The 72,089-nt window shown below is 43.1% G+C and overlaps 1 protein-coding gene across 1 annotated transcript; it reads left to right on the top strand.

Annotated features, from left to right (window-relative positions):
* Positions 1-15,758: 15,758 nt before the first annotated feature.
* CFAP45 (cilia and flagella associated protein 45) lies at positions 15,759-64,183 on the top strand. The gene is made up of 12 exons (XM_020977751.2): positions 15,759-15,907; positions 29,278-29,403; positions 31,730-31,863; positions 33,571-33,715; positions 34,177-34,347; positions 36,712-36,890; positions 37,533-37,662; positions 51,250-51,396; positions 59,860-59,973; positions 60,732-60,925; positions 62,955-63,179; positions 63,977-64,183. Exons 1-12 carry the CDS (start codon positions 15,905-15,907, stop codon positions 64,053-64,055), a joined length of 1,647 nt encoding a protein of 548 aa, XP_020833410.1. The 5' UTR covers positions 15,759-15,904; the 3' UTR covers positions 64,056-64,183.
* Positions 64,184-72,089: the final 7,906 nt, after the last annotated feature.

The raw sequence follows: 72,089 nt of genomic DNA, 5'->3' as shown, positions 1-72,089 counted from the left end.
TAGCAGTTTAAATGACTTGTCTAAGGTCACACAGCTAGTAAGTGTCAAGGGCTGGATTTGAACTTAGGTTTTCCCGATTCCAGGCCCAGGACTCTATCCACTGTGCCACCTAGCTCTCCTGAGGCAGTTTATTCCACTTTCAGACAGCTCTTATTGTTAGGAATTTTTTCCTTATATTGAGCAGAAATCTACCCCCTTTCAACTTTCACCTATTTAATAATACTGATTCTGTCCTTTCCAAGTCCCTTCTTATGGGTGAGTAGTCACAGTTCCCTTATTTGGATATGTAAAGATATAATCCTCTCCCCCCAGCCCCAAGAATTAGGACTGGAGGTGGCCACAGGAAGTGAGGAGGAGAGGCCTGATACGGGGCGCAACAGAGAAGTGGTACTGCTCTCAAGGGGAAAAGGATTAAGGAACATGAGATGGTAGCACTTGTCTAGGCTGGCTGCAAATTCCAGATTAGTTCCACGAGAGGTTAGCTTCATCCAGACAGTGCAAGGTTATCTGTCAGTGACCAAACAAGTCCCAAGACCTTTTTGTGTCTCTATTCACATTGGATGCTGCATTTTATGATTCTGGGCCATCAGTGAGCCTGGTGAACCAAGACTACAGCTCCAGGGTTTCTGTGTCTACACCGATGACAAGTCTTATGAAAAGGAGGCCTTGGACATCCTTTGGGAACGGCACTGCACACTGCTTTGCTCACTCAGAGGGGCACGGTCAAGCAGAATCAGCCATACTCAGGCTGCATATGTCCTAGATTTGATCCATGTCTCAAGGATTTCCAGAGTCTAGAAGAGCATGGCCTTATACTGCTTGCTGCATGTTTATTATTTACTATTATGCATTGTCTCCTTCAGACGACAGATTTAGTGCTAGAAGTGACCTCAGGGATCACCTAATCTAACTCCCTAAATTCCCCAGCTCTAATAGGTGAGCTTTTGCCTTATCTTGCCTCCATTTTATAAAGGTGTGGTATAGGCCTCTGCACCAAGTCCCAACCACCTCCTTACCATTCTCTCATGTGATATCCTCTTTCTAGCAACCCTCTATGTATTACCTTCTTCCGTTAGAATGTAAACTCCCTAAGGGCAAGGGCCATCTCCATTCATCCTGATCTTTATTAGGCCACTGGACCCACATGACTCCAGAGGAAAGAGTGAGGCAGGTGACTTTGCACAGCCCTGCCTCACTTACATCTATTTCACTTGCATGTCATGGCATCCCCTCCCTGATGTCATGGTCCTCTTTGAGAACGAAGGCCAAATGAGCTCCTTGAGGGAGTGGCCGTGGTTTTGCCTTTCTTTGTATACCCAACTCTTACCACAGGGCTTGGCACATAGTATTTGATAGATCAAATATATATCTATGTCTAAATAATACACACACACACACATATATATATATAAATAAATAATACATGCATATATATATATGGTTATATATAGATCATGGAAATAAAGCCCAGAGAAATAAGGTGATACAGTCAACTTTACCTAACTAGAGCAACTGCCAATAGCCAGGGCTACAGCCCTGATTGTCTGACTCCTGAGCTGGTGCTGAATTCATTTTCTAATAGTCATGGGTTTGGACCAGCCACAATGTTGCCCTCTCAAGACCCTGGACCTTATTGTACGATGACTAGCAGTAGTTCATTCTTTAGCTGGACTGAATATAGTTGGGTGTTTTGTGTGGTGTGTGTGTGTGTGTGTGTGTGTGTGTGTGTGTGTGTGTGTGTGTGTTTCAATGGGTGGAGCCTGAGGTCACAGGAGAAGGAGAAGCAAGGCTACTGGGAAAGTGAGAAGGCTGGAACAACAGCATGGTAGCTTTTGGGGGAGGGGGACAACGGAGGGCAAGGAGGAGTAGTGAGGGTGCCACAAGACAGTTTCTTCCTGGGGAGGGAGGGTATGGGTGGTAACCGAGACAAAGGAGAACAGCTGGGGGAGGGGATTCCCTCCCTGTGTTCCATGAAATCATTCCCAGATGGCCTGCCTTTGTATATGGGGTGGTCCAGCCAAGAACTCCTAGGGATGAGATCGGTTAGAGCCCCCAGAGGTTCAGTTTTCTTTTGGAGGAGAGGGGAGGGAAGGCACCAAGTCAGGTTTGGGCCACCCCATTCCCATCAGTAGACAGCCTCCCACCCACTTACCCAACAGGCTGAGTCCTCATCTCTCCCTCAAGTTTACCAGGACCAGGGATGACGTGGATCTAATATATTTGCTCAGAGTTTATAATCTAGAAGAGAAGGCCCAGGGTCATTCCTTAGAGAATGCCCACCAGCTATCAGGTGGGGAGACTGAGGTCTGGAAGGAAACAGGGGACTGAGGCCTCCTCAGAGGAAAGTGAGAGCTGAGCAGGGAGCTTCCCCACCCACTGTTGTTTGGGGACTGAGTTTGAGTTGCCAGGGGAACCAGGCTATGCAATTTCCTGACTTTGGCAGTTTTCCCTTGTTGCCCTTATCTTAGCGACACTGTCCCAGCCCCTGGGCCCAAGCTGGTCACGTAGGCCGGGTGGGGGGAGGCGTATGCCAAGCATGTGGAGGTGGGGTTCAATTTACCCAAATGCTCCGTAAGAGCCTTTGAGGCTTGTTGGGGTGAAGGTGGAGTGGAGAAGCCTGGAAGCAGCCGAGCTGGGTTACCACCCCATAGGCACAAGCAGACCACGTGGAAACAATTTTTCAGGACACATGGAGAAACTCTGTACCCCAGTCTCCCACTTCTAAAATGAGAACCTTCCCCTTTCTGCATCCTTTCCTTTTATTTCCTCTTTCCCTCACTCCCGCCGACGCCTTCTTTCCCCTGGCTTCATTGCCTTTGTGATAACCCCATCATCTGCAGCTTCAGCCTCTCAGTACCCATCCCCTCCTTCTTTCCATTTCCGTCTCTTTCTCCAAACTTTCATGTTCTTTCCTGGAAGCCCCTATTTGCTCTCTTCTGGTGGCCTTGTCCCACACCTTAGTTTCTCCTCTCTTCTTCTCCCCACCTCTGATCTATGTCTGAGACCCTAAGGATGTCAGACTGTTTCCTTGACAGCTGCTCCCTAGCACTACATTCTGAGTTTGCAGCAGGAAGGATTTAAGGGAGGCATTTTTTAAGTTTTAAGATACTAGAATGGGTAATAGAAGATGATTTTCACAGGAAAAAAAGGAGACCAATTTTTTTAAAGTATAATTTCAGTACAAAGTTTCAGTACAATTTGGGTAAGAGGCAGGGCATTGGAGCCCTTCTAATGGAAGGATTCTAGAGCATATTCCATACTATCCAGATAGATTCTGAACTAGCTGGTCAGACTAGCAGTAGGTCTCCAGTGAAGGGCCCCAGGAATCTGTTCTTGATTTTATGAAGGTTAACATTTTTGTCAGTGCTTTGGAGAAAGGCACAGATGGTATGCTCATCAGATTTGCAGATGACTCAAAGTCTGGGGAGGAGAGCTTACACACTGAATGACAAAGTCAGGATCCCAAAAGGTCTTTACAGGTACAGGACTGGATCTGGTAAGAGGAGATTCAGTGAAAGTAAATATAAAATCTTACACTTGAGTTCAGATGATTAACTTCACAAGTACAGGATGGCAAGGCTTGTTGAGACAGCAACTTGTCTGGAAAAAGATGGGGTACATGGGTGGGGGGATTGGGGCAGAGGATGGGAGGGATTACTGGACTGCAAGCTCAAGGTGAGTCAGCGGTGTGATATGGTGGTTAATATCTTGTCCTCCATTAAGAGAGGCCCAACTTTCAGGAAGGCTGATAGGTAGATCAGTGGATAGAGCAGTGGCCCTGGAGTCAGAAAGACCTGACCTCAGACACTTTCTGGGCAAGTCACTTAACCTCTGTTTGCCTTAAGCCACTGGAGAAGGAAATGGCAAACCACTCCAGTATCTTTGCCAAGAAAACCCCAAAATGGATCACAAAGAGTCAGACATGATTGACTTACTGAACAATAACAATGAAGCTTTCGGGAATTAGGAGTTGATGCTTCCTCTGTTCTCTGTCCTCCGTCCAGGGTCTAGTATTGTGTTCAGTTTTGGGAGTCAAAATTTAAGGAGAACACTGGCTGAACTGGTTTGTGAAGAATCTTAAGTCTGTACTTGAAAGAAATGAAGATAACCTGGAGAAGGGAAGAATCAGGGTACACAAGATAGCAGTTCTCCAATATTTGAAGGGTTGCCATGTAGAAGATAGATGAGTCATGAGGACTATGGAAGCTAGTCTAGACCAAGATGCCCCTATGAGAAATCTGAATGAGAGGTGACCTTCTTTCCCTTGGGATGTATCAGTGTCTTAATGTACATCTAGTCCAATCCCCTCCTTTTACAGCTGCACAAACAGGTCCAGATGAAGGAAAATTACTTGCCTCAAATCACATGATTAATAGGAGAAGAAGGAATTGAACTCAGGCCTTCTGACTCCCAGTCTAGAGCTCAGATATAACTGAGGTCTGACCTGGTCTTCGGAATTTCCCTTGGACAGTTCAGTCAGAAACCCCACTTGGATTGGTTGGAGATGGGGGTTGGAGAAGTCAAAAAGACAATCTAGACTGGGGGTTCTTAATCTTTTTCTCTGCCCTTTGGCAGTCTGGTGAAGTCCACTGAGTGCTTCTCAGAATGATGCTTTTAAATGCATAAAATAAAATACAAAAGAAACAAATTCTATTGAAACAGTTACCAAACTATTAAAAAAAAATTTCAGGGGCTCCAAGTGAAGAACTTTTGACCTAGAGGACAGAAGAGATTATGGCCCCTGGAAGACTTGCAGTGTAACGAGGGAGATGGGGCACTCACAGAAAATAGAAGACCAGAAAATACCCACAAGACTAATTAATCATAGAGTAGCTAGAAGATCCCCATCTAGTCCAAGCCACTTATTTTACATTTGTGGAAACTGAGGCCCAGGGTAGGAAGTTGCTTTGTGGATGATCACACAGCTAGAAGGAGCTATATTTACTTAAACAAAACCTTGAATATCAACAAAGAAACCACATCCCTCCGCCCAAGCAAAACCTAACCTTTTATCTTTCCTGTTATTCCTTCCCTCCCTCACCTGATGTTCTCATTGGCTTGGCTCCCCACCACTGCTTGTCTGATTTACCCAAGGACTGTGCTCACAAGGTATCTACTGTTAATACCCTGAAACATCTCTCTTCTCTCCTCAAAGTTTACTCCTGTACATTATTACGTGCATTTCCACTACAGGAAATACTGCAGGACTCTAGGGGCTTCCCATGCTAAACCAGGAGAATGGCTGTGGGTCCCAATGCTTTTCCTTATGAGCAAATTAATCACCAGAGCTAGCCTGCCAGTATCCTCCCTTCTGAATGTGTGGCTCTGTAGCCCTGTTAGGATTAAAATCCTGACCTCAGCCAACGTTGGGGGAGAAGTCAATCTGAGATAGCCAGGGAGGTGTTGCTCTTGACTTGGGGCAAGGTTCAAAAAAGTCCAAGAGAGTTGCATGGGAGTGAAACAAGGACAGAGAACCTCCCCCTTCAACCCTTCCCCTGCTCCTGGCCCGTCAGCTGACGCCACTACACCCTCCCAAACCCCTGACTACAGCCTTAACTCCAGCCAGGCTTCACCTCCCCTCCCAGCCAAAGATCCAAGGAATATAGCCCCTCTGGGGCTTCATTCCTCAGCTTTTCAGAGGGTGGAGACAGACAGGGGATGGGACTACTACAGAAGGAGGGGGGTTGGGGGTGAGGCTCAGGGCAGAAGAATACTTCCTACAAACCCTCTCTTTTTGCTATCGGTTTGGACCTCTCCTTATCTCCCCTCTGGGCACCCAGCCCATCACATAGGAGGATGGGGGTGTGTGAAAAGGGGGAGTAGAATATGCTCATTAAAGGAGTTTTGGAGAGTAGAGTTTGGATGGAGGAAGCCCATAGAGCTTTAGGGAAACAAACCCAACTAGAAATGAAAGGAAGGAGAAAGGAGAAGGAAGAAGGGAACAGGGTTTGGGTTAGAAGGCACAAGGCCAAAGAAGGATGTATGTTAAGAGATGAGGGTGAAGACAGCCTCTTCCAGGCAGGGAAGGGCTTCCACCACTGAGACCCAAAGCCCTACTCCAAAGTTTTGTTTCACTTTCCTACTGAGACTAGCTTGTACTAGGCCCCTACAGCAGTTCAATTTAATTCAACAAATATTTATTCATGTTGCTTCCGGAAAGGGCCTGTCAGTTAATTGCCTTTATGGGTGGACAACCTCTCCAGGCTGTGACTTTCCACAGAAAAATCCTTTCCTAGTCACCACACGCCTATATATATAGTCTCTTCTATTTGGATGTAAGCTCCTTGAGGGCACAAATTTAGTTTCCTTTATGGATGATTTGTGTCCATAGTACTTTGCACTGTGTCTGGTATATTAGTAAGTGCTTAACATTTTTCTTTGATTCATTCATCCATTCATTCATTCATTCATTCATTCATTCTTCCATCCATCCTACTATATTCAGGGTCCTGAGCCAGGTGCTAGACTCTAGATGAGATACAAAGTTTAGTAATTTGTGATTCCATAGAGTGATATGACACAAATATACACATAATTCACAGTATGTCAGATAAGTGCAAAACAAAGTGGGTTTTTTTGAGTGAGAGAGGGGCTTGTGACTAATGGTGGAGGGTGTCATGGAAGACTTCCTTAGATAGGCTTAAAAAGCTGGGAAGGAATTCATCAGGGGAAGAGGAGAACATTTCAGGCCCTGGGAGAGAAAGGAAAGAACCTGGTATGTTTAGGGGATAGGGGACAGTCCAGTGGGGCAGGAGTAATGAATGATGGCAAAGTACGGTGTTTGATTATAGAGAGCCTTTATTGATAGGCAAAGGGGTCTAACTTTATTTCATAAGCAATAGGCAGCTATTTTAGGATTTTCAGCAAAGATATGATATAACCTGACCCATGAAGGTCAATTTGGCAGTCAACAGGGAACACTGGATTGGAGCAGGAAGGAAAATTGATTAAAAAAACAAACACATCTAGGTTAACGATGTGAAAACCTGTTTAGAAGTGGTTGCAACAATCTAAGCAAGCAGGTAGTATTTAGGGGAAGGGAAGGGAAGGGAAGGAAGTATTTACACAGCACATACTGTGTGCTAGGTACTTTACAGATATCACATTTGATCCTCACAACAACCCTGGGAGGTAGGTGCTATTATTATCCCTGTTTCATAGTTAAGGAAACTGTTGTTGTTTGTCCTTCATTCTGGAAGAGGACCATGACATCAGGAAGGTGATGCCATGACACGCAAGTGAATTGGATTTAAGTGAGGAGGGCTGAGCAAAGTCACCAGCCTCACTCTCTTCTCTGGAGCCATCTGGGTCCAGTGGCAAGAGATAGATCAGGACGATTGGAGATGACCCCCTTAAGAAAACTGAGACAGAGATGATGTGACTTGCCTAGCTAGTAAGTGTCTAGGGCTGATTTGAACTCAGGTCTTCCTGACTCCAGACTTTATCCACTGCACCGCCTAGTTGCCTGCTAGGGTCTGTTAGGGTCTGAGTATTCTATATGATTTTTTGTAAGGTGTCAACAAATCTGACTTTTAATTCAACTTTGACAAGAGTATGGGGTTAAAAATTTTACTAAGGAATTACGGGGGAAAATAAAGTAAAATGTTATAGAACCATAAAACTGTTGAATTACACACACTATTGAATAGTCTTCTTGACTTTTGGGTTAGGACATTGCACTTTGAGTCAGGAAGACCTAGGTTCAAATTCTACCAGAGACACTTAGTAGCTGTTTTAACTTCCCCTTGCTTCAGTTTCCTCATCGGTAAAATGAGGAGACTGGATTTGATAATCTCTAAGATCTCTTCCAGGTCTAAAGCTATAATTCATATATAATAGATATGCTTCAATACATTAAAACAGAGGAAGGACACCTGTTGTTTGGATTCTAATGATCTGGTCTCCAGAGTTTAAGAGTTGCCCCTAGCTGCATATCTCTTTTCCAGGGTAGTGTCAAACAGACATTTCCCATTGTAATTAAAGCTAGTTCTTACAGTAAGTGATGCTCAGTGCCTTTGCTAGCTTCTCAGTCTAACTTTCATTACAATCTATGTGACTCAACTATTTTCAACTCTTTTCTTTTCTTCCTAGCTTGTACTGTTTTTTTAAAAAAATTAATTTTATGTTTTCCAAATTATAAGCATTTATTCTCTCTCCAACTTACTTGCCCTCCCTAAATGAGCAATGAAAAAAAAAGCAAAGAAAAAAAACCCCTCACAACAAATATGCATAGTCAAGCAAAACAAATTCCCACATTAGCCATGTCCAAAAATTTATGTTTCTCTTCGCATTTTAAGCCCATCATTTCTCTGCTAGGAGGCGAGTAGCATGCTTCATTTTCAGTCCTCTAAAATTACAGTTTGTCATTGCACTAATCAGATTTCTAAAGTCTTTTAAAGTTTTTTTCTTTATAATGTTGTTCTCGTATAAATTGTTCTAGTTCTGCTCGCTTCACTTTTCATAAGTTCATAAAAGAGTTAGTTCTCAGTTCCTCTGAAACTGTACACTTCATCATTTCTTATGGTAAAATAATATTATATTCATATACCATAATTTGTTTAGTCATTCCCTAATAGGTGACCACAATTTCAATTTCCAGAGTTTTTTGATATTATGAAAAGAAATGCTGTAAATATTTTTGTATATATGGGCCCTTTTCTTCTTTCTTTGATGTCTGTGGGGGTATATATTGAGTAGTGGTATTGATGGATCAAAGGGTATGCACAGTTTAGTGACTTTTGGAGGCACAGTTCCAAATTGCATTCCAGAATGACTGGGCCAATTCACAGCTCCACCAACAGTGCATTAGTGTGCTTTCCCCCCATAGTCCTGCCAACATCTGTCATCTTCCTCATTTGCCATCTTTACTAATCTGATACTCAGAATTGCTTTAATTCACATTTATTAGTTATTTGGGCATGTTTTTTTTTCCATATCATTGTGACTTAACTATTTTTATAGACTCTCAGAGTTGGACAAGATATGAGAAGGTATGTTGACCAAATTCAGCCCTCTAGGGATCCCCTTTTCACCATCCTTAATAAACAGCTACTCAGCCCCCTCTTAAATATCTCCTGGGAATGAACTGGACAGTTATTTCCAATCTATGTAGTAATAACAGTAATAATAAAATAGCTAATGTGTACATGCAATGTTTCAGGCACTGTTATAAGGCTTTACAAATATTATCTCATTTTGATACCCACAACAACCCTGGGAGGTAGGTTTTATTATTACCCCCATTGAACAGTTGAAGAAACTGAGGCAGATAGAGGTTAGTTAAATGACTTGCCATGGGTCACACAAACATTAAGTGTCTGAAGCTGTCAGTGATATTCAACAGACTATTTTTTTCTGGTATGAAAACTGGTGTCCTGTCTGGCACTTCCCATTAAAGTTTCAACTGCCATGGCTCATCTGCACAGCTGAAAAGACTTCACATAATGACTTCACATAATGAATCTGGTTAACATGCCATATTTGTCCCAATAGGTTCTACTCAGTTTCCTCAGTAACACAAGGTAAGGGATTCAGTACTGACTTTTATCTCCTCCAGGGAATGGCTTTGTTGTGGTCTAGGGGTCTTGGGAACCCCAAAATGCAAGGGCAAAGGACTCAAGTCTGCCTCAAAAGAAATCGACCACTCAAGTCTTTTCTCAGTCCAAGTAGTTTATTAAAACATCAGTTGGGGTGGGTGAGATTCCTAGTGAGTCTTCGAATTTGGTAGGGACAAGACTAACTTTTTTATAGGGAAAAAGATTGTGGAAAGATTTAGATGGGATTAAGAAGTGGGAAGTAGCCTGGAGTGGTCTGGAGGTAACAGAGAATTGAGGGTTGGGCTGGGTTGGGGGGGCACAACGGAAAGACAGTTGAAAATATTACTGGGATGGGCGATGCCTCAGGTGAACAGGAGGGATCTGGGCTATGTTGGAAAGTTCAGGGGCATTTCCTTTTTGGGGTCCAGATCCCAAAGGCATAGTCTTTTCCTTTTAGGGGTTCAGATCCCATCCCCATCAGCTTTCTAGCAACCAGGTTCCTAATGGGGGGGCAGGAAATTACAGAATATTAGTATAATTAATAACAACAATAATCATACAGAACATATTAGGGAAGCCTCCAAAAAATTTATGCTGAGATGTCTCATGGTTCTGGGTTTCTTAAGGTTATTCCAGTAGCACAAGTCCTACCAACGTATGAAGCTCTAGTCTGACAGCTGAGGACCAGCCTAATCAAGGGTGTGGCAACTTACTATCACCAGAAGGTTGGTCCCTAGGTGATGATTTCTTTTTCTTTTTCTTTTTCTTCTGGCCACAGCTGTTCATAAAACTACCCACCGAATTTCTTCAGGGAGGGGATTTCCCCCATTGATGAAGCCACAGATCTTTTCAAGTACAAAGGAAGAATAAAGGAAGGCTCATTTCAGGAGCTTGAGGGTGTGGAAAAAGCTCCAAGTACTGGGCTTAGAATCAGAAGACCTGGGTTAGGGTCCACCATTTCCCAGCCACTTGATTGTAGGCAAGTTAATTAACCTCTTTGAATCTCTATTTGGTGGCTTGTACAATGGGGACAATGGTACTTGTGGCTAACGCCCTCTAGGAGAGTGAGAATTATTTTAGCACTATGTCAATATGAGTCATTATTGCATAGGGGCAGAATGTGAATGAGGATGAGTGGGTGACAGTCATAATGAGGAATTCTTGAGCTGGGGCAAATTCAGTTGGGGGTGGGGTGGGATGGGGTGGAAGGTTCTGAGAACTACTCACTTATTCCCTAGAGGTTTCCGAGAGAGGAATTGCCCCCCTCTCCTCCCCCCAGTCTGGCTGAGCCTCTTTGGTAAAGAAAATGGTAACCAGCCACTATCCACCTCAATTGGGTGTAGTTATTTTTAATTATTTTCTGATTTTTAAAATTAAAATAAATCTACCTTCTATCCTTTCACCTCTTTTCTGCCATAAAAAAAGAAAAAGAACCCACAAAGACGTAGTAACAAATAGCATAGTTAAAAAAAACCCAACAAATTTTCTCATTGATCATGTTTGAAAATATGTGTCTCATTCTGCAAGTTGGGTGTAGTTGTACCAAGAGATGGGGCAGTGCCCCTCCTATGAGTCTTGACTGTACTTAGGATGAAGAAGTGAGGGGAAGAGACAGACCCAGGAAGAGCTGTCAGCCTGGAGAGCTGCCCATGGGAAGGAAGTTCACCCCCCTCATTGTTGGCACCCTGGGACAAAGCCCCAGTTGCTCAACCTTGTTAGTTATGGCCTGGGGTAGGTGATGTAACCAGAAAGCTTCAAAGCAGCTTTACCCCTAAAATGCCTCCAAAGAAGCTTAAGAATCAAGGGAAATCGAGAGCAGCTGACAGGGATTTGAATGGAGCTCTACATCAAAGGGCAGGGCTGTGGTTTCTCCCCCTGGCCTTAATACTGAGAGTACATAAAGTCTTGTCCTAGACGATTCCAGGTATAGTCAGGTAGTGAGTGGGACACATTAGGAAAAGGAAATGATTAGAAAATACCCACAGGAAAAAAAAATACCCCCAGGTCAAAGTAACATTAAATATAATTCTGGGCAATAACAATGAGGCATATATTAATTAGGGAACTAATTAATTAAATGACTCTGCTAGGCATTGGGGAAGAAACAAAGGTTTTATAAGATTGCTGGACATTTTCATGAAGCTTAGTAGGGAAATAAGACACACAGAGATAACTATAATACAAAATATTGCCATATTGGTTGGGCCTACCTCCCAGGGTTGTTGTGAAGATTGAATGAAATAATTGTAAAACACTTAGTACAGTGCTGGGCATATAGTAAGCACCATATAAATGCTAGCTATAATTGTTATATGATAAATGCAATATAAGGCAGAACAAATTGCTCTGTGTGCATGTTGGTGAGAACAAGATGGAGGATGGGGGAAGTTATGGGAAGGAGGTGGCATTTGGATTGAACTTTGAAGGACCGGCAGGAATTTGTCTCATTAAGAGGGTGATTGAGTCTAAACTAGGGCCAGGGAATGTTTGCAAAGGCAAAGGTGTCAAACCTGCTAGTACAGACCAAAGCAAATGAAATTGTGATTGGGAAACTTTTAACAAAATGCAAAAGAAAATAATGTTCTAAGTCAATATACAGCTGGAGGGGTCCATAGGTATAGTTTGGTGGCCCTATTTCTATCTGAGTTTGACACCACTGGCCCAAGGTATAAACTATTGTTTATCCTTCATTTTGGAAGAGGATCAATGACATCAGGAAGGTGATGTCTTGACTTGCAAGTGAATTGTACTTAAGTGAGGAAGGGCCGTGCAAAGTCACCAGCCTCAGTCTCTCCTCCAGAACCATCTGGGTCCAGTGGCAAGATAAAGATCAGGAAGACTGGAGATGGCCCTGGATACAGCGGGAGACCTTGGCCTTTTTAAGCTAAGGTCTTTCCTAGGTCTCAGTTTGTCTGAGGCAACACCCAATCAGTGGTTAAGACAAGGTTAAGTAATGAGGCAAAAAATGGTCTCTCACCTACTAAAAAAAAAAATCAGTCTGGGAGGGGAATGGCTGGATGAAGCTGAAGAAGAAAGAAACCAAGGGACAGCAGCCTTATTCTGCTCCTTTGTAGTTCCCACTGTCTTTCCCTCCTTGTAACTTCCCTCCTCTGGGCTCCTTTCCAATATGGTAGCTCCCTCCCTCTCTCCACACGTGGGGAGGCTGTGTGATCATGGGTAGAGGGGACACAATCTTCCAGTCTAGGAAATCCAGGAAGAGATAAGGGCTGGGAAAACCAGAGAAGGGATGTGGACTCAGTGGGAGCAGCTACAGGCTCAGTCTTGTTACAAAAACAGCGAGGCTATCAGCAGGAGGCAATCCATTCCTTTCTCCCCACACCCCAGGGGACTAATAACATCTTTTAGCTATTCTGTCTGCCTCTAGCTACTCTAACCCTGACCTCTCACCTCACCAGTTGAAGGCAGCAGGGGAGAGTCATGGGGCTGGGAAGATGAGCAATGGGGGTCACTCTGGACACAGGAAGAGGAACAGGGTGACCTTGGGGAATAGGGGTAAAGGAATTAGGGGAGTGGATGGGAGAGCAATGCTGTGAGCAGGGTGAGGAAGAAGGACGTTTCACAGTAACTCCATGACTTCTTTCTGGCCTTTTCTCCAGGCTTTCTGGAGAAGGGGGATGGGATGTGGTCAACCAGCTGGTATGGGAGGAAGGGAAATCTAATTTGGCCAGTTGGTGGGGGTGGGGATCTCTGTAGAGGAGAATTGGAGCAAGCTCAGAGCAGGGCAGGGGCCTCTCACAGCTGGGCTCCGCCCCTCAAGACTGGGAACAGCCCCGGCAGGGATGACAATGTTCGGGGAAAATTATAAAATCAAGAACCCCTAGGGGTTTGTAGAGACCTTAAAACATCTCCTGTGCTTTAATTCATCTCAACCAGACCAGAAGTGAGAATTAAGCAAGTATTGTGAAACAAACCAAAACAACCCTTCCAAATAAGAAATGCCACGTCCTCTGTCCTATGCTTTGGGGATTCACACCCTGAATTTTAGACCTTTAAGGGATCTTGTCTGAAAAAGTGTGGCACAGTGGGTAGAAGGCTGCAAGCTGTGGAATTAGGAAGGTCTGGGTTCGAGTCCTGCCTTTGACATGCCCTCAGACAGATTGTGAGCCAGTCCTTTAACCTCTTAAGGCTTGGGGCAACTCTAAGTCTATACTTTTCAGAAAAAGCTGCCTACCTGAGTTCCCCACAATGGTGAAATCACAGGTCTTGTCCCCTCCTACCCTTAAGGGAACTTAGAAACCATATCCTCCCATTTTATATCTGAGAAAAGTGAGATCCAACTGCCCACAGCTAGTAAATAAATAAAATTATAATTTCATCCCAGGTCCTCTAACTTCAGAGCCAATGATTTTTTCTGCCCTTTCTGCTGCATTAGGTCAGGCTAGAGGTCTAAACTCACTTCCTTCTGGTATATTATATTTATTTCTGCCTTCTGCCTAACTCATTGGGGTCTGCCTTACCCCAGGATGTGCCCCAGGGGAAAAAAGTAACTTCAGGGAAGGAATTTGAGAAAAGGATAGCAATGTCCAGGTGGACTTATTAGAAACAATTTCTAGAGCACTTTTCAGTTTATAAATTCCTTCCCCACGTCAAATCTCCACAAGGCCCAGGGCTTAATTCCACCAAAGCAAAAAAGAGGTTTTGCAAGACTTCACCATCCCTGGGGGCTCCTTCTTCAAATTGGATTCTGCCTCGCTCCCTGACTGTGGAAAACACTGTGGGTGATCGTGTCTCCCTGTTTTATGATCAGAGGGTCATGGAGCAAGGTTATCTCTGGTGTTATGGGAAAGAATGGACAAAAACAGCATAGAATAGGCAGATATATGGGTCAATTGTGCTGGGTTTGTTGGAGGGAGAACACAAATCGATGAGATCCCAGATCTATTTGAGCATATTTTTCCCCTGGAAAGAACTGGACTGAGGTAAGTCAAATGTTATTATACCATGGTGGCCTGGCCAGGGCAGTGGAAAGAGCGATCCAGAAGACCTGAGTTCAATCCCTGTCTCAGACACTTACTAGCTGTGTGATCCGGACAAATCATTTAACTCTGCTTCAGTTTTCCTCATGCAAAATGAGGATGGTAACAGCACCTACCTCACAGGGATGTTATGAAGTTCAATATTCGTAAAGTTTGTCTTGCATTTGCATAGTGTTATATTAAATGCTTAATGCTACACGAATGCTAGCCATTCTGCAGATTGAGAAACTCTGAAAAGAGAATTGAGAAGCTCTGATAAGTGAAAGGGCTTGTCCACTTTCCCTCAGTTTAGATCTAGTAAGATTAGACTCAAACCCAGGTGTAATGCATCCTTATCTAGCACTCTGTCCCCACTCGAGTTTCTAAAAGGAATAAGTCTATTCACCACCGTTCATAGGTTTTAGGGTTGGCAGTGACTTTGAGGAGGGAATTGAGGACCAGAGGGAGTTCTGTCGTGTCTTATTTTGCCAAGGGTCACACGGGCGGTCGCTGGTCCAGAATTCAAATTCAATTCTGACTCAAGTCCTTTCCAGGACACCCCATTGTCTCTGCTGTAGACTGGGTCACAGTGAGTTCCTTGGAGTATCTACCTGAGATTTATTTCCTCTCCTTTCTTTAACCTCCCCCTCCCTCCAATATCTGGGTTTGGAATCCTTCGTGGGAGAAAATAATGGAGAGAGTGTCAGAATATTAATAGCTCACATTCACTCAAGGATTTATTAAGCACTTGCTATATGCAAAGCTTTGTGCTAGTGCAGGGATGAAACTAAGGCGGAGTTGGGGGAGGAGGGATGCCACACTTACGCAGGCTTGTGCAAGATAATTTGAGGTGAGAACTCTAATTTGATTAAGACTTTCCTGGCGCAGTCTCCGTAGGCACCGCAATTATTTTTCTCCCCATGTTACAGATGAGGAAACTGAGATTTATAGAAAGGTAAAATAACCAAGGACACAGAAAATGAGCAATTTAAACCAGTAAGTCCGGCGCCAAGTCTGGGGTTCTTGCTACTATGCCTCACTCTTATGAAAACTGCTGGTCCCAAGAAGGGGCGACACTCTGAGTATCCATGTAATTATCCCCCACCTCTTTTCGCCCCAGGGAGCACTGAGACGGAAGGGGGCGGGGTTCCTGGTTCCCATGGCAACCCACTCAGGAGGCCCGGCGCCAGGCCGGTCGCGTACAGGCTGGGCAGGGCAGGGAACTGAGCGGTCACGCCAGGGGGTGGAGCGAGGCCCTTCTCTCGGTTGCTATGGTGACGCGTCAACACCTCCAGCCCGCGGCGGCGGCAGCAGAGTAGCTGCAGCGGCGGTGGCTCCACCCGGGAGGCCAGAGAGGCTGGGGAGGCCTCAGAGGTCGCTGGTGCTGCCAAGATGGTGAGCCTCGGCGGTGGGGAGGGGGTTTGTGGTGGGCTGGTTATGGGTGCCCGGAGCAGGGGCTGGGGAAGAGGGTAAGTCGGCCCGGAGCGAAGGGGCAGGAGGCAAAAGGGGAAGCCGAGGAGTCTGCGGATCTGGCCGTCAGTCAACAAGCATTTATTAAGTGCCTACTATGTATTTGCACTGGAGATACAAAGACAAAAAAAGAATCAGTTCCTGTGTTCCAGAAACTTATATTCTGTGGGGGAAACAACAGGTGCAAAATAAATGCAAGGAAATTTGTTGAGAGAGGGGTGGAATTAAGAAAGGCGTCATTCAGAAAGTGACTCGAGCTGAGCCTTGAAGGAAACTTGGGAAATCTTTCTGGAGAAGGGTATTCCAGGCACAGCCAGTGCAAAGGCACATAGGTGGGAGATGGATTGTTGGGTCAGCTGGGGGAGATCTGAGGCAATCTTGTTAGTTCAGAGGATTGGAAGCTGCAAGAGATCCTAGAGGTCATTATATCTCACCCCTTTTGTATTACAGATGTGGAAAAGGACCCCTAGAGGGTCATTAATTTGACTGGCTTGAGTCAGTAAGCCCTAGCTCTGCCTCTTACTAGTAGCAATGCTAACTTGTAGTCATATAAAACTTCACAGAGTGCTTTCAACATACCTGCTGTGTCTGATGTGATTTCCGCAACCATCCTATGAAGTAGAGAGGACTCCCATTTTACAGATGAAGAAACTGAGGTCCCCGGGAGGCTCAAAAGACAGACATAATCACAGAGGCGAAGAGTTGCCAGAGACCTTAGAGGTCATCTGGCACAAACGATACCTAAATCAGGAACTCTGTCTCCATTTACCCCTTTCCCAGAAGTGGTCGTCATGTAGCCTCCACTAAAAGATCTCTGGTTATAGGGAATTCACTATCCCCCCAGTCAGCCCATTCTATTTTTGGAAAGCTGTAATTATTAGGAAGTTTTCCTTTATGCTGAGCTGAATAAAATTTCCCTCCTTGTAGGGCCAAGGAAAACAAGCCTAATCCCTTTTCCACATGGCAGCCCTCTAAGTATTTGTAAAGCAGCCCTCATATTCCTTGCAAGGCTTCTCTTTTTCAGGTGAAGTAGCTCCACTTCTCCCAAACTGAGGCTCAGAGAGAATGTGATTTTAAGGTCACACAGCTTGCATGACATGATTTAGTGTCCCCTTGTCATCTGGATTTCCCTCCTCTTGGTACCCTCCAGCTTATCATCGACTCTTCAAAATGTTAAAAAAAAAATCGCAACCAAACTGTTGTTGCCAAAACTGTAGACTTAACTTCATATGTGCTTTGATCAGGAGAGAGTACAGGAAGAGTCTCTGCCCAAAACCTCACTACTGTTAAGTGGGACATGATACTTCTTGGCTCTGCATTCATTTTGTTATACTGACTTTACCAGTGGTGTGAATTTGAGCAAATCACTTCAGATTCCTCATCTGTGAAACGAGAGTAATAATACTTACAATGTCTTCACTTGAAGTGTTATACATTTCTAAAGTACTTTGTGAATGTGAAGGACAGCCTGTGAAATGAGGGGGCTGGAGATTAGATGGTCCCTAAGGTCTTTGGCAGCTATGAATCTGTGCTTTCGTTGTGGCTATGCAGGCATAGGCACCAGAAATATGGAAGGTAGTGCTAAACCTTTGGGAGGCGAAACCCCTTAGATAGAGCTCTAAAAATGTGATGGACCTGTAGAGTATGGGGTCTGCCCTCTGACTGCCATTTCTAGGAGACTTAGGTTCTAATCTATCTTAAGCTATCAGTTTATGTGAGTTCAAAGCCCATCTAAGACACTAACTAGCTATGTGTCCCTGGGCAAGTGACTTAACCTCTCAGCCTCAATTTCTTCATATTCAAAATAATAATAACCAACATTTTATAGTGCTTACTGTGTATCAGATACTGTGCTAAGTGCTTTACAATTATTATTTCATTTGATCTTTACAGCTTCAGCAGGCAGGTGCTATTATCATCTCTGTTTTACAGATGAGAAAACCAAGGCAAACAGAAGTAAAGTGACTTGCCCAGAGTCATAGCTAGTAAGTGTCTGAGTTCAGATTTGAGCTTGGGTCTTCCTGGTACTCTATCCACTGCACTAGCTATAGTAGCACCTACCTGCCTCCCAGAGTTGTGAAGATTAAATGAGATAATATATGTAAAGGCTAGCTATTGAGCCACAGGGCCAGAAGCAGAAGGTGTCCTTGAGTCTTTGGTGCAGTACTGTGTGTCTGCTTCAATTTGGAAGAGGGAGTAGGACCTGGATTGGTTTCTGTGTAAGAGCCTTTTCTTTAAATCCTATACAGGAGAATTTCCCAGCATTCTTTGGGACAGTGTGGTTTGACCACTCTCACAGCAGGGGGGTTGGTGTGTAATTTAATCTCCCATCTAACATAAATCCCTCCTACAGTAGTTTTAGAGCAGAGTTTGAAGGAACAGATATGAACTACAAAAAGGGGAGAGGTAGGGAAATGGCGGGGACCATCTTTAGGGCATAGGTAAAGCAGGGTGATGTGGTTGGACAAAAGATGGAATAGTCTGGGTCTTGGAAGTTTGGGAGAGAGGAGGTAGATAGAGGAAGTTTGGCAGGTGGGGGATGGTGCTTGATCTGGGAGGAGGAAAGTATTAGGGATTCTGGGACCTGGGAAAAGGAGTGAGAGTTGAAGTGTGGGTAGGGGCCACTAGAAATGTGCGGAGGCATGGGAAAGTGAAACAAAAACTCCGAGGAGCTCTGAGGTTGGTTGCTTGGGCCTACTTGGTTGTTTGAAGGTAGGGACCATGGAATGTATTTTCCCTAGGACTGCAGGAGATGGAACATTGGATGGTTGGATGGGGAAATTTTGTGTTCCTATGTATTTCCCTCAGGCATATGAATATTATTTTTTTGGTGTTATCATTAACTTTATTTTTAAAAATTATTTTTATTTTATTAAATATTTCCCAACTGCATGTAAAAAAATTTTTTTTAGCAATCATTTAAAAAAATTTTGACTTCCAAATTCCTTCCCTTATCCCTCCTCCCTCCTTGAAAAATCAAGTAATTTGATTTCAGTTATACAAGTCAGGTCATGTAAAACATATTTCTACATTAGCCAAAGCATGTGAATCTTCTTAGGATTTGTCAGTTGTATCAGTGGGTACTGAGATGTGCTTATGGACTCTGGGTTCCTATGAAGTAGGGAGAGTGGATATCTACCTCCCTTTTATAGATGAGGTAACCACAAAGTTAAATGACATGGGCTTTTACAGTCATAAAGCTGTAGAGTTGGAAGGGACCTTAGAGGCAGTTACTTTTCAGGGGGGCTCAGTGTCATGGTTCAAAAGGCAAGTAGGGTTTGAAAATCCATGTAATCCATGTCTCAAGAACCACAGCTCCAATTTAACATGGACCAAGTTTGCTCTTGGAGGATGCTTTCTAGAATTATATTTATGGCTCATTTTATACCCACCCAGGATCTCTCTTGGGAATACCAATCTCTGGTTCATGCTCCTATTCAGTGTTTTCTGCTATGTCATAGGAGTGGGGAGCCTGTGGCCTTGAGGCCACATGTGGCCCTCTAGGTCCTCAAGTGTGGCCTTTTGACTGAGTCCAAGTTTTATAGAACAAATCCTTTTATTAAGGGGATTTGTTCTGTGAAGTTTGGATTCAAAGGGCCACATTTGAGGACCTAGAGGACCACATGTGGCCTCGAGGCTGCAGGCTCCCCACCCCCTGTCAGCTATAACATCCAATTTTGGTTTCTGCCCCACTAAATTTAGGCCATCTGTTCCATTCAGACACTCAGGTTAATAAAACATTAACTTTAGGATAGATTTTATTTAACCTGACAGAAAATCCAAAGGACTCATATCGAATGTCCATAAATAGTGAAAACGACTTCTCTTCCCTTTCTGGTGGGGCTCTACCTTCCTCAGGGACCCACACCGTCCTGCAGACTGATAGAACTATGTGTAGTGGCTTCCTCTTCTCCTCCAGGGGGAAATAATTTAGGATTGCTAGGAAATAAAACAACCCTACCCTTTCCTCCAGAGAATCCTACAATTCTCCACATTTATAATGCCACCCAAGGGAATCAGTAAACCTTTCTCCCTGGTGTGTCCACACTTCCTACACAGTACACAGGATGTGTGCAAGTCCATTGGGCCTCTAGACTTCTCTATGCCATGGCTCTCTGACATGCTGAACTTTTCCTTCTGTCTTTTTCCTCAAAGAGTCTACATTCTAAGGGGGAGTGAGGGGAAGATTCCAACATGGACACATGTGTGATGCAAGGCAAAACTATGATTAGGGCAAAGCAGAAGTCCAGCCACAGGACGTGTGGGCAGGAATCACCTGAAAGTTCATCTAGTCTTGTCTTCTTTCACAATGATACTCAGGCCCAGAGAGGTTTGTTAGGTACCCAGTATCACACCAGCAGTGACAGAGCTGGGATCTGAATGCAGGTGTTCTGACTCCAAATACACTCATGTATCCGAGCAAAGAACTTTGAGGAATTTGAAGAAGTACAAGCCAGTTTCAACAGTGAGGTGCCGGTAGTGGGCCTGGCTTAGGAAATGTTTTATGGCTGGTGGTAGTACATGAAATTAGGCTTCAAGGGAGGATCTTAACAGGGAAACTTTGGGGGTGGGGGTGGCTCATAGACCATTCCAGGATGGGGGATGGTATAAGTGAAGGCAGGGTGAGAGTGGAGCATGGTGGGTAGCTCACTTTGGAATCTTGAATAGGTGAACAGGAATAGCGTCATGGATTTCTGGAAAGGTATATTAGATAAAAGCAGATTGAAGATAATCTTGAATGCTAGCGGAGCCTACTTTCTTTCTCATTTCTCTCTCTCCTAATTCCCCAGCCCTGTATAGACCCATTAAAATCTACCCTAGATCCAAGGTTTGTTTTGGGTCAGCATCTACCAAACCACAATTCACAAACTCATGCAGGTTTTTTGTTTTTGTTATTGTTTTTTTACTAGGGCGATTAGAGGATACTTAATACTTAATTAAATTGCAGGGGAAAATGAATAACAAGAGAAATTCATGACATACACACAGGGATACAGCTTGTCATAGATTACCATGCCACCAGTGGGAGAGGGAGCATATATAGGAAACACATGTAGTTGTGGAACATATTTGGCCAAGGAACATGTTTTGAGGCCACACACATTGGGAGAGGTGTATAAGGTGTAATCATAGAACATTTGTGGGAAAAGGCATACTCAAAAGAAACAAGGGAGGCCAGGGGACATGCATAAGCAGGGTAAGTCATATTCCTGGGTCAGCATCTCCACTGGAGCCCCTGTTGGCCTATCGTACTGCTGCTTTTTCCCCACAGAACTGCCAGTGTCATCTGCCTTTCTCCTTCCTCCCTGTCCTCCCCCCACAAACTACTGCTCAGTTCTCTCCTCTGGATTGACATCTGTTGCTCTCTATGCTGCTTTCTGTCATCTGTTGGTTTTTTGCTGAGTAGCTTCGGACATTCAGCCTTTCCCTGGTGGGGGAAGAGCCTCACTTCTTAAATCAAAGCCGAACTGTCTGTTTCAACACTTTTGTGATTCAGACCCACAGATGAAGCCAGGTAACCAGAGAATCTCTCAGATATTGATTGGTCTTGTAATTGCCATTCTTCTGCCTCCCACTGCCCCTCTTTGAATTTAGTCTACTCTTTGAGTTAGGGTGAGAAAATTCCTTTCAGTTCCCAACTTGCCTTTGGTTGCTAACCTGGAGTTTGGCAGCCTTTTGTCAGGCTTTCCTAATGACCCTCATGAGCTCCCTATACTAGAGTAAGCAATTTGTAGTTTGGTAGGCAACACAGAGTGAGAGACAGTTTTTGAATAGAGAAGTAACATGACAGAATGGTGTATCAGGAACTTTACTAGTCAAGGCAGGCAGTGAGACCGTTTTAGAAATTTTTATAGTAATTTATATGAGAAGTGATGGGGGCCAGAAATAGAGTGGTTGCAGTGGGAATGAAAAGGAGGGGACAGGTGTGAAAGATGTTGCCAAGACAGAATTGATGAGATTTAGCAGCTGATTTTATGTTGTGATTGAAGAAGTCCAAGAAGATCTGAAGTTTTGAATATGGAAGATGGAGAGTGAAAATGGCAGTTGCCAGCAACAGTAATAGATCAGTCAGGGGGAAGGGAATATTTTCCTATAAAGCGGTGTGTGTGTGTGTGTGTGTGTGTGTGTGTGTGTGTGTGTGTGTGTGTGTGTAAAAGATGATGAATGAGTTGGGTTTTGGAATTTTTGATGCTGGTGGGATATCCAAATAGAACTTGCATAACCCTTTTTAAATTAAAATTTAGTAACATGTTTACATGTTTTTCACACATGAGTGTGAGTGCATTCCTCATAAATTTACTAGAGGGCGAAGCAGTTTTACATAGTGGATTGAGAGTCAGAAAACCTGGGTTCAGGTTCTTAGAATGACACCTGCTACTTTTATGAGGCTTTTATGAGTCAACCTCTTCATGCCCCAGGCAACTGTCAAGACAATAAGTTGTATGGCAAGTACACATCTAAATTGATAGAGGGAATTCCTCCCTGGGAGCTCCACAGTAATGAAATCATAGATCTGGCAGAAAAAAATAATGGGAATAGAATTCTTCCAAAGGCAGACATCTTCGATCACTGTTTCATCTACTCGAAAAGTTTTTGTTGAGCATCTAATAATAACAGCTTGTTTTTCTATAACATTTTAAGTTATTTTTGCCCCTTACAACAAACCCGTGAGGTAGGCAATGAAGTACTTACTTACGTGCAAGAAACTGAATTAGGCAATGGGTGGCACGTACAAAGGTGAATGATATACTGTTCTTGCCCTTTGACAATCTGATCATCTAGTAGGAGAGGAACTTCTAGTTCCATCTCTGCTATTATCTGTGTGACCACAAGTGGGCCACTTAGGGGGGAAAGGATGTGGGAGCAAGCATTTATTAATCATCTACTATGTGCCAGGCACTGTGCTAAGGGCTTATCAAGTACTATTTCCTCCTCACAAAAAACCCTGGGAGGTAGGTGGTGCTATTATCCCCTTTTTAAGTTGAGGAAACTGAAGAAATAACCTCTATTGGGTCCCAGTTTCTCTCTCTTTTTTTTTTCCCAAGCTCACTAACCCACATTTATTATTTAATTCATCATAATTATATGTTAGATAACAAATATAGAAATCATCCAAGGATTAGCTAATTTGTATAAGGTTATTGTCCTACAGTTAAGCCAACTCCTTAATATATTCAAAATCAAAACATGTCACCATTTTCAGAAGTGTCATTAGATGAATAACCAAAGTCTTTATAAATCAAGTAAATGCAAGTTTTAACATGCAAGTTCTTCGAAGATCTGTAATTTATTTTTAGCGTGGGTATTTCCTCCACTGATGTGTATTGCAACCCATTGGTAACTTAGTAGGGTCTTAGAGATTTGCTATATCCCTCAAATTCCTGAGCCTTTTCAAACTTAGTGAAGCCTGTGCTTGGAGTATAGCCACAATGTGTCATTGATGGACCCTAATTTCTTCATATGTAAAATGAGGGAATTGGACTACATCAGTGGTTCTCAGGACCCATTTACACTCTTAAAATTATTGGAGACCCTAAAGAGCTTTTATTTATGTGGGTTATATCTATTGATATTTACCATATTAGAAATTGAAACTGATAAAATTTAAAAAATTATTTTTTAGTCATGCCAGACTCTTTGTGATGCCATTTGGGGTTTTCTTGTCAAAGATACTTGAGTTGTTTGCCATTTCCTTCTTCAGCTCATTTTACAGATGAAGAAACTAAGCAAAATGGGGTAAGTGACATGCCCAGGGTCACATAGCTAATAAGTGTTTGAGGCCAGATTGGAACTCAGGAGGATGAGTCTTCCTGATTTCAAGCCCAGTGCTCTCTATCCGCTGTGCCACCCAGCTGCCCCCATTAAAAAAAATCCCCAATTAATTAAAAAATAAACTTATTATACATTAACATAAATAACATTTTGAATGAAAAAAGCTATATTTTCCAGCAAAAAATTAGTGAGAATGGCACCGTTTTACATAGTTTTTTGCAAATCTCTTTACTGTCTTGTTTAATAGAAGACAAATTCTCATATCTGCTTCTGCATTCAGTCTGTTGAGATATTTTGTTTTGGTTGAAGTATCTGAGAAAATTTGGCCCCACACAGATATTTTAAAAGGGAGGAGTATTTTAATAGACAAAATATGTCTTAGTATTCTTTGAATATAGTTTTGATCTTGTGGACCACTGACAGGGTCTCAGGGACTCCTGTGGGTCTGTGAACCTAACTTTGTGAACTGCTGGATTAAATGGTCTAAATCTAACCCTTCTGCTCTGATATTCTATGATCTTTCCCAGAGTAATTCTCTTAATAATCAAAGCTGATATTGAGTGAAGTAGAGTCTGATCTGGAGTGCCTTCTCTCTTTTAGGCCAGGGGGAGCTACTACTTTAGCTCCAAGCTTACTTATTAGAGATACTAACCTTCAATGGACCTGACATTCATAAAGAGGAAATAGGTCTGGGACTAGAGAAGGGGATCCAGGAAAAGAACATTTCTTTGTTTTTGCTCAGCTGACAGGTGTTGTGGTTACGTCAGGGAAACTACAAACCAACCCATTCCAGCTTTGTATTGCTCTGTACTGGCTGAACAGTCCAGATAGACAATGCCTTGGCACTTGAAGTGCTGGCCTTGCCAAGATTTCTAGAAGTCATACTCCCAAATTTCAAGTTCTGTGCAATTACATGGAGTCCCAGTCTCATTCTCAAAGCCTTTGGATATGGGTCGAATCCCTAGAGCCTGAGAGGTTCAGAGGAAAAGGGATTAAATGGTGCCATCAAGATAGAATTTTGTTTTTATTTAAGAAATATTTTATTGATGTTTTTTGGTTTCATATCACTCATTTCCCCAGAGAGTCATACCTTGTAATGAAGAATGACAGAGAGAGAGAGAGAGAGAGAGAGAGAGAGAGAGAGAGAGAGAGAGAGAGAGAGAGACAGAGAGAGATCAGTTCAGCAAAATTCACCAACACATTGACTGAGTCTGACAGTAATGTGCAGCCTTCCACACACATAATCCCTGACCTTGAATTTTCTTTTTCAGCGCCGAGCTGGGTCATTATATTACATACCTTTTGATTTCAGTTTTTGTTTTTGTTATTCTTTTCTGTCATTGTTGTATATTGTTTTCTTGGTTCTACTTACTTCATTCTGCTTCAGTTCATGTCTCCCTGTGGGTCTCTCTAATCCAATCATATTCATCATTTTCAAGATGAAATTTTAGAAGCAACTCTACGCCTGCTTCCATTCTTCTAGTTTAATGACCTGCCTCCCCTAAATTGGCATTTAGTATTCAGCGTCTGTCTGGTTTTTTTCAGGCCTCTCTTCTGTTCTGCCCTTCTCTTCTGGATGATTTCCTATAAAGTTTGTTTTCTCGTCTGTAAAATAGGCATTTATGTGAGTTATTAATATGTTTCTTTAATGCAGTCTTAAGATTACATTTGCTTTTTCCCTGCTGCCACATCGTATTGTTGACCCAAAGTGAGCTTGCAGACCATTCAGCCCTCCAGATCTGTTTTAGACAAATTACTATCTAGCCATACTTATCTGCATAAAGTTGGTGGTTTTGAACCCAAGTGTATAAGACTTTACATTTCTAGGGCATATTCATAGGAGAAGCTCGTTTTACTACCCCATCCTGGGGGTGGAGGTAGAATGGGAAGGACGGGAGGTTGAGCACTAGGCTTGGAATCAGGAAGACCTGCATTCAGATCCAGCCTCAGACACTTCCTAGTGGTATGACCCATGCAAGTCACTTAATCTATATCTGTCTCAGTTTCCTCAACTATAAAATGGGGACAGTAATAGTGCCTACCTTGCAGGGTAGTTGTCAGGTCAAATGACACATAGTACGTGCCATACACACACACACACACACACACACACACACACACACACTTATTCCCCTTTCCTTCCTAAATCAGGGGTACCTTTAAATTCCATTCTTCATAGTACTGATTATAGAGTAGTACTAATCATAGCACTTACTGATTTAGAATTGAAAGCACCTCAGAGGTCATCTAGTTAACCCTCCGCCCCTCATTTTACAGGTGAGAAACCAAAGCCCAGGTTGGTTAAGAGACTGGCCCAAAGTTATGCTCTGGGTGGGAAACAACAGAGCTAGGATTGAAACCCAGGTCCCAAGACTTTGGATCCAGCACTCCATCCCTTCCCCCTCCCATGGCAATGCCTCCTCTGTCCTTGAGGGAGTTAAGAGCCTTCCTCTCCCTCTTTTAGCTACAATTTAATGGTTGACTGTTGTTTCTGTTGCAAACTCTGCCTTCCTGTGCATTTATTTTGTCAAGTAACTTTCGTTTGAGTTAAGCTAATGATGCTCTGTTCCTGTCCTGAAGGACATCAAGTTGCCAGGGCCCCTTCTTTTCCATCCCTTTTTCTTTTCTTTTCTTTTCTTTTTTTAATTTTCTTTTTTCTTTTTTTTTTTTGGCTAGGCAGTGGGGTTAAGTGATCTGCCCAGGGTCACACAGCTAGTAAGAGTTAAGAGTCTGAAGCTGAATTTGAACTCAGGTCCTCTTGAATCCAGGGCTGGTGCTCTATCCACTGCACCACCTAGCTGCCCCACCATCCCTTTTTCTTAAAGGTCTCTAGAGAACAAAAATTCACCATTTCCTCTTCTCCTACTGCATTATTTCTTTTCTGTCACAGGCAGGAGGGAGTGAGACCAAAAGGCATAGGCCAAGATTGACTAGTGCCCTTTGAACAAACCCTACTTCCACCTCCATGGCCACTCAATGAGGTTCCTCTTTACCACGGGGTTACCGGACTAGACCCACTTATCTGTGCATGCTTTAAAATCTACACGGGGACTGCATCAGCCAAACACGTGCGTGCTCCGGCTGGGCTTATTGACCAATTCCCCATTACAGTAACTTGCCCAAAGTCACACAGGTAACAAATGTCAAAAGTGGGATTTCAACCCAGGTCCTCTGATGCTTTGTTTGCAAGCCCTGTCATTACCTTGCTTTTCCTGCTTCTCCCCTCAGTTTCCCAAACATCCTTAAAGAATATGCATGACCCAGTAACAACTCCTAGTTACTCATTTGGTCCCTATGACTAGGGGATTTGGGTGACTGAGTCAGGCAGAGCCACCATTGCTCCTAGAATATGAGGAAGGGAGTAGAGAAATTCCCTCATTGCCGTTCTAAGTCCAAGGGAGAGATGACAGGATACCAAATCAATGTGCTTTCAAAAGAGAGGGTGGAGATCTTGAGTCTCTCCCTATCTATCAGATCCTTTCTTGCTACTTATAAGTATGTCCGTGTTTTCCCCTCACTTGATCTAACCATCTCTGCTAGCTATTGCCATAGGTCTCTTTCCTTTAATGGATAAATTTCTTGAGAAAGCTGAGCTAGCATTTATATAGAGCTTTAAGTTTTACAAAATGCTTTGCAAATATTTCATTTTATCTTCTTAATAACTCTGAGAGGTAGCTGCTATTATTATTCCCATTTTACAGATGAAGAAACTGAGGCAGATAGAAGTTAAGTGTCTGCAGTCAGATTTGAACTCAAGTCTTCCTGATTCCAGGTCCATTACTGTGGCACCAGCCTGCTTCTAAAGCACAGGTTTGACCATGTCACCCCAGAATGACTCAGTAAACTTCAGCAGCTCCCAATTTCCTCCCAGAGCAATATAAAGTGCTGTGTTTGGCATTTAAGACCCTTTCCTACCTTTTCAGACATTTTGCAATTACTCCTCTGTATGTCTATACTGCTGTCTATAATCCTGTGAAGTTGGCCTTTGAATATGACACTCCATTTCCCGACTCTACATTTTTTTTTTTGGCACTATCTGTCCCCATGCCTGGAGTGCTCCACTCTTTGCCTCTCCACCTCCCGGCTTCCCTGGTTTCCTTCAAAACTTAGCTCAGATCCCATCTTCTACAGTGGACCTTTTCAGTCTTCTGCTGGTGCTAGTACCTCCCCTCTCAAATTACCTCCTGTCTGCAGTGAATATATCTTGTATATTTCTAGTTATTTACACATTGTTCCCACCAATAGGCTATGAGTTTCTTTAGAAGAGACTGTGGATTTTTTTGTTTTTTTGCCTTTCCTCGTATTCCTAGTGCTTAGCATAGTGCCTGGCAGTAATTATTTAATAAATGCTTGTTGAATGACTGACTACATAAATGTTGTTGAATAATGGAGTCATCAGAAATGGGTGGGATTAATCATGGATAGGCTTGCCAACCTACTGATATTCTATCATTGAAGCTGTTTGGTTTTCTCTGATCTATGACTTGATGCCAAGGTTTATTTAGTTTTTACTTTGGTATCCCTAATTACAGAAAGCTTCTGGAGAGCACAGTTTGGAGTGAGAAGAAAGACTTATGCTAATATGTGCTATATTGAAAGAATGGCCCGTCTGGGTTTGGAAATGGGAATGAATGTAGTTGGGCTTATAAACAGATTTGCTTAAGAAATAAGGGTGGTGAGATGGGGGCTTACAGTTGGTGAAAGGGTCTTGAAGCTTAGTGTGAGGAATTGGCATTTCATATGGCAGGCAGGAGGGAAGCACCATAATTTTGGGAGCAGGAAAATGAGATGACCTGAATTGCCTACGTGGCAGTAATAATAATAACTGACATTTACATGTTACTTATGTGATCTCTTTGGAGTCTTATAATAAGCCTGTAAGATTTATATAAAGTAAGTACACAGGTATTAATATTCCCATTTTAGAGAGAGACTAACTGAAACAGAGAAAAAGTGACTTGTAGATCAGTGGTCACATAGCTAGTGCCACAGATTTGATTTGAACCCAGGTCTGTTGACTCCTTGGCTAGGACTCTATCCAAGCCTCTTCAGGAAACAAGTGGTCTTCTGGATGGTAGATGAGCTGAAACTGATTCTATCTCCTTTCTTCCATCATTCCTGTCTCCTATGTAACTCTGGGTTTCCCTTGATTGTAAAAGAGATACCCCAGTCTCCTCTTATAGAATTTGTGTTGGGTTTCTTCATAGCCACAGAGGTCCTCATTGAGTCCCCTCCTCTTGTGGGAGCACTCCTAGCCTGGTGGAGCACCTTAACTTTGCAGACTGCATCACATAGGATTTATTCAGGCTCTTTGTCTGGAGTGTAATAGATGAGGAAACCAAGCCCCAGAATTTTCCTTCATATGTACTGTCAAAAAGGGGTCCATGATACCAAAAAGTGTTAAGAACCGCTTTGTTAGTAGAATGTTTGTCCGCCTTGATCTAAGCTCATGTCATTATATTTGTGACCTTAAACTTATCTTCCTCCTTTCCTCCTTCCTCCCTTCCCCCATATCCCTCCAGCCACTAAGTGCAGCTGGCATCCTGAGCTCCTCCTCTAGCACTTCCAATAGGTCAAGGAACCGGACCCGCTACCGGACCAAGGCCATGAACTCTGAGGTTGATGAGAGCCTCTTTGGTGGTGGCAAGGTAACCTCCTGTTCCTGTCCAACTGCTGGTGATCTCCCCAAACCCCTTTTGTGTTCTCCTTTTGGAAAAACGTATGTGGGTTACCCCTGAGGCAGTGGCCTAGACTGCTGCCAACTAATGCTCGTGATGCCACCTGCTAAAGCACAAGACACTTTGTGGTGGCCACTGAGACCAGAGTGACAGAGCTCTGGTAGTGCCAGCAATAAACTGTGGGCATGTGAACAAGATGACTTATTTTCCTCCACCCCAAGCCCTCCCTGCTTTCCAGCCTTTAAGTGTAGCTGTGATGCCAACAGGAAGGCTGGAGGAGCTGTGTGGTGCCAGTGAGTGCATTCCAGATCACCTCATTTTTGAGGAGAGAGGCGGGCCCTGGGATGAAGACATTTGAGAATGACCAATAGAAACCAACTGTGCAAGTACAAAATAGCACTTGGTGGCTCTCTATAGTTTTCTCCATCCGAAGGAGTAAAACCCAAGAAATGAATACTCTCTTCCTGCTGTAATGTACCTTGATTTTATGAAATTAACTTCCTTTCCTACTGGTCCATTGGATAGAATTTCTTTCCTTGGGAATATGGTCTAAACCAAGGGTCACCAATTTCTTGAGTCCTGAGTGCCACTAGCAAAATTTAGCAATGCCCGTGAGCATCTCTGTGAGGTCTAAGGCATAAGTGGGGGGAGGCAACAGAAAATAAAAGAGAGGGGATTGGGAAAGTAGAAGAAAGAGGGAAAGAAAGGGAAGGAAAAAAGATGAAAAAGGTGCCTCTAGTGGGGAGAAGAAGGGGGCCATTAACAGTTGTCCCAAGTAGCACACATGTCCCTGACCTGAACCACCCAGAATGGAATTATAAAAGTCTTTCCAGAATTTTTCCTGGCATTAGTGTTCTTCCTTTTAGAAGCTCATCAAATTCCCCCCTAGCATTTGTCAATGATGGGAAAAATGGAATGTGGTTTCACTTGATGAACATCAGACCTGCACCTAGTCTGTGCTCAGTGGGACTTGGCAAGGTCTGGACGTGACTAAGTCTTCAGTGAACAATCACTTCTGGTAAGAGAATGGAACCGCCAGGAGAAAGCCTTGCCTTCTGATCTGTTTCCTTGGGCTGAATACCTGGAGGTGGAAAAACATATTGGAATCCGCAGAATGCGCTGATTTGGCAGTAGGTGGCAGGAGTTTCCTGCAGTCTGTCTGATACCCACACAGAAGCCCAGGTCAGGCACCAGGTGGCAGCAGCATGTTAGAGGAGCAGCATTTGGAGATTTCAGATTCCTTGGCTGTGAGGGCCCTTGAGCGGCTGTCTGGTCCAACCCTGTCTCTTCTGCCGACAGAGCCACGCCTATAGCATTTCATACAAGTGAACACCTCTTTTGTTTCTTGGGACCTCCAGGGAAAATGCCCCCGCAGCTTCCCTGAGTCTATACTGTTAGGAAAATTCTGTCTAATCTGCATACTTCCTGCTCTATGGTTCTAAGTCCAATGCCAGCCTGAGTTTCTTCATCTGGAAAATGAGGCTAATCTCTAAAGTCCTTTCCAGCTCTGTGTTTTTGATTTGATAAGTGTTCAGAAAAGTTATTGAGAAATTCTTCTGGTTTAAGTTGGTTGATTTAACACCACATAGTGTAAACTGGGGAATCTTGGATCATTGAGGGGGAAAAAAAGAAATCAAGTTAACTCAGTGATTCGAGAGAATTCATTAGCTTCTTCACCAAACTCAGAGCACTAGAACTCAGAAGTATGATGTAGAAGAAAAAAATTATGATAGGCTATCAAAGGATCCTTGGTTCAAATCCTAGCTCTACTACTTATCTTGTTGTATGACCTTGAGAAAGTCACTTAACATTTCTGGGATTTGGTTTTCCCATCTATAAAATGAGAGTTGGGTTAGATGATCACTTAAGTCATCTCCAATTCCTAAGTTTTATGCTTCTCCTCCCAAACCATGGAATATTTCAGACATTACTATCTCCACCTGTCCTTTGGGGAGGAAAGGGATGCCCTTCTCAAAGTGTGCTATGAAGTAGGACATTCTTCTTCACCAGCTACTGAATAGGACTATCATGGAAGGGTGGGGTGGGAGGGGATGAAGGAGGAGGAGAGGACAAATTAAAAAAAAAAACAACTTTTGGTCATTTCCAAATAGAGAGCATTTCCCTGTGTCCAACAGTCGTTGCAGCCTTAGAGTCTGGGCCTCAATTTATCTTTTAGTGTTTGGTTGTTGGGTGGGTAGAGAACCCAGGTGAGGGGATTCCCTGGGACTCAAATTGGTGAAAAAAGGGTGGGAAGTTCGTGTGGCCCCCTACTGAGCTGCCCCTTCTGGCCTTCCAGTCCTCCCAACAGGTCCACCCTGACAGCCCCATTGTGCTTCTAAGGGACAAGCAAAGTATGCAGAAGAGCTTGGGCTGGACCCACAAGCCAGAGACCATCCAGCTTATCACTCGAGACATGGTCCGGGATCTGGTGTGAGTAGCTGGGCCCAGTCACCCTTCCCTTTTCCCTCTTTCCTCTTGCCTTAGGGGACTGTATTGAGATGAGAGGAGAATCCCTCCCACTCCTGTGCTTTTCAGGTTTTTCCCTTTTGTTTTAGGGTTTGCAGTTTTTCCTCTTTATACATCATTGTCTTTTCCTGTTGTCCCCTGATTCCATGTTCTTTCTTCCCTATTTCCTTCAGCTGGCTCTAGGGCTTAGGAGCTAGTAGAGGGGAAGGGCCCATGGAGTGCTTGGGTCCTGCCCTCCCCTCCTTTTCCCCCCCTCCCCTTCGCACTGGTGCTCTTGGTAAAGGGAAATTAGCTGGATGAGTCAGTTCCTTTCTGGTGCCTTAAGAGTCTGATGCAAAGGAAAACTGACCAGCTGCCTAATTAACCTCTTGGCTTCTTCCCAGACTGGCTGGCCACAAATGGGAAATGCTAGGTTCCTTTGGGATTAGCTCAGCACTGTTTCCTAGTGGCTCCCTCCTTGTCCTGGCCTCTTCCCCCTAGATCTGGGCCTGGCTAGGAATCTGGAAATGAGCCATTTCTTTGTGGTAGTTGGTACTTAGCTAACTCTATAACTGTCCATTCCCTTCCCTCCCCGAAGCTTCAGGAAATAATGGGCCAGGGAGACACACCAGAGATGCTGCCCTGAGAGCTGTCTCTTCAGTTAATCTTGTTTGCAGCTCTGGGATAACCATATCCTTGCTTAGCCCAAGCCCTTCACCTTCCCATTCAGCAGTCCTGAGAGCCATCCATAGGTCTGAGGTCTGGGGCACTTACATAAGGTGACTGTTATTTTTTAGGGCCATGGAAAGCAGCAGGAGGCACATTAACCTGGTACTGGTGCATACCCAGGGCCTTTGGTGTAGGTTCTGAACATATTTGGTTATTCCAGATGCAAGGCTCCACTGGGCTGCACCACTTGGTTAACCTCGATGTCCTGGCCAAATCCCAAATATGCTTTCTCATTCTGTCTGCCTCCTGGAATCCCCCCACTGGTTTTATTAGATGAGGTTTCACTTCCCGTCTCAAAGCCACTGCGTCTTATTCCTGTGTGCCTGTTAAAATGCCTCACCCAGAAGCAGCTTCATTCCTTAGGTGACCCCCTCCTCCCCGCACTGCTCCCTTCCCCACCTTTAATGTATGTCATTTGTTTATAATCATTATAATTAGTTATTGGTTTGTTGGGTGCGTTGGGCAGCTGGAAAGGAGAGGTCTGTAGACATGTCAGCTACTGTTGTTGATCAGAGATTTTAATTAATATTTAGTGTTCAAAGCTTCTGTCTGGGCTGGGTGAACAGGGATGTTTAAGTGTTCCTGCCCATTTAGAGAGAAGATCCATCCCTTAAAACTTCCCTTTTTTGATTCCTTGTGATCAATGATATTCACACCTTTTCTCTATTGGGTCCAGTTGGTGTAAGTTGAAATATCTCATGTTGAGGAGCTGGCTGTGTGCCAGGGGGTGGGCACTATGGTAGGAACAGGAGAAAGGAGCAGGGAAGCCAAGGTGTGTTAGAATTTTCTGTGTGTGTGTGTGTGTGTGTGTGTGTGTGTGTGTGTGTGTGAGAGAGAGAGAGAGAGAGAGAGAGAGAGAGAGAGAGAGAGAGAGAGAGATACTCACACTTTTATTTTCTTCTTTTCTTTCTTCCCTCTTCCCCTTTGATTTTTGTCTCCACTTTTGGTTTTACCTCCCATTAGAGTTCCTACAAAAGACCCTTCAGGGGAATCTCTTATCATCAGTCCTGAAGAATTTGAACGGATCAAATATGCTTCCCGAGTCCTTACCAAGGAAGAGCGAAATGCCATTGAAGAGGCTCACAAAAAGGAAAAGACTGATGTCTTGGTAGCTAACCTTCAACCTTGGCCTCTGTGGATCCACTGGTGACTTGGGGATATGTTGGAAGAGATGTTGGCTTCTCACCAAATAAAGGGGAACTCAGACTAAAAGACCCCAAAGAAAGGAAAGGGTGGAAAGTTAGACTGAATTCTAAGGAACATTTATTTTTAAAAAATGTGGCAGAAGAGCTCAGCTAGAATGATGACCAAAGAAACTACGAATAGTAAGGGCAGTGGTGAGGATGGAGCTAAGAGATGAAACTTTTTGCTTCTTAGTGATCAGATGGAGTGAGGAGTAGAAATCCCACTGGAGCAAATTGGAGAGATCAGCCCCAGGACAAAATATTTAGGCAACAGTCCCAACCTCAGTACGACTTCAAGGTCCCTTTCACCTTTATATCTGTGGTAATAAAAAAAGGATCAGGCATCCGTCCACACACCCTGCTGAGATGGACTGATCTCTCCCAGAATGCAGTGACCCTTCGAAAGCAGATGATGAAACAGAAGGAGATGGTGCGGCAGAAGAATAGGAAGCTCAATGACCTGGAGGAGGAGGCCAAGGAAAGGGCACAGAATCTCCTGGAGAAAGCCAATGCAATGAGGATGGAGCAAGAGGTTGAGGTCAAAGACATGAGCCAGGTAAGGAGCCAAGGGAGGCCACTGGTTGTCTCTTGTTCCTGTCAGTCTTTTTATCCTCACTCTGGGCAGTGTTGGTCCCATGCTGGAGGTACCCAACGAGGTCAAAGAAAGCAGTCAGGGGTACTGGAGGCTTGTGAAGAGATAGTGGATGGAGGATGGAAAGTGAGGCCCAAGCTGTTCCCATGGCAGGTGTGCCTGCCATGGAAACCAGATACCTAGGTAGCTCAGTGAGCATGAGATCTGGTCCTGCCGTTTCTATTGTGACCGTAGCTGGTGGCTCAGGCAGTGAGGTTCCATTGGTGAGAAAGGGGAAAGTTGGCACTGCTGTCTTGGTGCTAGAAGTGCTCCAGCTGTTTACAGCTTGTTTCTTGTTGGTTCATTTAATATTCAAATGCAAGGAGTTTATCATTCCCCCAGTAGTGCTAATTCCTGCTCCTCCACCTTTGACACTCCCAGTTCTTCCTCCTCTCCTCTCTTCCAGGGCCTCTCACCCTCTTTGTTCCCTCTTTCCATAATTATCTCTAGGGGTCTCCCTCCTTGGCTGTCAAATCAAGCTCTCCTGATCTGAAAAAGAGCAGAGTTTGCCTAAATGTGCTCATTTTTACCAGATGTCATAATGGACACTTTGCTGGGTCTAGTGGTCTACATTTTGTGCTCCACAATTCAATCACAACTATCAACATTCAAACAATCAACTAACAAGAATCTATTAAGCACCTAATGCATGCCAAGCACTGAGCATACACAGGCAAAAGTGGAACAGTCCTTGCCCTCAGTAAGTTTCCATTCTATCAGGGAGGTGAACATGTACGTAATTAAGAACATACAAAATAAATAAGGTGCATTTTTGGGGAGAGGCACTAGTTGTAAGCTAGGGGTGGGGATCTGGGAAGGCTTCACGAATAAGGTTTCACATGAGCAGAGTTTTAAAGGAAGAGGGATTGTAAGAGATTTGGAGGTGAAGTAGAAGTGCATGCCAGTCACAGGAACAGCTGGTGCAAAAGTGAAGAGGCAGGAGATGTGTGTCAGGAACAGAAGGCAGATTGTGGGAAGGGGAGTAGTATATAGCAATGGTATCAAACTCAAATAGGAACAGGCCACCAAACTGTATGTAAGGATCCCTGCAGGCCACAGATTGGCTTAAAAGAACTCATATTAACATTTTCTATGTTCTATTGTATTTTTATTTTGATAAATATTTTGTTAAATATTAACATTAATATTAATTAACAACATCAAGTATATTTTAAAATATTATTTTGTTAAATATATTTCTCACTCAGATTTTAATCTGGTTTGGACAGCATGTGGGAGTGTTGCTAGACCCTGGTCCAGTGTTTGACACCTCTGGCATATGTATAGTAAGATTAGAAGGATTCGTTAGGGCCAGGTTGTGAACGGCTCTAAAAGCTAGACAGAGGAGCTTATGTTTGATCCAAGAGGGCAGTAGGGAGCCATTACAGTTTATTGAGGGAGGGGGGTGACACAGTCAGACTTACACTTTAGGAAAATCACTTTGGCAGCTCAGGAAGCCAATTAAGAGGCTGTTGCAGGTAAGTGGGGATGAGGGCTTGAACCTAGGGTGATGGCCAGGTGAGTAGAAAGAAGAGAAGAGAGGTGAGATGTATTGTGGAGGTAAAGATTTGGTAACTTATTGAATGTGTGGCCTAAGAAGAGGGTGTATACATATTTAATTTGGGTGTGCATTTGAGAAATTTTTTTAAAGGTAAGTATTTAAGTGTTTGATTTTTATCACACTAAATAAACTAAATTGAACTTTGTAACAAATTAAAAGCTATTTAAAAATGCCAGCTTGAAAAAATGAGACACCAACTACTAAATTTCTTTGGAAATAAGAGTATGTTTGAGACATCAGGGACCCTGAATATACACACATATGAGTAAGGAGGATAACAATGCTGGCTCTTAGATTAGAGGATATGAGTTCAAATTCCATTTCTGATGATTACTATGTGTCTTTGGGCAAGTCACTTAACCTCAATAGGCCTCAGTTTCGTTACCTGTAAAATGAAGGATTTAGACTAGATGGCCTTAAAAGATCCCTTCCAGCTCTAGATATATGGTCCTATTGTTATATTTACTTTTCTGGGCTTCTAATTGATTAGAGCTAGGGATTTCTACTGGTCTTTGGAGAGGAATCAACATGTGACTCCCATTTCCTTCCATCCTTCCTCAAATACTTTTTTATTGTACATGCTCTCTCTCTCTCTCTCTCTCTCTCTCTCTCTCTTCTCTCTCTCTCTCTCTCGCGTGCACACACACACACACACACACACACCACACACACACAGTCACTACTTTCATCCCTAAACCCAGTGTTATAACCTCTTATTTATTCCTCAGATCATCCGAAATGCCAGGTGTCATGCCATCCGAGATGCTCAGATCCTGGAGAAGCAATTAATCCAGAAGGAGATGGACACAGAGGAGAAGCGACTGGACCAGATGATGGAATTAGAAAGGCAGAAGTCCATTCAGAGGCAGGAAGATCTAGTCAGGAGGCGGAAAGAGGAAAGAATACGGTAAGCTGTCTGAGTTGGCATCTCCCTGGCCAGGCCACTTCCAGTGAAAAAAGAGATAGGAAATTGTCCCATCTTCATCATTAGCAGATATTGTTATTATAAAATCTTCACTAAGTGCTATAAAGAAATGTCCCAGGAGGGAAGAGAGATGACACTCACACCTGGACTCTGGAGTTTTCCCTTGGTAGAGCTGACTCTCCATCATAGTTGATTCTACTCCTTCCCTGGCATCCTGAGGTAGCTGGATTTCCCTAGTTTTCCTGGCCTGGTGAAGGACAGGGCCTCAAACCCAGGAACCTCCTGATTCCAAGACCAATGTTATTTCCACTCAACCAGGCTACCAGATGGGGTGACCTTGTGTGTTTGCCTGTGAGAAGCAAAGGGGCAAAGTGGGACAGAAGAGTCGAGGGCAGTGAGGGCACCTGAGACAGACTGGAAGAGCTCTGTGAACCAGACAGTGGATGTTAGTCCTGCTCCTGAATTCGCTTTTACTGTTGGGAGAAGGGAGTTTTTCAGACTATTTTCTGACCATCTTGTGGGAAGGGCTAAAGATGGAGGATAAAGAAGAGAGATGGAGACCAATGGTAAGATGCTAAGTTGTTAAAAGTGGGGGTTGGATTGGATGGTTTCTGTGATTTGTAGGGGAAGACGGCATATCATCCAGCAGATTGAAAAGAATCAGGAGGAACGGTCACTGCAGGCAGAGGTCCGGGAGCAGGAGATCCAGCAGATGTTACAGTATATGGAGCAGCTCCAGGAGGAAGACATAAAGGTAATGGAGAGTGAGAAAGAATGCTGTGTCTTACTAGGCAACTCATCCTATACCCTTTTCCTCCCCTTCCCCCTACACTCTGCCAACTCTGAAAGGTTTGCTGCTCTGGGACTGGGAGGTACAGACAAACAGACTTTTAAAAAATTGACTTTTAAAATTAAATTTAATTTTTTAAATTAAAATTTTAATTTAATTTTGGACCACGTTAGTCACTTCCCAATAAACAGCACCCTCCCTCATCTCTGCCATTGTTTTCCCATAAAAAAAGATTTAATCTAAATTGGTTAATAGATTGATTATAACTGACAGCATATTTAACTTTCTGCTCTTAAGTTTTGATATTTCTTAACAGAAAGGAAGTGTATTTTACCTCTGTTACAGGCAAAATATTCATCAGACATATGCTCATTTAACATCATCATCATTGTTTACTATGATACTGAACAGTTATTTGTACCTGGTGCTGTGCTGGGGGCTGAACTGAATCACATCAGTCCCTGCCTTCTGGAGGCTTATAGTCAGAGGCAGGCCTGTCAGCCCAGATAGGCAGGTCATGCTGAATAGTTTGTACTTGTAGCCAGTAAATGAGAACAATGCTTTAAATCATTGGTGTCAAACTCAAATAGAAACCAGGGTGGGGGTGGGCACAATGCCGTACAAAAATTGACTTAGAAAATCATATGTTAACATTACCTATGTTCTATAGTATTTTGTTAAATATTTCCCAATTTACATTTTACTGTGGTTCAGACTGCACTAGGAAATGATTCGAGGTTATTTGAGGCCTGTCCTGTAGATCACCTCTTAGTTATCTGCAGGTGGAATATCCTTTTGGTAGATTAAGCTGGGCAGTGCTCTGGTTTGGGAACTTAACTTGCCCTGGTCACCTCCCAAGCTGTTTGGTGGCCTCTCTATCCTTAGTTGTTATGTACTCGGGCAGGGAAAACTCATTTTACCATTAGCCAATATGAAACAATTGGGAGTGTGTATGCATTGCAAAAGAAATGATTAAATGCATGCCACAGCTAAATAGACAGGTTTTTAGGAGTCTCTGCTGTTTGGATTATCTCTTCTAGTGCTTGTTCTTTTTGCACAGATAATTCAATTGGCTGTGTTCTCAGGAAGGGTAAGTGAATTCTTGCATGCTAAGTGAAGAGGGAATGGGAAGAGTCCCATGGCCAGGCATTCTACAGTCTGATTGGCTCATATTCAAATAAAGCGTTAAGGTTTAAAAAGCATTTTGGCGAAAAGCCTTTGAGGGAGGTAGTGCAAATTTTGTTTCCATTTTACATGGTGAGGAAACAAATGAGAGTTTGTGGCTTGCTTATGGTCACAAAGCTAGCGTGTGATGGGATTCAAAGCAGGTCTTCTGACTCTGCGATGGAGTTCTCTTTCTAATACCCTATGTCATCCTTTTCAGGCCTTATGAAGCAGGTGGGATTCCAGGAGCTATTTCAAAGGCAAAGAGACTTGTCAGTCTGGGGAAGAGAGTCATTATAGGCACATGGCCTTGCTTAAGAGAAAGATTAGACCTTGGAAGCATGGAGCAAGCGTGGCTTGAGTGGTCTGACGTTTAGCGGGAGACCATGCTACTCCTGCATTTGGGCAGCCATGGAAGGGACAGAGACAGAAAAAATTGGGCAGGACTTGAAGGGGTGGCCTGAGGTTTCCAGTCTAAGCTTCAACTTTTCAGGCTCGGGAACCTGATTTCCTCAGTCCATACAGAGGCAATCAAACTGCTGAACTGATTTGTACCAACCAAACTCACAAGAGACTGATTAGGAATCTGATTAGTCTGAACCAGAAAGCTGGCTGTTGTTTGTCTGTAGTTTTTGAAGAGGACCAGTGACATCACAGGGTAATGTCTTGAGTTGCCTATGAATTGGATTTAAATGAGGCAGAGCTGCACAGAGTAGTCAGCCCCACTCTCTCTTCCAGAGTCATTGAAGTTCAGTGGCTGGATAAAAGTCAGGATGACTGGTGATAGTCTGGGATGCCTTGGCATCTTCGATATCTGACCAAGCTCTAAGCACGCCAAAGTGCTGCTTCAGCCTCCTACGTGGCCATTAGAACAAATTGTTCTTATCTGCCCATTCCTCTGGGGGAAAGTCTTCACATGCTTGGGGTAGACATCCCCTAATTCACTGACAGTTTTGTGGCCCATCGGTTACTTTCAACCTGGTTTAGCCCGTCTGCGGAGATGGTTTACTGGGGTGTGGCCACTGTACATGCTACAGCTTCTTGGAGCCACAGGTGAGAGTTGAGTGACAGATGGACACCAAAGGTAGATGGGGAGCCCTGAAAAAGGCTTGGCAAGCTCGTCTTTTTTGAAACCCCACCAGAAAGCTAATTTATTAATGTCTGATGAAAAATAGAATTGAAAATATTTACCAGGTTTTAAATTACCTTCCAATAGGGAAATCCTCTTGAAAAGCTAAATGGATCTAGAACAAAGGGCGCTAGGTGACTATAAAAGATATTGTACTAAGGCTCTAACAGTTGGTGCTGCCTTCTTTGGTGTGAGGATGGACCTACTAAATGGACTGGAGCACCCTAACTGTGTTGCCTCCAAGATGGTGGACATGGATATTCCCCTCTTTAATTACTATCTCCCTAACCTTGCATCTTTCCCTCTGCCTCACACCTATGAAACCTACTCTTTCTATCCATCACAGGCTCTGATTTCTTCCTCTTCTTCAAATCTCTCATCATCTTTACTGTGGCCTCACTTTTCTACCCTTCTCAGTCTTGAGCTTACTATCAGCCATTTCACTGATGTTTGGTCCACGTTGTTAGACTTGTTCTGTGTGGATTGAGGCTAAAACTAGGAAGATGTAGAGATGCAGATTTTCATTTGTTATAAGGAAAACGATTCTAACAATTAAGGCTGTCAGAAAGAGTCCTTCCTCTCAGATCCTCTTTCTCTCTCACCATTCTTTTAGTCACTCAGGAAAGAAATTTCAGGGTTATCTTTAACTCTTTCCTCTCTCTCATACCCCAAATCTAGTCAGTTACCCAGTTCTGTGACTTATCTCTCAGCATTGTCTCTCTTAAGTGCCCCCTTCTCTCCAGTTATACCACTGCCATTATAGTTCAGGTCCTTACCACCACTCTGGACCCCTGAATTATTTCAATACCTTCAATAGTGGACTACCTGCTTCCAGTCATTCTCTCCCATCTATCCTTTATGCAGCTGTCAAAATAATTTTTGTAAGGTAAAGGTTTTATCTTATATACTGCTCTGCTTAAAAATCTTTAGTGGCTCCCAATTTCCTATAAAGTTCAAACTCCTTAGCTTAGCTTTTAAGACCTACCACAGTCTGGCCACACAGCCAAACTGGACATACTGGCTGCTAGCTATCTGCCTGACTTGTCTTACCTGCTTTCACTTTCATGTATTTTTATATGACTCATGATTGTAGAATTTCAAAGTTGGAAGGGATCTCAATGACCCTATATTCCAGCTTACATCTCTTTTTTGTTTTTGTTTTTGTTTTTAGGCAATTGGGGTTAAGTGACTTGCCCAGGGTCACACAGCTAGTAAGTGTCAAGTGTTTGGTCTGAGGCCAGATTTGAGCTCAGGTCCTCCTGACTTCAGGGCCAGTGCTCTATCCACTGCGCCATCTAGCTGCCCTCCAGCTTATATCTGAAGAGGAATTCCCAGTACAACACACTTAACAAATGATCATCCATCTTTTGCTTAAAGACCTCCACTGAGAAGCAACCCGCTAGCTCCTAGGATACTGCTATTCTCTTAAAAAAAATCAAGACAATAGTAATAATAATCATAATAGAGAGGAAGAGAATGGACATTCATACAGTACCTATTATGTGCCAGGCACTCTGCTAAGCACTTAAAAAACCCCCAAATATGATTTCATATGATCCTCAGAACCATGCTGCAAGGTAGGTGCTATTATTATTCCCATTTGACTATTGAGGGAATCGAGACAAACAGCAGTTAAGTGACTTGGCCAGGGTCACATAGCTAGTAAGTATCTTATGCTTCTTTCATTCTCCACAGTTTTTCAAATGTCACTGACAAATGAATCAGTAATCATACCCATCGGTTCTTTTAGGCTCTGACTATGTAATTCATCCAGGCTAGGTTACTTGAAGTCATCACAGAAATGATTGGTGCTTTCCTATTATCTCCTTCCTTGGGTATCAGTTCCCTATTAGACATTTTTGTTCTGACATTTCCAATCTTTAGCTTTATGAGATCATCGATCATCGATCTGGACCTCAGAAACCATCTAACTTATTGGCCACACTTTACATATGATAAAGTTGAGACCTTGCCCAAAATCACACAGGTTAGTAAATATCAGATGCAGGATTTTCAGGGTGCAGCAAATTGTTCCTACCCACCTCAGTCCTCCCCTGTCACTCTCTAATCTTCAGTCATTATCTGTAGAATGTATAACCTCCTGCCTACAAATGTGCTCAAGCCTCCCTCATCCTTAAAAATCTCTCATCCTACAATTTCATCCAACTGCCATCCATTATATCTCTTTACTGAAACAGCCAAACTCTTAGAAAAATCTCTCTATACTCATTGCCTCCACTTCTCTTCTCACTCCTCAGCCTGTTGTAATCTGTCTTCTATCCTCATCACTGAATTGAAACCACTGTCCAAAGTTACCAGTGATCTGCTTTGCCAAATCTGATGGCCTTTTCTCAGTTGTTCTTCTTTTGACCCTTTCTGCAGCCTTGTATACTAGTAACCACTTTCTTCTCTTTTTTTGTGATGCTATTCTCTCTTTGTTCACCACCTTCTTTGTTTCCTTTACTGGATCATCATCATCCCTCTCCCCTAACTGTGGCTGTATCCCAAGGTTCTATGCTAAATCCTCTTGCCTTCTGTCTCTATCCTATTTCACTTCACCTCCATCTCTTACAATTCCATTTCCTTCAAAACTCTGTTCATGTGAAACCTTATGCATGAAGTCTTCTGAGATCTCCACCACCCCTCCCCCCCGCCTACAACTAGTGTCTTCTGCCCCAAAATATACCTAATATTTATTTTGTACATTCTTAATTCTGTACATGTTGGCCTTGCTGATAGAATGGAAACTCCTTGAGGGCAGGGACTGTTCCACTTTTGCCTATGTATGTTCAGTGCCTGGCATATATTAGATGTTTAATAGATTTTTTGTCGATAGATTGATTGAATGTGGAGCACAGGATGTGGACCACTAGAACCAGCATCAGGTTAAATTAACATGTCTAGGCAGATGATCCTTAGGTCTTCTCTCTAGCCCAGCATCACCAACTGCCAGTTGGATATTTCCCACCCATGGGCATCTCAACCTCAACATGGCCAAAACAGATTTCACTGTCTTTCCCTCAACGCTGACACCTCTTCTGAATTTCCTTGTTTCTGTGGAGGACATCACTATTCTTCTAGTCACGTAGGTCCTCAGTCATGGAGTTATCTTTATCTCCCCACTTTTTGTCATGTCACATATGCAGTCAGTTGCCAAATCTTGTTGATCCTACCTTCCCAATAAAATCTCATTTTGTTTTGTTCTCTGCATATCCTCACAAGTCTCTTCAGAAAGCTCCTGTTTTTTTTTTTTTTACTTTGTGGCTTCAGAATTTCATTCTTGAGAGCTTCTTGGACTGACTTTTCCTGTAGAATTTTTAGTCCATGGGATTCTACCTGACTTTGCTGTCTTTGAAATTGGCTTTCCCCAAATCTAGAGTGCATAATAGACTATCCCAGCTCTCTTTTGTTCTTCTATCATAAAGTCTACAAGGGAGGGAATCACTTCCCCCAAAGGTTCATATCATTTCCATCTGAGCAACTGGTTCTTCCTGTGAGTGAGAACTAGATCCAGAATAGAATTTCCCCTCCTTGTTTCCTCCACGTTTTGAAGAATGAAAGTATCGTTAAGACAAGTCAAGAAGGTATTATCTGCTCTGATTTTAGCAGAGAGACCTTCAGCATGTTTGTATGATTCAAGTGCCCCATTACTGTATCATGCTCTGTGCTAGATTTGGGATCTGTTTCCCAAATTCATTTATTTTTTCTTTTGGTCTAAGTGGTCTGTAATAAACTCTTCAGTAAAATCTCACACGTTTCTTTCTTGTGCCCCCATCCCTTAGCATAGTGCCTGGGGCATTGGGAACACAATAAATGTTTTTTATTCTTTTTTTATTCATCTAATCTATTGTTTAACCCAAATGAAGATCATGCTTTACCATGCTTCTCTCCTCTAGTTCTTGGTTTATTGGTATACAGTGATGTTCTGCTTTGCCAAATCTGATGGCCTTTTCTCAGTTGTTCTTTTGACCCTTTCTGCTTCTTTTGACCCTTTCTGCAGCCTTGTATACTAGTAACCACTTTCTTCTCTTTTTTTGTCTTCCTTTTATTTATTTATATCTTCTTCTTCTTCTTTTTTTTTTTTAAATAAGGTATACCTCTCTACAGTCATTCCAATCATGGGACATTTCTCAGTATCAATGATAGCTTTGAGCTCAAATTTGCTTTACAACCTCTAAGCTCACCTTGTTTGTTGTTCAAACTCAATTGTAATTAGGGCAAAGAGGGGTGTACAGGGTGTTCAGGGAGGACTAGCACCTCTGGTGTGAGGGCTTGCCTAGCCCTTTTCAGGGCTGCTCATCCACCTTTGGTGTCCACCTTCACCCAGCTCTCACCTGTGGCTCCAAGAGGCTGTAGCATGTGCAGCGGCCACACCCCAGTAAACTGTCTCAGCAGACGGGCTAAACCAGGTTGAGGGTAACTGACAGGCCTCAATCCCGTTGGTGAGTTAGGAGAATGTCTACCCCAAGTGTGTGAAGACATCCCCCTTGCAGAATGGGCAGATGAGAATAATTTGTTCTAATGGTCATGAATGTGGCTGAAGCAGGCGCTGTGGGGCACTTAGAGCTTGGTCAGATATTGAAGACACCAAAGTTATCACCAGTCATTCTGACTTTTGTCCTGCCACTGGATTTCAATAACTCAAGAAGAGAGTAAGGCTGACAACTTTATGCAACTCTGCCTCACTTAAATCCAATTCACATACAAGTCAAGACATCACCCCATGAGGTCATTGGTCCTCCTTGAAAACAAAGGACAAACAACAGCAGTTGGGGCAGGGGCACCGGGCAGTTGTCTAAGGTAGGGGAATTTGCCCCAGGGCTGGAGACTGATTTGTTTATAAAATTAAATTTTAGTTTATTTTCAGATTCACATCCTCTCCCTTCCACATCCCTTTGCCCCAAATTGAGGAAACAAGAAAAATAAAATCCTTGTTATAGATGTGTAGTCAAGCAAAACAGATTCATGCATTGGCCGTATCCAAAAAATATATCTCAATCTGTACTTAAGAGTACATCACCTCTCTATTAGGAAGTAGGTAGCATGTTTCTTCTTGAGTTGTCTGGAATTGTGATTGGAGTTCCTGAGTCTTTCAGAGTTGTTTGTCCATTACAATATTGATGTTATTGTATATATTGTTCTCCTGGTTCTGCTCACTTAACTCTGTATCAGTTCATTCAGGTCTTCCCAGGTTTTTCTGAAGTTATCCAACTTCATTATTTCTTACAACACAATAGTATTCTGTCACATACATATACCATAACTTGTTCAGCCATTCCCCAATTGATGGTCACTCCCTCCATTTCCAGTTATTTGCAGGGCTGGAGATTTAAAAGACTCTGATAGGAAGAATGCAGGAATGGGATGTTGGTGATGGGGTTAGGGCAGTGAAGGGCCTCTGATCCTATTGAGAGGCTGGTCCTAGATTGTAGTGGGGCAGAGGCCACCTTTGTTGCTTAGCTGCTTGTGCTGAGCCATAAGTCCAAGGAGCATGGTCCTGGTGTCCCTATACTTCTGTGTACCCTTATCCTGGAAGGTTACCAAATGCTGAACATATATAGTCAAGAAAAGCAGGTTGGATCAGTGGAATAGATTAGCTATAAATTACATTATAGTAAATGACCATAGTAATCTAGTATATGATAAACCCAAAGATCCAAACTTTTGGAACAAAAACTCATTATTTGACAAAAACTGCTGGGAAAACTGGAAAACGTTATGGTAGAAACTAGGTATAGACCAACATCTCACACTGTATGTCAAGATAAGGTCAAAATGGGTACATTATTTACACATAAAGGGTAATACCATAAGCAAATTAAGAAAGAATGGAATAGTTTATCCGAGAGATTTATGGATAAGGGAAGAATTTAGGACCAAAGAAGATATAGAGAGCCTTACAAAGTGCAAAATAGGTCATTTTTATTACATAAAATTAAAAAGTTTTTGCACAAACAAAACCAATGCAACCAAAATTATAAGGAAAACAGAAAACTGGGGAGAAATTTGCAACAAGTATATTTGACAGAGGTATCATTTCTCAAATATATAGAGAAATGAGTCAAATTTATAAAAATACAAGTCATTCCCCAACTGATAGTCAAAGAATATGAGCAGTTTTCAGACAAAGAAATCAAAAATATCTACAGTCATGTTAAAAAATGCTCTAAATCACTGTTGATCAGAGAAATGCAAATTAAAACAACTCTGAGATACCATCTCATACCTGTCAGGGTGACTAATATGACAAAAAAGGAAATGTTGGATGTGGGAGGGGATGTGGGAAAACTGAGACACTAATGCACTGTTGGTGGAGTTGTGAACTGATCCAATCATTCTGGAGAGCAGTTTGGAACTATGGCCAAAAGGCTAAAACTGTGCATACCCTTTGATCCAGCAAGACCACTGCTAGGTCTATATCCCAAAGACATCCAAAAATAGGGAAAAGGACCTATTCGTACAAAAATATTTATAGTAGCTGTTTTTGTGGTGGCTAAGAATTGGAACTCAAAGTAATGCCCATGAAGTGGAGAATGGCTAAACAAGTTGTGATAGATGATTGTAATGGAATATTATTGTGCTATATAAGCAATGACAAGCAGGATGATTTTCAGAAAAACTAGGAAAAATGTACATGAACTGATGCATGGTGAAGTGAACAGAACCAGAAGAACATTGTACACAGTAACAGCAATATTGTTTGATGAAGAACTTGAATGACTTAGCTCTTCTCAGCAATACAGTGATCCAAGGCAATCCTAGAGGATTAATGATGAAGCATACTATCCACCTCCAGAGAAAGAACTGATATTGATTGAATACAGACTGAAGCATGCTATTTTTCACTTTATTTCATTTTTGTCTTTTTATTTGAGTATTCTTGTACAAAATGACTAATATCTAAATGTTTTACATAATTGCACATGTATAACCTACATCTGATTGTTTACCATCTCAAGGGAGGGGGAGGGAATAGGGGAAGGATAGAATTTGGAACTCAAAACTTTAAATGAAAATGTTAAAAAAAAATTGTGAAAAAAAAAGAAATCATGTAAGAGATGGTTTCAGAGAAACCCGGGAGGACTTGTATGAACTGATGTAGAGTGAAGTGAGCAGAAGCAGGGGAGCAATTATACACCAGCTCAACATTGTTGAGGGCAACTTTGAGAGGCTTAAGAAGTCTGATCAATGCAATGATTCATCAGAGCTTCAGAAGTCTGATTCTGAACCAGGCTTCCCACCTTTTTACAGAAAAGTGATGGACTGTAGGAACAGAATGAGACATGTTTTCAGACATGACCAAAGCAACTCAAATTTGTTTTGGAGAGAGAGATAAGAACCACAATAATTTTATGGCATTTTAATGTAGAAACAATGTAGAAATCCCCCAACCACCTGGTGCTCTAATAGTGGGGAACATGGAGAAATAAAATATAACAAACTAAGAGAGAGAGGAAGAGAGAGAGAGAGAGAGAGAGAGAGAGAGAGAGAGAGAGAGAGAGAGAGAGAGAGAGAGAGAAACAGGTTGTAGCCTTTGCTCTGGCACTGACCCAGGGCTTCAGTTTTACCTGTAATATAACAAGGTAGTGGACAGGGCTATCTCCAAAGTCCTTTCCTATTCTAATCATCTATGAGTCTATAATGGGCTCCATTTGACCCCACCTCAGTTTAGCTTTAATTTCAGTATAAGTTGAATGAGACCTTGAGCAAGAAAACACTTTAAGGGCCTTCATTTTCTCTTCTGTAAAATCAAGGTATTAAACTATCTGATCCCTAAGGTACATTCAAGCCCCAAGATAATATTTTAAGGATTCTTTTTTGAAGGGGGAGGGGCAAAGGTAGTGATTGACTTCATATCCATTTTCAGCCCTTTCCCTCAAAGCCTCTAGCTATAGGGGTTGCCACACCATTTCCCATACTGCAGGCATTTTGGATGTCAAACATGAAGAAATAAGCAACTTTAGTACATAGTCATCAAGAATAATTAATTTAAATAGCAAGTTACCAAGTGGTCTGTTCCTTAGGGGGAGTATCCGAATGGTCTCTTGGAGTTTCTGGCTTCTCCCTTTCCGAACCTCATCGATTTGTTTCAAAGCCATATCTTAGTATGATGTATACCTCAGCACCTGGCCAACCTCACCCATTCTGGGTCACTTCTTATTAATATTTTCAGTATTAAAGAGTGGCATTTTCTGAGCATTTCCCAATCTTAGGGTTGTAAACCTTGTTTGGGAACTGTTCTCTCTCATAGGTTTAGAAGAATACAAGGGAAGTTTCATTCTTAAAGCGTACCCTTAAATAAGGATTTTGTAGTCTATTAAGAAGCTAAACACACACACAAAACAATTAGAAAGGCATTCAAAACAGTATTTAATTAAAGAATAATACTGACTTTAAGTGCATTGGGAATTTGAAGAAAAGAGTGATTAAAGTGAGTTTTAATGTCAGTTAAGATTTCATGGAAGAAATGGGATTTGCGCTGAGTAAGAAGTTGGTTTAGGAGTGATAGAGGACCTTCTAGATTGAGGAGAGCAGCGTAAACAGAACCAGAGATGGAAAAGAGCAGTTTCTTCATCTGCATAATGGGAATAATATAATTTTATACAACTTACCTCATAGGTATTGTTATGACAAAAGTCCTTTGTAAATCTTTAAGTGCCAGAAAGGTATTAGTCATTATTATTATATCCATGGTTACTCACAGCTGGAAAAGTCACCTCGGAAGTGTTTTAGTCCAACTCACACCTGAAATAAGAATTCTCTCTATTATATCTCCAAGCAGTTAGCCAGGTTCCTTTTGAAGACCTCCAGCAATGGGAAACTGACTATCTCCTGAGGAAGTCAATTTCATTATTGGACAACTCTTATTTGTTACTTCTTTTCAACTGTTGTCCACCTCCCTGTATCTTCCCCCAAACCCACTCCCCAACTCACAGGTCCTAATTCTTTCCTCGGGGGCCAAATAGACTTAAGTCATTTCCCTTTTTGACACACTGGGTAGTTACAGTTGGTGATCATAACCTTCCTAAGCCTTTTTATCTCTGGGCTAAACATTCGCAGTTTGCTCACCCGGTTCTTAGATGAGATGACATCATGTCTAGTCCCCTCACTCTCCTGGTCTCCCTCCTCTGACTATACTCCAGCTTGTCAGTGCTCTTTCTACTACTTGGTGCTCAAGAGTAAACATTCAACATAGTACTCCTAATCTAGTGTGATAGCTCAGAAGACAGTGGCACTGTCACTGCCATCGTTCTGGAAATCATGCACCTGTTAATGCTGCCTTTAGTACATCAGTATCTTAGGCTTCCCTATAACACTACTTACTCACATTGAGCTTACAGTCTGTCCATTAAAACTCCCATTGCCTTTCCACGTATAATGCTGTCTAGCCACATCTTCTACTTCCTGTCCTTGGATAATTTATTTTTCTTAACTGAAGTACAGGGTTTGAAGTTTAATAAAGATAAAAATGATCTCATTAGGTTCTTGCCTGTCAAGATTATTTGGCCCCTGATTGCATTTGTTGTCCAACATATTTATAATAATAATAACTCCCATATAAATTATTTTAAGATTTCTATGGGTATTTTCCTCACAATAATGGTGGGTAGTATAAATATTATCCCCATTTTACAGATGAGAAGAGGGAGATTCTAAGGTTGAACAACATTCTCATGGTTACACAGCTATGTTAAGTGTTAAAGCTGGGCCTCAAACTTGAATCTTCTTAGCCCAGGTTTATTGTTCTGTTAGTTCGGCTCTCCTTTGTGGCTTTGTGTGACCTGTGGATTTGATGAGCACACAGGAAAATGTTCAACAAGACTTTAGTGACACTTCCCTGGAGACCTCCTCAGGTGGACATATATCAATTGATTGACACTTCAATTTACATTTAATTCATTTTAATTGAAATTCGTACCCTTGAATAAAGGCTGTAGCCTTTATTGAGAGGTCAGTGAGAGGATGCCATGAAAGGAATGCCAGAGTTTTGAACTGCTCTGAATAACAGGGAAGTTGTTCCACTATCTGGAGGCTCCATATTGGTGACTTCATCTGTTTTCCACCATTGTGAGAAATAACAGAAGGATACTGCCCTAGTGGTGTATTCATGGGGCCTTTGTCCTAGAATAAGATCTCAGAGACAGAGCATATCTTAGAGATCATCTGATCCACCCTGCTCTAGGAGGGTGGGAGGAAGAAACAGAATTCTATGAATTACCCAAGGTTATTCAGTCAGTCAGTAGCCAGGTAAGAAGGAGAAAGCTATCTTGGTACGAGGGAAAGAACATAAGATCAGTAGCTGGGAGAACTCAGTTCTGCTCCTAGCCTTGGCTTTGCTGCTGACTGACTGTGTGATCTGCTTAGACTAATATACTATTTCTATCCTAAGTGGTTCAAAGAGATTATCTTGTAGGAGATAAGATACTTACTCATCATTTAACAAAAATTCACTCTGTCAATTTCTTATTCTGGGAACCAAGCTTCTATCTGCCATATTTACCATGAACACTTTTCCCCATTCATTTGCTTTTCTTTATTTTATATTTAATACTATATACAAATTAAATATATATATATATAATTTTATATAATACAAATACAATAAAATAATATATAATTTAATTCCTGTATCTATACATATATGTGTATACACACAAATACACATGCGTATATTTGTTGTTGAGTCATTTCAGTCATGTACAACTCTTCGTGTGACTTCATTTTGGGGTTTTTTTGACAAAGATATAGGAATGGTTTGACATTTCCTTCTCTAGCTCATTTTACAGATGAGGAAACTGAGGCAAAAAGGGTTAAGTGATAACTCAGCTAGTAAGTGTCTGAGGCCAGATTGGAACTCGGGAAGTTGAGTCTTCCTGATTCCAAGCATACGTGTGTGTATGTATATATGTGTATATGTGTATACACACACACACACACACACACACACACACACACACTGCGTGTGTCTATGTGTATTTAAAAACCATCCACTTTGTCCCTAGTGATTTTTCCCAATGGGAGGCATCTACTTCTGAAACACTCTACAACATTGTCAAAGTAGCAGAGTGATAAAATAGGATGACCGCTTAGAAAATGCTGTTGCATTTGGCTAGAAGAGATGTCATTAATTACTTCTAAGGGACTACTTTCAGCAGAGTGGAAGGTGAGGTGGAGGCCCAGTTCATATCTTTCTCTTAATCCCTGTCTGTTATTTATTTCTGTCTCACACTGTGCCCTTGTTTCTCCCTACCTGAAAGGATATGGAACGAAAGCACCAGGAGAAGCTAAAGATGCAGGCTGAGATCAAGCGCATCAATGATGAAAACCAGAGGCGAAAGGAGGAATTACTGGCCCAGGAGAAGCTTGCAGACCAGATGGTGATGGAGTTCACCAAGAAGAAAATGGTGAGGGGACAGGGTCCTGGACAGGGACAAGAGGAGTTAGAGCTAGGGGAAGACTCAAAGGTAGGAATGGGTGATTTGTGTGAAGGAGATGGTCAGTAGGTTTGCTTATCTGGGATTAAGGGGGCACAGTAGATGATATTAAGACATGGAGGTGGTGAAATGATGGTGGTAAAGGAGTATGATTGATGGGAGCAGCTTGTAACTTCTTACCAGGAACAGTTATGGCAGTCCTGTGTCAGGAGGGCAAATTAGCAGAAGAGCCAAGAAGCCTCCAAACAGGAGATAACCACCTCCTGATTCTGCAGGAATCAATTTTGTAGAGATGGCCTTAGTTCTTCATCCATTTTGGATGGTCCAGTTGCTTATTAACAAAGAGTAAGGGGCATCTAGATGGCGCAGTGCATAGAGCTCCGGTCTTGGAGTCAGGAGGACCTGAGTTCAAATGCGACCTCAGACACTTGATACTTACTAGCTGTATGACCCTGGGCAGGTCTCTTAACTCCAATTGCCTCACCAAAAAACCCCCCCCAAAAACAAAGAGTAGCAGGGAGAATAGTGTATTGGAGAAAATCAGATTAGTTGGTCATTGCTCTCTTTATTAGTATCTTGAATGAGGAGATTAAATTGGGAGGAAGGAGTCAGTGATTGAGACTTCTGATGTAAATGAAGTTTTTTTCTTTTTACTTTTTTTCTGAGGGTTTAGCACCTAAAGGCATCTCCTTTCATATATGAGATCCCTAAAAAGGTACCCCAGGTTTAGGGAACTCCGTGGTCAACATTCATTCAAAATCCTACTTCATGAAACCACCATGGATGTGTTTATATTTAACTGTCCAGTCAGAGGATACGTAGTCCATTGTCCATAACTGCTATACGAGTTAGGATTGGAAAATTCCTTGTAAGTCCTGTTTAATTCCCATGAGCATCCTGGGCTCCTCTCCCCCTCAATACATTTTGAGAATTCTGTCCCCAGAAAATCCACAGGGATTGTCCTGAAGCTAGGACAGTGAAACCCATTTTCCTTCCAAGGTCCTTTAAGGACTGGTGTACAAATTAATCTGAGTAAGAACAAAAACCAAGGTGACAAAAACATCACTCTTTATCTTATTTGTTCACATTTCTGCCTTTATGATGTCAATCTTCTGTTTAAAAAAACCCAAATTTTTTGCTGTATTCTGGTCATCATAAGACCTCACCATCTTCCTATATGAGTTTAATTTATCTGGTCTCTCTATTCCCCAAGTATGTTCCTGGCAACAGACTGGGCCTGCTTTTTGAGGACCATCCTAGCTAAGTGTGGGGCGGATCATCACCAGGAAACTGGCCAGCTGGTGAAGAATGTTTTGGCCGTGACAACCATGAAACAAACAAAAAAAACGAAACCCCACAAACTAACCCTTAATTTTGGGCTGCTTCCTTCTGCTCCACAGTGACTACAGTTAGCAGGGTAGAAAAGCAGGCAGAGAGTATGAAAAATCACGTAAGTTTTAGGCCATCTATAAACTTTACCTTGGCTATTGATACTTTATAGGTGACATCCTAGTTCAGTGACCAGCAAATGGACATACTACTAGAGGAACAGAATCGTATCAATTTTGACATACTTGCTGAAAACAAAACTGGGAAGAAGAAGGAAGTTGCAGATAATGAAATAAATAGCTTACATATTCTCCTTGGAGAGGCAAATAAAGGAGTCGGTGTCATCAGTTTTATCACATGCTTAAAGGTAGCAAGAAAAATTCCATGGGGCATTTGGTCATCTTGTATTGCAGAGCTCATTATAAACATTGGCAAAGAGACCTCCATAAAAATAATTTCTCCTCTTTGTGCCGACATCTTTTGCATATGATGAAAGGGTAGAGAAATTTTACCAATAACTAAATAGGATCCTCCCACTAAATTAACCTGTTATTGGTATTTGGTGACTTCAGTGCAGAGGCAGGAATACGTGATGATGGTCAGAAATATGTTTGAAAATATGTAGCGAGAATAACAATTGAGAGAGACCAAAGATTTGTAGACTAGAAAGAAGCTGCACCTCTGTATATCGTGAATACTTTCTTCATGAAAAGAATCATCCGTAGGGAGTGGACAATGGAGAACACTGAAGAACATCAAGAAAAGAAAACTGATTATGTTTTAACTGACAGGAAATGGCATTACTCATGTGACAGTCTTGTGTATAGACCACTGATTTATTAGAGCAAAGATAAAAATCAGTGCAAATGTAGAAAAGAAGGAAGAAAAGTTAGAAAAAGATGTGGTGTGCAATCCTTACCTATTCAAATCAGTTGTCCGGCCATTAACTATTCATATCCCAGGAGATGGTGAGTAAAAAGGACATAATACTTTCCTTCCCTCTGTTGGTTATTTTCAGCTTAACCTGGATATGGCTTGTTTATACATAGTTGTTTAACAAGTTGTCTCCCCCATTAGACAGTGAAGTCCTCGAGGGCACAGACTATGTTTTGTCTCTCTTTATATGCCCAGTACTTAGCACAGTGCCTGGCACATACTAGATGCTTAAATGTATATGGATCGATTGATTAAGATGTCTAATCCATGTAAATCAATTGCCATAGCAAGGGGACCAAAAGAGCCTAAAAAGCAGCTTATTCAACAAACACGACTTATTTGCTTGGTAAAGAAGGCTGGCAGCCAAAGGCAACATTGGCTTAGAATATAAACATATTTGTGCAATATTACAAAGAAGAAAGATGGAAGATTATGAGCAGTCACCTCACAAAACTGAGAAAAACTATAAAGGGCAAAATCAGTTTAAAGAAAGCTTGCCAAAAGATTCAGCTAAGCAAAGTCATCTTGAGGACGTACAAAGATGAAAATGAAAGGAGTGTAACAAATAGAAGAAGGAAGGAAAAGATTTGCAAAGATTTTTACAACCAACTTCGTTTCATCATCAAGGACGGTATGATTACCACACATGGATGAGTCCAGTTTCACAGCACGGGATGTGCTTGTGAAGGACCTAGAAATGGCATCGAAGAGAAGAAAGGTGGAAAAACCTGCTGTATGAGACCAAGTGTACATAGATGAGGTCTGTGCTCGAGGCAACACTGTTGTAAAGGTGTTGAAGGATCAATTCATGAGGTATTTCAATGAAAAGATGATGCCACAGTTGTGGGGGAAGAAATCTCAGATCTCAGTACTTGACAGAAGGTGACTGAGAAAACATCCATACCTGCTGCAGCATATGCCGACTTTGCCTACTATACTTACTTTTTTATGTGAAATTTTTATGAGAGGCATGTACACACATGATGAGGGTAGGGAACAGGCAGACTTTTGTAAGTCTGATATCCACAGGAGACCACCAGTTCTAACATCACACAGCTGATGTAAAGAATGAAGGGTCCTACTGGACTTTTCCCATTGATTCTCTTTTAAAATTTTGATTTGGTAGAGAAAATGCCCCCTTAAAGGTTTTCTTCTAACAAGGGTTTCTCCCATCTGTACTTCAGGATCTATTAAGAGCTGTAGCAGCATAGATAACCTTGTTCAGTGACCCTCTGATCCTAAATATTACGTGAGGCATCTAACAGGGAGACACCTAACAGGGAGACACATGCTTATCTCTATCTGGAGTCTGTACATTCTGTCTGTAGACTATACCATCTGTTTTTAGACTATCTGTACAGTCTGTGTCTTTGTTCCCTCCACTATGCCTTTGAACTCTCTTGGACTATGGGCTCCTGCCAGAACTATCATTGGTACTGTTGACAGGCTTAACTATTTAAATTCTCCAGGGGCATGACCAATTTTTTTTTCTTTTCCATTGGCCAGGTTTCCATCAATTCCATCATAGAAATGTTCCGTTTCTTAAGGAATCACAAAGTGTTAACACATTGCCATCTTGTCATCTATGATTACATTTTGTAGACTGTATCAAGTGAGCTGCGGTTTGGGGAACCTCTTCTCCCTTCTCCCCATTGCTTACATGTATGTGGTCATACAGTACAAGTAGATGAAAAGTTGGACCCAGAATTAAAGAAGAAGGAGACAGAGGACTGTGTTCAGCAAGATTGCAAAGCTTCTTTAATGACTTCAGACTTCTTCCTGAAACAAATGTCCATCTTTTTAAATACCAATAGTTACTTGTGTGGCTGCAAATTACAGAACATCACTATGTCTAAAAGAATTAAAAATGAGTATCAGCAGGGGGCAATGGAGAGGCATAATGGTGGGAATGAGCAGGCTGCAAAATATAACAAGACCTTTAAAGATGACCTGGAGTAAGGAGAGGAAGTAGACCTGGAATGCCATTGATATAAGGTATTCTGAGATGAAAGAACTTTTCTCTATCAACACCTGTCAGCATCTTCTCTGCCTAGAGTGACAAAAGGTTGAAAGACTTGCCCAGGGTCACACAGTCAGTATGGGTCAGAGAAGGGACTTCCTGGCACTGAGGGTGGCTCTCTATGTACCATGCCATGCTGACTCTCTAGTCAAGGATAAAAGGATTAAGGGATAATCAGTAGGAAAATTTAGGGTTGAAAAACAGATAGACTGCCCATGTGGTGAGAGTATGGTAGCTATATGACCGATAGCCTCAGGAAGTCAGGAGACAGTGAGGAAGCCTGCCCCTCCCATGCCCATCAGACGCCCTTCCCCTCTTCTCTCCCATGATAAATTTCTGGCAGAACATGCATGGGCAGACATGAATAGGTTGTGGTCTGTATCATTGAAGGGAATGCCCACATAGATGAAATCATAGATCCTTTTGAATATTGCCTCTCTATCCTCCACTGGCCTTGATAATTGAGAGCTGATGGTGTGTTACTCTTCCATACAGCTTTGGCATGGTTGAAATCATAGGATTTAGTGCAGGAGATCATTTAGTCCAACACTCTCATTGACAGAGTAAGGAAACTGAGGTCCAATGGTGAAGTGATTTGGCTAAGGTCACAGGTAAGAGCAGAGATAGAATTTGAACTTGGGTTTTCTGATTCCAAATCCATGAATTTCCCCTATACCACAATTCTTCTCCAAGGCGTAGACTTCCTAATCTTTAGACAACTATTCCCCCCTCTCCCCCGCCTCCAAAACCCTCAGCATCCTTCCATCATCATGGAAACATTCCCTATGTGTTGAATTTTGTATTAGGTGTTATGAAAAAGTAAAAGACTCACAGAACATAGAACTCTCATAAGGAACACATGAAACATGATCAGGACAACACTCTCAAAAGAAACATAAAGGAATTCAGATTAATATAACAATATGATATCTTAAAATGCAGAAAAGTTCTAAAGGCATGTGGAGTGAATGAGTGGAAGCAATCAGGACAGAGATCAGCCCAGTAAGGCTGCATGGAGGTGAATTGTGAGCAAGACTTGGAAAGAAGGGAGGGAAGGACATGTGTTTATGGAAGGTGCCCAAGGTCTGTGTTAGTTCATAAGTCTCTTGATGGAGAAAAACCACGTGGTAAGTATACTTCTTTATATTGTGATAGTGCCTAGCACAGGGCTACCCACATGGTAAGCGTTATTGTTCAGTCATTTCAGTTGTGTCTCACTCTTTGTGACCCCATTTGTGGTTTTCTTGGCAAAAATACTGGAGTGGTTTGGTGCTTCCTTCTCCAGCTCATCTTACAGGTTCAGGAAACTGAGGCATGGGGTTAAGTGACTTGCCCAGGGTCACACAGCTAGTAAGTGCCTGAGGCTGGATTTAAACTTAGGAAGATGAGTCTTCCTGACCAGACCTGGTACTTTATCTGGTGCTCTGTAAGTATTGAATGAATGAATGTTTTTTTATGATAGCTCAGAGGTGGAAGTGTTTGACTTGCGTATAGAGGTATGAAGGATGCTTGAGCTAATAGACTTGCTTGCCTGAAGCAGAGTTTGAAGTGCATAGTACCTGAGACTTGTAGGTGGTGAGTTGTAGAGGGGTAGAGACACTTGGTAAGGAGACTTTGAAGTTATACTGAGTCTGGGTTTGATAGCACTGGATAATAAGGAGCTGATCCAGATCTTAAGCAAGAGAAGGTGAAACATGTATAAAGAAGACAATAGCAAAATTAGCCCTCATTCAGGTAATGTTTTACAGTTTAAAAGAGTACTTTCTTCACAGTAACACCCTAAGGTAGGTAGTACTCAGCCACTTGCTGACTTCCTACTACTACCCTTTCCTACCTTTCCAGTCTTCTTATGCCTTGCATGCTGCAATGCAATATCAGTGGCCTCCATGCTTTTCCTTAAACTGGATACTCCATTTCCCGACTCAGGGCATTTTCAGTGACTGTCTTTATGCCTGGAGAACTCTCTCTCCTCCTAATGTCCCTGCCTTCCTTCAAGTCTCAACTAAATTCCTGTCTTCTGCAAGAAATCTTTCCCAGTCTCCCTTAATGCTGGTGCTTTCCTTTTGTGGATTACCCCAAAATTATGTATACCTTATTTGCATGTAATCTCTGCCATTAGATTGTGAGCCCCTTGAGAACAGGGACTATCTTTTACAACTTTCTTTGTATTCCCAGCATTTAGCACAGTGCCTGGCACATAGATGGTGCTTAATAAATACTTGTGGACTGACTGACTAGCTGTGTGACCCTGATTAAGTCAGTTAGCCTGTGTCTGCTTCAGTTTCCTCATCTGTAAAATGGGAATAATAATAGCACCTGCCTCTCGGGGTTGTTGTAAGGATCAAATGGGATAGTAATTGTGAAGTGCTTAGCATAGTACCTGTTACCCCATGGGTGGTGTATAAATGCTAACGATCATTATTATTATTGTAATTTCACAGATGAGGAAACTGAGGAGCAGAGAGTTTAAATTATTTGCTTATAGTCACAGAGCTAATATGCAGCACAGTTTAAACTTGAATCCAGGACTTCTTATTCCAAGTACAGGGATCTAACCACTACATTTCATTACTTATGATTCTTGTTACTATATTTTAAAAAAATGGGACAGGTGGAATTGGGGAAGAGGTTGTGGGTATGTGGGTATATATGTATACACACACACATATACATACATGCACACGCACATATATATGTGTGTATGTGTGTATATATGTATATATGTATGCTTTTGTGCCTGTGTGTGTGTGTGTGTGTATGTATGCTCTTTGTGCCTTACAGGAAGACATACACCCATGTACATAAAATAACTATAAAATAACATACAAGAAATACAGTGAAAGGGTGAAAATATTATAATAGGGAGGGGGCATCTGTGCAAAGAGGAGCTTATGAAAGATCTCATGGATATAGTGGAAGTAAACGTTAAATGACATGTCATTTTCTCTTACCTCAGAACAATCTCTACTCTACACAAGCAACTGTGGCCTGTACCATCCAAGTTACAACATGACTTCTTGTTTTAGGTTTTTTGGTTTTTTAGGCAGTTGAGGTTAAGTGACTTGCCTAGGGTCACACAGCTAGTGACTGTCAAGTGTTTGGTCTGAGGCAGATTTGAACTCAGGTCCTCCTGACTTCAGGGCTGGCGCTCTATCCACTGCGTCACCTAGCTGCCCTGACAACATGACTTCTTTATTGAGATTTAGGGGTCCTTTCAACTACTACCCAGGCCAAAATGGATCAGAGGAGTTGGTCTTAACATCAATGGACACAAGCCCACTCACACTCAAATCGGTTGACAGGAATGTTCTTGCCACCGAGGTCCTTGTCGATGTCTGATTGTTCAGGGTCAGACACTGATATGATTTTTATCAGTGGGAATGACGTGAAAGAAGAGGCAGTAACATCTGCTTTGTGTTTGTGTCCTAAGAACCATGAGACCCTTCCATATATGTTGACTCCCCTATTATATGACGCGAGCTCTGTGAGAGCAAGGGTTGTCACATTTTTCTATCCATATTCCCAGTGCCAATGGTAAGCACTTAATAAATGTTAGTTTGTTTGATTCATTCATTCACTGGGCTATGGACAGGTTAGTTATATTGGGATGTTTGACAGTAGCTTTATCCAAGTCCCAGAGTGCTCCCAGTAACCATCAGTCATTGATCAGCACCATTAGTGAACACGAGCTGGGTGCAAAGCCCTAATTAGGTGCTATAGGGATGGCAAGACATAAGTAATATGGGTATAAAGATATTCACAGAGGTCTATATAGATAGAATACAGGGGCTAAGGAAGTTCTCTGCAGGGAGATTGTTTCTCGCCAGCCCAAGAGGAGCAGCCTTGGGGAGATGGCTTTGGGGAACAGTTAGCTACTTATCCACTTTTATAGCATGAGCACTTAATAAAGACTGCTGTTTTCATTGCTTACATACCTGGCTATTTCTTAGACAAGATGAAATTGCCCCATGGGAAAATTGGGTGATGGGGAAGACATACCAGAACTTTGTGTGCTTTTCTAGGAAGGAAAGAGGAGGCACCCCTGGAAGAGAGGACTGATCCATATCTGGTGGGGGAGGTGTTCATAGCTGTCTGAAAGACCAGGGTTATAGTATGTCTGCTTTCCCATGGCCTTTTCTTTCTTTTAGGCCCGAGAAGCAGAGTTTGAGGCTGAGCAAGAAAGAATCCGAAGGGAAAAAGAAAAAGAGACCGCTCGGCTGAGGGCCATGCAAGAGAAAGCCCAGGATTACCAGGCAGAGCAGGTACCTGCCCCTCCGGGCCACTCCTTGGGCAGCCTTTGAAGTGGACTTCAGGGATACACATATATAATTATATATATGCATACATATACATATGCATGTCTGCATAGTACCTTCTGTAGGGCTGCATTCCCTCTCTGTTGATCAGACATCTCCCTCTGTCCGCATCACATAGCACAATGGTGTCCCCTCCCCTGCACTGCTTGGATAGGAGACAGGCTATACATTAAGAATTACATTTTGATGGGGGAACGTCAACTACTCAAATAGGTCACCAAGGGAGGCTGCAGATGCCTTCATTAATAGTATTTTAGAACAGGAATAACTTCAGGGGTGGGAAATAGACAAGATGACCTCTCAAGCTACCTTCTGATCATTAAATGTGAGCTATTCTTTCCTAGAATCTCTTGCTGCTAGAGAAATTCTTTGGGTTTCTCAAGGCAGGTGATGAGAAGATCATAAGCTGGTGATCCCTAAGGAAGTGGTGTAGGGGATTGGTTTCCCACTTCTTTATTTATGGAAGGGGTGGTAGAGTGGGTGGCGGAGTCAGCCCCAGAGTTCTTTGAGGAAGCTGGTTCCAGCTGTCCTAGGGAGGCAGAGGGTTGTATAGGGAGACCTGTGCCCCCATGCACCCTAACCTGCCCTGCCTTCCACACTCCTGGCTTCAGTTGGGTGGGGTTTAGGACTTTTTTAAAGTCCCCTCCCCCAGTTACCTGGCACAGCACCCACCTTTGTTGGGCTGCCTCTTTGCCTTCTGCCAGGATGCCCTGCGGGCCAAGCGCAATCAGGAAGTGGCAGAACGAGAATGGCGCCGGAAGGAGAAGGAGAATGCCCTAAAGAAAGCAGAAACTGAGGCGATGCTGAGACAGAGCCGGCTGGACCAGGTGGCCTTCAAGGAGCATACTCTGGCTGTGCAGGTGCAGCGGGATCGAGATGAGTTTGAGAGGATCCTCAGGTTGGCTGGCCTTCCCTTTACCCTGGGGTATAACAAGGGCCATTTAAATAAACAAAGGATATGGAAGGGGGATAAGGGGGCAACAGAGGGGAGGGCTGTGCTGCTACAGTTAGATGGGGAAATTACCTTAGGAATCATCTAGTCCAGGGGTGGGGAACCTGCGGCCTCGAGGCCACATGTGGCCCTCTAGGTCCTCAAGTATGGCCCTTTGACTGAATCCAAACTTAACAGAACAAATCCCCTTATGGGAGATTCAGTCAAAGGACCACTCTAACCCCCTTATTTTACAGATGAGGAAACAGTAACTTGCCCAAAGTCATTCCAGTGATAAGTAGAAGAGCTGGGATAATACAAAGACCTTTTTTTTTTTTCTCATTGAGCAATGTTGTTGAGAGTAGAGTAATCTCACCTACTGTCAGGATTCTCAGCAGTCTAGATTGGCCCTCATTCCTGTCTTAAGGTCATTAAAATGATTTTACAAAGGAGGAAGGAGCTAGGATGGGAATAAGCATTTATTAAGTGCCTACTAGGTGCCAGGCACTGTGCTAAGTGCTTTACAGATATTATTTCATTTGAGCCTCACCACAACCCTGTTAAGTAGGTGCTATTATTATCCCCATTTTACAGATGAGGAAAACTGAGGCAAATAGAGGTTAAGTGACTTGCCCGGAGTCACACAGCTAGAAGCGTTCCTTCCTAGCTGTGTGACAGAATTTCTTCTTGGTCAAGGACCTGTGAGAGTTAAAGGAATTGGAATAATTCACGTGGAAGGAGGGATGGTTGACAAGGGGGAGATAACTTTTCCCAGAAAGAATGGTTCTTTATTTCCAGAAGGGGGAAAGGAATGAAATTATGGTGGAAAAGGTTTAAGTCACGCATAAAGAAGGGGCAGCTAGGTGGCCCAGTGGATAGAGTGCTGGGCCTGGAGTCAGGAAGACTCATCTTCCTGAGCTCACATCCTGAGCTTCAGACACTTAACTAGCTGTGTGACCCTGGGCAAGTCACTCATCCAGTTTGCCTCAGCCTCTCATGTATAAAATGAGCTGGAGAAGGAAATAGTAAACCATTCCAGTACCTTTGCCAAGAAACCCCCAAAATGGAGTCATGAAGAGTCGGACACGACTGAAATGGCTAGACAATAGACGTGATCCTTAGGTTGTAAAACATCGATTCAGGGGACCAAGAGGTCATCGGATTTAAAGCTCAATGGTAGCCCAAAGATCACTTATCAAAGCTTGGCCCTTTTTGAAATAGATGAATAAAGTAAGGCCCAGGAAAGAAGAATGACCTGACTGAGGTCTAACATCTTTACCAATATCTGAGTGAAGGTTGGGTGCTTTCATTCCTATGGTGAGCTCTCAGTGTGTGAATTCTCCCCGTGGATGCAAACTGGAAAGCCATGTGTAACTTTCATCTCAGAGCTTTGTGTGCAGGACTGAGAGCTTAAATGACTTAGCTGTGGTTACTTAGTACGTGTCAAAAACAGAACTTGAGTCAACCATGTGTTTATGACCCCCAAGATTTGCTATACTGTACTATGCCATACTATAGTGCCTCTCTTAAATATTTTAAGTGTGTTAGGCTTGAAAAAGCTTTGTAAGGCCCACACCATTTTTTTTGTGGACCCCCACCCATATTTCCCAAACCTCCCTGACTTAACCATGATTACTGCTTCTCTATATCTCCCTTGGCTAAATCGTTTTAATTCCATTACATGAATAAACAATAAAGTGTTAACATCATTTCTGTGTCTCCCCCAGCACCTAGCAAAGTAGATTATGTAAAATTGGCCCTTAATAAATGGCCATTGAATGAATTGAATTAGTGTATAAAGTCAAGAGTGCTTGGTGGACTTGGACATAACGAGAGGCACAGATTACAGCACAGCCTTGAGAGAAGGGGGTCTATGAATAGGCAGTGGGTTTCTGAGATGATTGAAGAGGGGCGGCTAGAGGGTGAGACTAAGAGTGTGAGATGGCAGGCTCCCTTTCCCTGATGAGTCCTGTCTCTGCCTTCCCCCAAATCCAAGGGCTCAGAGACAGCAGATCGAGAAGGAACGTATGGAAGAAGAGAAGAAAGCCAAGGAACGTCTGCTCCATGCAAATGAGTTGCGGCGTCAGGTACGAGAGAACCAGCAGAAGCAGGTGCAGGAGAGGATCGCCACGTTTGAAGAAGGCCGGCGCCTCAAGGAAGAGGCACAGAAGCGGCGTGAGCGCATCGATGACATCAAGAGAAAGAAGGTGGAAGAGCTGAGGTGCGTTTGTGGCCCAAGTCCTGTGTCATCCTGGTCCTTGGTGTGGATGCCATGAAGTGTGGGAATCCTCACAGGGTCCCAGAGTTGGAGGGAATGATCCCAAAGCAGGGAGGTGAAGGGGGAAATCCCTTTGGATCGGGAAGGAGGTGAGGGCATGGGGCACTATCCCAGAACCCAGAGCTGGAGGGCATAGAAAGGGGAATTACTAAAGGACTGGCAAATGGGGAAGAGGAAATAGCCTGGGGTGGGCTGGAGTCGGGAAAGGTTAGGGAGGAATCTTCCCTAAACTGGAAGGGGAGGGAGGAGAATTGTCTCAGAGGTGGGAGGAGATGGGAGTAAGGGATGTTCCAGAACTTGCTGGATGAGGGGGAAAGGTGGCAGCTCTGTGGATCTCTCCTAGGAGGGGATTTGGAAGCCTGCATGTGAGCTTGTCCTGGGCACGCTCAATTCTCCTGACCCCATGCCTTTGTCCTAGGACACTTTCCAACCATCCCCCTGCTGCTAATGCCTTTCCCTCTGAGATTCCCTTCCATCTCCCTGTATGTGCTGAATGTATTTCCATGTTGTCTCCCCTATTAGAACATAAGCTCCTTCAGAGCAGAGGCTATCTTTCTGCCTTTCTTTGTGTGTAGCGCAGTGCCTGGCTTCTAGCGCGCCATCAGCACTTGTTGATGGACAGATTGAACTTTTCCAAGTCCTGTCTTCTGCATGCTGTGTGCTCCTAACCCTGCTTCCTGCTGTTTGTGGCCCTTTGTTGTCTGCCCTCTCTCTGATGCTCCCCGGCTTTATCTCTACAGAGCCACAGGCCTCCCGGAGAAGTACTGCATTGAGGCAGAGAGAAAAGGCAATATTCTGTCAGCCACCTCAGTGAGCTGAGGGAAGGAGCTACGAGTGGGCTTGTTCCTAGGCCCCCACCAGGAGCTGCCTGTGACTGTGCCCCTTGGTTTCCACTATTGCTGCTACCCCAGAGAGTTTACAAATAGAGATTGGATTCATTATTCTTCTATTAGGATTCGTGCCTGACTTTCTCTTGGTGGGGCTGATGCCTGAAGTTGTTCCATACCCATCAGCAAAGGTGCTGAGATGGGCAAAGTAGGTCCCAGGGAGGTAGAAGAGCATGGTGGCAAGGGGATGTTTTTCTGTGTCCTTCCCCTCCCACACACAAATACCTGAGGAACCCAGATGTCCTTTTTTTATATCCCTGTAAGAGGAAAAAGCGCTTCATGGGCAACTGGGCCGTGAGAGTGATGTGTGGTACTGGGGGTGGGCAAAACAACAGGAATGGGGGACAGCCGTGCCCTGACATGTGGACATCAGGACCTCCCCCAGCAGGGTGCTCCCTCTGTGGAGTTCCCCGCTTGCTGCCCCAGCCGCAGCTGAGATGGAAATGCTGTGTGAGAGAGGGATGAGGGGAAGAGGGCTCAGGGAGGAGGGGCCTTGGCCCCAGCAGGGCTGTCCCTTTGTACACACCCATCAATCAGACTGCATCTGTGATCTGGGATGGTTGGGATGAATCCTGACTCCTTTTCCCTCAGCCCTCCCCTGCCAGAGCCCTTTCAACTTCAGGTAATACCACAACACAGACATTGCCTCCACCTCCCTGTCCCCTTATAACAGGGCACACCCAGAGCCCCAGTGCTCTTCACCCCACCCTGCCCCATCCCCTCCTCACCCAAACACTTCCTTTTACCTCATTTACCTGCCTCCATTCTCTTTACCTTAGTCCACATCCAGTTCACCCCAATAAACACGCTTCCCCTCAGCCCACTGATCTGCCTCAGCTTTCCTCACTCTGCTCTGGTCTACACTTAATTTGAGCCACTCTTACCTTGCCTTTCAACCCCTCCCCAGCTCATTTCCTTTGACTCTAGGCTGTGGTTAATACCACTGTCTCTCAATATTAATATCAATACCTCTCCCCCAAAACCCATCCCCCATCCCAGCCCCCCATGATCACAAGTATATCATGAAGACCTGGGCGAGAGTCACTGGCCTGACTGTCCTCCCCTGCAGGAAGAGGAGTTAGTTGTGGAGGGGCCCCTTCCCTGAGCTGTCATCTTACCCCCTTCCCTGAACCCAGTGAAGTCACACTCCCAGGTTTGGGGCCCAGCCTTGCCTCCGCTGATGGGCCCTGCAGCCATCAAGGTGGAAGGCGGCTGTTGGGTGCGTCCTAGGTGTTTACAATGCCAGGTTACAAGGGCCCCGGGCAAGAGTCCCCTTTTCATGGGGCCCAGCAAGAGTCAGCAAGCTGCTTCCTGTGCTTCCGCTTCCTCAGGCACAGTGTAGGGGCTCCTCCAGGCAGAAGAGAGGGTGGGCCTGGTCCTGCCTGGACTCCAGTGAAGAATGCAGAACTGCCAATCTGTCTTCACCCTTTTCGTGTTGACTCCTTCCTCCCTAGGGCTCCTTCTTACCTTTCCTTAGAAAGATGCAGCTCACATCCCTGGGGATTCTTTTGGCATCCCCTTCCCTTGTTGGCATCCTGGTATAAGAATCCCTCTGAGGATCAGCCAAGTGTACAACAGCTTGGGCCCAGGGGAGCTCTGCCCTCATCCTACCAAGGGGATCTAGAGACTGTTGTCAGGCTCAGCTTAACCCCCAACCTGCTCCTCTTGGGAATGGGATGGAAGCCAGTGGGGCAAGGAGAAGTCCATCTCTACTACATGTAGACTCTCTTAGAGAAGTCTTAGTCATGGAGAGTGATAGTTCCAAATTGGGAACTTGTAAGAGGCAGGATTGGAATGGGCCCAGGTTTCTGCTCCAGAACTCCAGGAGCTCCATCTTCTCCCCCCCGCCAAAGCCTACCTCCAATTTTGTGGAGATTCTCCGCACAACTAGAGTTAGGCCCATGCTCACCCCTACCTCCGTTTTCTAGGGGGATGGCGAGGGATAAGGGAGAAGATGAGGAAAGTTTCTTTTCTCAGGATCCTAGACCAAGATATTGATAGGGATGGGACCCAAGGCTAACTGAGGAAACTGGAGAAAGGAAACCAAGCATTTATTAAGCATTTGGCATGTGACAAGTGCTTTACAAATATCCTATTCAATCCTCACAATCTGAAGAGGTAGGCATTATTATTATCCCCATTTTGCATTTGAAAATGAGGCAGAGGTTAAGTGACTTGTCCAAGGTTACACAGCTAACATGTATCTGAGGCTGAATTTGAGTGAAAGCCTTCCTGACACCAGGCGCAGCACTGCACCTTGTGGCTGCTTCTAGGGGAAGAGAAGGGGAGAATGGGGAGACTAGAGGTATTTATGAGAATAAATATCACACTTAGGGGTTTATAAAGTGCCTTCCTCACAACAACCCTGAGGTAAAGGAGGTAAGAACCTTGGTTTGTGCATTTTGATATTAGTCATATTAGAAGTAGAAGGTTCTTAGAAATGATTACAAATAATCTATAAAGATAAGGAAACTGAGGCCTGGACAAGGAAAGTGACTTAACCAAGGTCACTTGGTTTGTGCATTTTGATATTAGTCATATTAGAAGTAGAAGGTTCTTAGAAATGATTACAAATAATCTATAAAGATAAGGAAACTGAGGCCTGGACAAGGAAAGTGACTTAACCAGGTCATAAGGCTATTTAATAGTGTCAGAGCTTAGACTAGAACCCAGGTGTCTTCACTTTTCCTCCTCCTCCTCACATATTTTTTGAGTACCTACTTTGCAGAAGGTACTGTGAGAAAGTCTCAAGATGTATGCCATGTTGTCCCTGGCCTCCAGAGATTTACATTCTAGTTGGAACGTAGGCGTAAAAGGAGAAATGTTAATCCAAGGCAGCATATGTCACCCATGTGTCGAAGGCTTCCAAACATAAGGAGCCCCAGTTACATTTATATGGGGGTTTAGCATCCGTTCCAAAACTCAAGACCTGCTCAGAAACCTGAAAAATACACCCAGCTGGGCAGTTCATCACTTGCAAACATTCTCAGGGCTTCTTAACCTTTTGTGTGTCCTGAACCCCTTTGGCAATCTGGTAAAGCCCACAGATAATGTTTTTAAATGCATAAAATAAAATACATAGGATCATAAAGGAAATTGATTATATTGTAATATGCTTAAAATATTTTTTAAAAAAAGTTCATAGATCCGAAGTCAAGAACTTAAATCATGAAGAACTTTTTTTTTAAATGTAAGTTTTATTTTATTCTTTTCAGTTTTCCAGCATTGGTTTTTCTTCTCCCATTCCCTCCCCCTAATATGAAAAAAAAACACCCCGCAAAACTCTTTATCAAATATGCACAAACAAAACAAATTTCTGAATTGGCCACGTTCAAAACTGTCTCATCCTGCATCTTCAGTCCTTCCCCTCTGGGTAGGACACCATACAAAGAACTTTTTAACTCTAAAACCTATGATGCAATCTATTTTTCCCACCGTAGTAATTTTCGCCAAGTGATACACAGACTAGAACTGCAGCTCTTAGAGATTTAAAACTAAGGTACTTCTGTGCTATCTATGCCTTTGGGCAGAGAAAACAAGTGCTGAAGTGAATGCCTCTTCACAGACATGATCTGGGTGTTTAATGTGAGTGAACTTCATGCCACCTTTCCTCATCTTCTTTCCTCTCAGCCTCCTGCCCGGAGTCTGTTTCTGTTTCTGTTCCCTAGGCCCTATCTAGCTGTCCTCAGGCTCACACTGGCTTCTGTTTCATCCTTTTTTTTTTTTTAATTTTTATTACTGACCCAGGGGCAGGTCGCTACATATTAGAGAAACCCCAGGTCTCAGATTTAGCCTGCAATTGAAAGCCTGGAATAAAGTCTAAGGGTGGAGGCAAGTTTGTTACATTGTGTTTTCTCTCGTGCCACCTTCCCCCCTCCTTTCTCCAGTATGGATGTAAAGATAATTATAGGGAAAGTTCTGGCTGTAGCTGGGGGCAGATATGGCCTGGTGGCTACTGTTGTTGGCAGCACCAACATGAAGATGCTGCTGGATGAGCTGTGAAGGGAGTATCTGCACCCCTCTAGCACCAGGATGTCTGCTTCAGTGCCTTACCTGCCCTGGCCAAGCTGTTATGGGAGTGGATTCCTTGGGATGATCAGTGTCCGTTTCCAAGTATATTATTGGATTTGGTTCTTCCTTCATCCACAAAAAAAGAACTTTTTATATCACTACTAGGTCTGTATCCCAAAGAGATAATAAAAAAGGAAAAGGACCCACATGTACAAAAATATTTATGGCAGCTCTTTTTGTGGTGGTAAAGAATTGGAAATTGAGGGGATGCCCATCAGTTGGGGAATGGCTGAACAAGTTGTGGTATATGAATATAATGGAATATTATTGTGTTATAAGAAATGATGAGCAGATGGACTTCAGAAAAACCTGGAAAGACTTACATGAATTGATGCTGAGTGAAGTGAGCAGAACCAGGAGAATATTGTACATAGTAACAGAAATATTGTGTGATCAGCTTTGATAGCCTTGGCTCTTCTCAGTAATACAATGATCTAAGACAAGTCCAAAAGAATCATGATGGAAAATGCTATCCACATCCAGAGAAAAAGCTATGGAGTCTGAATGCAGATGGAAGCGTACTATTTTCACCTTTTGTTGTTGTTTTTTCTTTCTCTTGATTTTTCCCTTTTGTTCTGATTCTTCTTTCACAACATGACTAATACAGAAATATGTTTAATAGTATCGTACATGTACCACCTGTTGCTTGCCGTCGGGAGAGAGAAAAAAAGTTTAGGACTCAAAATCTTATAAAAATGAACATTGAAAACTTTCTTTGCATGTAATTGAAAAAAAATAAAATACTCTTTTAAAAAAGGAGAACTTTTGCCCTGATGAAGGTGAAGTCCCCAAAGTAATCCAGAAGGAAACATACATAGATTTAGGGATCCCAGGAAGATTTTAGGAATAGGAGGATGGGTTAGAGAATTGGGAAGTAGAGAAAAAGCATCTGTTGGTCCAGAAGCACCACTCTTGTCCTGCGCATTTGGAGGAAGGGGACCAGGCCATAGAGGGATTGGCTAAAAGAGGTGGGGATAGTTAGCCTGAAGAAGAGAGACTTGATGGCAGCAGAGAAGGATGATGGATGAAGGAGGAAGGATAGGGTAGAGTGTACATAATTGTTTTCAAGTATTTGAGGGGCTGTCACATGGAAGAGGAATTAGGAATTGTTCTTTTTGTCCCATAGACTAGAAGCAAAGGTGAAAGAGAGGCAAAGGGATATGGTAGATATGGTGCTATACTCAGAGCCAGAAAGATATAAGTTCAAAGCCTACTTCAGGCAACTACTAGCTGTGTGACTCTAGGCAAGTCATTTAACCTCTGCCTCAGTTTCCTCATCTGTAAGATGAAGGGATTGGACTTGACCTCTAAGGACCATTCCAGCTCTAAAGCTCTGATTCTATGAAGTGGCAGAGAGGCAGATTTTGTCTTATTGTACGTAAGGAAAGACTGCTGAATAATTAGTCTTCCAAAGTGGAATTGACTGCTTTGGGAGGCAGCACTCTCTCTACTGAAAGTCTTTGAGCAGAAGTTGGATGACTACATTTTGGGAATGTTGTAGGTATGGGTTGAACTGGATGATCTTTGAGGGCCCTTCCAATGCTTAGAGGCCATAATTCTTCCATTAGGGTCCACCAACCCTGCAAAGTTGTAAGAGCTTTCAAAAATAAAAATAAAACAAAAAACATCTGAGCCACTAACTTTTTAGCATGATATTTTGCATCCTAATTGCTTGCTTTTTCATGCCCATGATCTTCCCACCCCTGCTCCTTATCCCTAAAGTCTCCATCCCCATTCTCCTGTTAGGGTAACCTCAGTCCAGGATGGCTCTAGCTAGGAAATCTAGTGGCTGGCCTCTGTCTTGGGGCAAATAGTCTGACCTATAAACGGCTGTCTCAGGTAAGTATTCTCAGATGTCCTGGCAGGGAGCCAGCCTTGCCTACTGAGATGTGCCTGCTGCCCGTGCTATGCCAGCTCCTTGCTGGAAGGCATTCTCTGGGCCTCAGCACTCTTACTCCAGAAGCTGATGCCAGCCTGGCCAGCGCTGCCTCAGGCAGGGGTGTGATTCAGTGGCCTGAACAGGACCTCCGCTTGACTCAGTGGAGTTGTCTGTCACCACCCTCTTCTTCCCCCTCCAAATGTCTTAATTCTCTCATCTGTGACTTGTGCCAGTACTGAATATTTAATTGGTCTCTGTAAATATGCTTTGATTAGCCTAGCATGAAAGGGACTGTGGAAGTTCAAAGCCAGTCAGGGCTTCTGGGGCTGGGATGAGTGATAGTTGGGAGTGAGGAGGAGGGAGTGAGCAGGAGAGTTGTTGGTATTTCTCCGAGAGGACCTTGGGATTAAGGAAGACTCTGAAGCAAGGTCACAAGAAGGCTCTCAGGCACATTGAGGGTTCATAATTTTCACCTGAATACCTTTTCCATGAATAGTTTGTGAAGGGGGCAGTATATTGGGGAACATTGAGAGAGAGAGAGAGAGAGAGAGAGAGAGAGAGAGAGAGAGAGAGAGAGAGAGAGAGAGAACTAGCTTGGATCATGGGTCACAACAGGTAGGAGACTGATAGGCACCTTGACTCCTTTTCCTTTCCTTCTGTACCAAACCCACATGAAAGAGATGCCAGAGCCATACTTCAGGGCATGCTGTTCCCATAAAGCCCTCACTTAAAAGTATTATTGACATTTTGGTCACTATGCTCACCTATCTGCCTTTTCCCTAGCTACCATTAATATTTGGGTTAAAATAATTTCCAACATGGGCATTTCATCCTTTCATTCAGTTCTATAGCCCTGCAAAGTTCTTGTGGCCTAATGCCAATCTTGCCTAATGAATTCTTAACTGATTTCCTCTTGGTGAACAGGAAAGGCTGTCTATCCCCTAAATACCCATTTTCACAGGAGATCATAAAGTTTAGGGGAGTTATGAGGATCTCATTTGAGATCCTAGAAGAGTTTTCTATACAGAAATTTGTGAATTGCAGCCAAGGAGGATTGGAATGAGGAACAGAAAATGAGTGGAGCAAAGGTAGAGGACAGCTTGGCTCCCTTATTCTGGAAATTGCCCTGAGATTTTGCCCACCTCATGCACAATGGAAGAAGGACTATTTGCTCTTGAGCGCCTAGGAGTCCAGAGGTCTCCTCTTCCCCTCGCAGATCTGTAAAGCCTCCTGTCCTTGCATTGGGGAATGGCTGTTGGGTATGTCTCTTCTTCCTAGGGGAGCTGGTAGTAACAGGCTCCCTTGGGTGAGATGAATGTGCCAAATGGGGATTAGGAGCTACTGTGGCATGATGGAAAGAGCTCAAGGCTTGGAGTCAGAAGACTTGGGTTTCAGTCCCACCTCTGACACTTGTGAGCTGTGTAATCTTAGGCAAATCACTTAGCCTCAATAAGTCTCATTTTTCTCATCTGTAAAATGGGGGAAGGCACTAAATTAATCAGATGATATAACTGTGAACCATATAATGCCATAATATCCAAAGAGTCAAAACTGTGGGCAAAAGAGGGGTATGGTAGGCATGGATGTGCTGCAAACTATTATCAACAATGAATTACATGTAAAAAATGGTTTAAAAGCTATCCCCTGAAAGTGGAGGTGAGGGGCAGCTAGGTGGTGCAGTGGATAGAGCCCTGAATTCAGGAGGACCTGAGTTCAAATCTGGCCTCAGACCAAACACTTGACATTTACTAGCTGTGTGACCCTGGGCAAGACACTTAACCCCAACTGCCTAAAAAAAAAAAAAGGAAAAAAAAGAAAATGGAGGTGATCTGATTATGTATCAAGGGATGACAGGTCGGGTGGACTCTTTGGAGGACTTATAGGAGAACTGGATAAGACTCACACAGGATGAGAAGGGTTACTATCTGTACTGTGGGAGGGCATATACCCAGTCCAGGTCACAAATCCACTGAAGTATAAGAGGCAGTTAATAATTTTGAGCAAGGGCTGTTTAAT

Source organism: Phascolarctos cinereus, unplaced genomic scaffold (assembly GCF_003287225.1).
Source record: "Phascolarctos cinereus isolate Bilbo 61053 unplaced genomic scaffold, phaCin_HiC Scaffold_5;HRSCAF=322, whole genome shotgun sequence".
Classification (NCBI taxonomy): domain Eukaryota; kingdom Metazoa; phylum Chordata; class Mammalia; order Diprotodontia; family Phascolarctidae; genus Phascolarctos; species Phascolarctos cinereus.
Note: the sequence above shows the minus strand (reverse complement) of the source record. Positions and strands in the feature narration are given on the sequence as shown.

Bases quoted from the DNA above. Each gene is read 5' to 3' on its own strand.
- CFAP45 (XM_020977751.2), top strand. The intron at 29,404-31,729 runs GTAACCTCCTGT...CTGGCCTTCCAG, and splicing joins GCCTCTTTGGTGGTGGCAAG to TCCTCCCAACAGGTCCACCC. The intron at 37,663-51,249 runs GTAATGGAGAGT...CCTACCTGAAAG, and splicing joins TCCAGGAGGAAGACATAAAG to GATATGGAACGAAAGCACCA.